General features: G+C 47.1%; 1 pseudogene across 1 annotated transcript; it reads right to left on the bottom strand.

The window, feature by feature from the left end:
• Nucleotides 1–48,804: 48,804 nt before the first annotated feature.
• LOC309857489 (protein Wnt-7a pseudogene) lies at nt 48,805–72,088 on the bottom strand (annotated as a pseudogene). The gene is made up of 3 exons (XR_014316532.1): nt 72,069–72,088; nt 66,981–67,207; nt 48,805–49,310 (listed from the first exon to the last, which is right to left on the bottom strand). The product of XR_014316532.1 is annotated as a protein Wnt-7a pseudogene (transcript).
• Between the last annotated feature and the right edge of the window lies 1 nt (nt 72,089).

The following is a 72,089-nucleotide window of genomic DNA, read 5'->3' as shown; positions in this document are numbered from 1 at the left end:
ACTGGAGCCTGCCTGGCTTTTTTGAGAAACAGCAAGGTGACCAGTGTGACTGCTGCAATAGAGTGAATGACGGAGAAAGTAGTAGGAGAAGAGTGGAGGCAAATAAAGGAAGGTGACGGAACTAGACCTGATCGGGAGGGCCTCGCGGGGCGCTCATTTTACTCGAAATATAATGCAGGGCCATCACAGGGGTTTTTTGTTGTAGGTGTTTTTCTAAAGGAAAAAATGTTTTGTTACTTTTTCAAATTTAAATTCAAGTTAGGTAACCTATGCTGTAGTACTGGTTTAGGAGTAGTTTTAGTGATTCATCACTTCCATATAATACCAAGTGCTCATCACAACAAGTGCCCTCCTTAATGCCCATCCCCCGTTTAGCACATCGCCCCACCTACCTCCCCTCCATTGATCCTCAGGTTGTTCTCTATAGTTAAGAGTCTCTTATGGTTTGTCTCCCTCTCTGTTTTTATTTTTTCTCTCCTTTCCCCTATGTTCATATATTTGGTTTCTTAAATTCCACATATGCGTGAAATCATAGGATATTTGCCTTTCTGTGAGTAACTTCTTTTGCTTAGCATGACATGTTCCAATTCCACCCACAATTTGTAAATGGCAAGAGGTCATTCTATCTGATGACTAATATTCCATTATACATACATGATGGTCCACTATATACGTATCTACATATGTATATTTGTGTGTAGATATATACATGTATGTACATATTTATGTATATGTACGAGTATATGTATGCATATATGTGTATACGTATGCATGTGTGTGTACATAGGTATGAATATACGCATATATGTACCACATCATTTTAAAAAAAAAAAACAAATTTAAATTCTTTTTTTTTTTAAGATTTTATTTATTTATTTGACAGAGAGAGATCACAAGCAGGCTCCCTGCTGAGCCCAGAGCCCGATGTGGGCCTCGATCCCAGGACCCTGAGATCAGGACCTGAGCCTTAGGCAGCGGCTTAAGCCACTGAGCCACCCAGGAGCCCTTTTTTTTTTTTTTTAAGATTTTCCTTTATTTACTCGACAGACAGAGATCACAAGTACGCAGAGGGGCAGGCAGAGAGAGAGATGGGGAAACAGACTCTCCTCTGTGCAGAGAGCCCGATGAGGGCCTCGATCCCAGGACCCCGAGACCATGATCCGAGCCGAAGGCAGAGACTTAACCCAGTGAGCCAATCTGGTGCCCCTATACCACATCATTTTCATCCTTCCATCAGTGGATGGACATTTGAGCTCTTTGCATAATTTGGCTATTGTTGATAGAGTTGCTATAAAAATTGGGGTGTATGTACCCCTCTGAATTAGCATTTTTGTATCTTTTGAATAAATATCTAATAATGCACTTCTGGTTTTTAGTTGCATCGGCTTTTGATGGTTTTTTTGTAGTTTTAGAGGAAAACAAAGTGCACCCTGACCTCCTTCTCAGAGAGAAGCCTCAGTCTGGCTGCAGAGCCCAGATAAGTTCCCCCTTGGCCGCTGGCAGAGCAGGTTCCAAATCGCGGTCCCTGGGCACGCAAAATATTTTGCTTGTACCCAAAGCCAGGGCAGAGGCAGCTGTCTGGGAAGCTCCAGACCACCAGAGAGGATCCAAGCAGCAATCCCACACTGAGATCTTCCCTCTGATCCAGGCTGGGAGTGCCTGGTTTTTCTGGGTCCAAGAGCGCCAGGCTTGCGCGCACCTCTTTCAGGGGAGGCTGTGGGTCGCACGCGGGTCTCAGGTTCTGAGAACGGGGTCCAGGTCCAAAAGCACCAGGCTGGGCCTTCGCGCACTTCTCTGGAGGGTGGGGGGGGGAGTTTGGTGCATGCATCTTAGGCTCCAAAACAATGGCACACATCAAAGAGCGCAGGCCAGCCGGGCCTTTGTACCTCTCTCAGGGGAGGATGAGGGGCATGTGCATCTCAGGCTCTATAGCAGGGCTGGCGCGTGCTGCTGTCTGGTGTGGCTCCCATCCCCTCACAGGAGCCTGACCCCACAAGTTCTCTAGCGCAGGGCTAGGGTCCAAGACCTGGTTTCTCCACTGCACTCTCTCTGGCTCAGCACCAGGGGAGGCTGTCCTGGGACCAAGGACTTAAGCCCCTGTCCCTAGCTGCCCCGATTCCCACAGTTTCCCCCCGCCCCCGCGATCCTTTTCTCTTTTGGAGTGCTTTCAACCAGTCTCCAAGTTAATGCTGGTCCCCAGATGTAGGGCACTCTCACTCCTACGGGGGGTATTACTTTCCAACAGGTCGCCTCTGACGGCTCCCTCCCTCTTCTGATATCAGTCCGCCTTTCCCACACTGCTTTACCTGCCCACTGGCGTCTTCTGCCCCTGTAGAGATCCAGACGTGTATAATTCTGATCTCAGGCTGATTTCATGGGTGATCAGAGTTCTTTGGTAGGTAATCAGCTCACTTTAGGGTACAGTTGAAAAGGCGCCTCCTCCTACTTCCCCACCATCTTGTCCCCCTGAACCTGATGCTGTCTTTTAATTACTGCTTTGAGAAGGCTGGTATTTATTTTTACTTTTATTTCTTTTCATATTTTCTTATTTTTATTTTATTGTTTTCTTCTTTTCAAAATTTTATTTAAATTTTAGCCAGGTAGCATACCGTGCAATACTGGTTTCAGGAGTAGAATTGAGTGATTCATCACTTGGATACAACAATCACCCTGAACTCATCATATCAAGTGCCCTCCCTCCTTAATACCCATCACCCATGAAGCCCAAACCCACCCACCTCCCTCCATCAACCCTCAGTTTGAGCTCCATTTTTTAAGATTTTAATAAACATAAAATGAGGGGGAGAGAGAGAGAGAAAATCCCATGCAGGGGTGCGGGCAGGGGCGGAAGGACAAGTTAAAGCAGTCTTACTGCGGAGCAGGGAGCCACATGTGGGTATTGTTCCCAGGACCCGGAGATCAAGACCTGACCTGAAGGCTGACATTTAACCACCTGAGCCACCCAGGCGCCCCTTGTTCTCTATTTGTTAAGGGTATCTTTAAGGAAGGGTTTGCTTCCTTCTTTTTCCTTTTTCCCCCTTCCCATATAGTGTGTACAGTAAGGATGTCCAGCCGGCTCCAAGTCTGAGAGGAGTTTGAGCAGCTGCAGTTCCAGCAGGCAGGTATAAGTCTCCTGGTGTATCCATCCGCTGGGACCCTCAATACCCTGGACTGCATCCTTAAGTTCCAAACACACTCTCATATGCAGGGCTCAGTTCTCCTAGCTACCAAAGTGTGCTACTCTCTTATGTTGTGTTAGCCGAGCCACAGGAAATTTGAAACAGGTCTGTTTTTCGTGCCACCCCTCATCCAAATCAGTGCTTTTGAATCCTTGATGGACAGAGCAGAAGAATATCAGAATCATATGGAAGAAGAGAAATGAGGATTTCTAATAAGTTCTGAAAGGATATGGGGGGGTGGGGAAGGAAACAGGGAGAGGGGAGGAGTCAAGCTTGGCAGAAGGAGTCCCACCACATCCAGGCTTTGAGGGAAATATGAGTACTTCCATCAAGTGCCCTGTGAACACTAAGGCCACACGGATTGAACAACAGGCTTAAACATCCACCTTTATGCAACGGTGCAGGACAGGGGCTGTGGTTGGAGTGCTGTATCTGTAGGCACTCAGCTGGCTCCAGCAGCACCGAGTCAGGCCTACCTATCCATACATTTCTCTATTTCTAAATGAGGCTCCCACGTGGTCCAGCCTGGGAGGAAGATGGACATTGGGTCATTCTCAAGGAAGCTATTTCCTGAGGCCAAGCACTTGCCACTTGGGCCCCAAGGAAGACAATCCAGACTTGGAGGCAAACATCAGGGTCCTTGATCCAGCAGTTTAGGGTCTAACGAGCCCTGAGTAGGAAATGGATGCAGCATCTTCTGGCAAGCATGCTCCTGCTGTGTTCACCGGAGTTAGGTCTGCTGGGAACGAGGCCTGGGGAAAGACCCCCATATATGCAGCTGGGCAGGCAGCAATGCTAGGGTTCTTCCATCTGAAGTCAGGGAGGTCTGAGAGGGTGGGCCCCTGGGAATGTGATATTAGGGGCAGTAGTGGCTCTAAACACAGACGTGTCTATGAGGTTGACCTCCGGTTCAGAGGCTGGCTGAGGAGCCAGAACTTAATGTGTGCTGATAAGAGGCAGGAAGTGTCAGCAGTAGTGATGCACTGGCTGGTGTGAGGATGGGCACTCCTAGGACTGGAGTGGCAGGGGAGCTCTGCCAGTTGAAAACAGGAGAATCTGTGGGGGACTCCCATTTCAGAAGTGCTGGGAACAGTAGGAAAGGCACAACTGGCATGGGCTCCAGCTGTCCCTGAGGCCTTGGGTTGCAGAAGACCTCCTCCCTCTCTCCACGAGACTGGAATCCGGGAGGAGCTTCACTGTAAATGGCGACAAAGGACTGCAGATGCTTCTGGAGCTGGCCAGTCAGGCGATGGGCTTCTCATGCAGACGCCCTGCCTGGTGAGATGGAGGGGACAGGGGCAGTGGTTTGGGGACACAGCAGGTGAGCCCTGCTTGATACTTGGGAGTCAGCAGGGTTCAGTGAGCCAGCTGGTCAGAGCTGGGGACAGTGACTGTGAAGAGGTGACCAGAAGGGGCTCTGACACAGCTGTGTGCCCTCTGAGATAGGGGACGCAGAGAGCTGCGCCTCAGTTGGAATCCAGGGTGGCCACTGGGCCCTGGTAGTCGTGCGTCTTCCTGCATCTCTCCTACTGTGTATTCCTGCTGGTGGCTAGAGGACAGCTGCAGGGGGAATGGACCTTGCTGCAGGCAGGGGGGAAAGAACTGGAGGGCTGTCCAGTGCTGTCATTGTAGAAGGCCTGTGTGTCCCGCAGAAGTGCACTGGGCATGACACGGAGTGCTGCTTCCTCCTGAGAGGCGATGTCTGAGCAGTGATTCTAAACCCACCTCAGGGGTGGTGGCAGTCTCAGAGGGTCCCTTTGTTTTGTCTTCAGGGATCTCCGGTCTTATCTCCAGGTTGGACCCACATTGTCAGTGGGAACCGGAACCAGGGTGTTTCTCCAAAGAGTCAGGCCCCCCCCACCATCTGTATTACCTAAATTTTATGGACAATGTGGAGTTTCTTCATACCTCCACCTGCAAAAAGAGAAAAGAATCACTATGAATGTCACACCCTTGTATACACAGTTATCCAATGATTTCAGGAAACTGGAACGTATACAGGGTGGAAGGCTCCCACAAATTAAAGAGGACACCTATGGAAAAGGCTTCATCATTCCATGATAGTAGTCCATTGTGGTCAGCAAATACAACATTCTTTTTCAGGAAAGAAAAGTTTCTGTGAATGAAAAGGCTCCCTAGTATGCATGGAACTTGTGCTGTCAGTTCTATTACCATTTCTTTTTTCCCCAGCTCTCAGTTGTTAGACAAATTCACTCAACAAGGTCCTAAACAAATAAAACGTGAATAAGATTGGTACTGTACAATGTGATTCTCCTACCTGAATACAAATGAGAAACGAGAGAGAGAGAGACAAAGGGAGAGAGAAAAACAGAGAGAGAGAGAGAGAGAGAGAGAGAGAGATAGGGAGAGAAAGAGAATATGAGAGACTTCTTACACAGAAAAGCAAGATGACCTTACCCTGGGGAGAGAGGGCATGGCTTCCTCCACAGGGTCCTCTGCAAGGTGCACGAGTGGGCCCTCTTGAGGTTCTGGAAGAGACAGAGGAACAGTCAGGACATCGCTTGTGTTGCTCAGAAATTATTCAGGGTGCTTTGCTTGATGTGAACACAGAGCTACAGTGCATGCGTGTGATTGGTGAAAAACTGAGGACTGAGCTGCGGCTGGGCCCACCGACTTGGTGGATGAAAAAAATGCAAAGCAGAGTAGTGGGAAAGTAGTGAGAAACACAGTCTTTCCTTTTTCAGCTAAGGGGCTCTAATCAGTGTGAAATAGTCAACATGAAGGAAGGCAAACACTAACGGCATGCCTTGTTTCCATGACATCGAGTCCTGTGATGCATCCTACCAGTGTCAATTCCCCATTCTCCACATATCGAAGGACTATTTCAACATCCATGTGCACACTCACACAGCTTCTCTCTTCATCACCTAGTCCTTTGGGTGTTTCCTGATTAATGCAGATGTCATATACGTACTATTTATGCTTCAAATCATTTCTAAGCCTATGCTCAGGAGTAGTAATTTCTTTCAGAGCTCTTTGTATCCATTCGTACAATTTACCCAGAAGTCACAGCTTTCACCAGGCTAAAAATACTTCTGGAACCACGAAGAAATAACTCCAGTTTCCCTCCTGCCTTTAGCTCTTGGTAACTCTCCTTTCTTTCCCGAGGAACTTGCCTATTCTGTATAAGGTCTGTCAGTGGAATATGACAATATAGTTCTTTCTCCGCCTACAAATTCCAGCTGTGATTCATGGTGCTAGAAACATAGGTATAAAGATTGTATATGTGCCACATAGGAATCCCTGACATAAGCATTTGTCAAAACTCATAGAATCTCAAATCACAATAAATGCACTGTAGAGTAAGTATGCACTTAGAATAAACTAAAGCATAGGGATATGGTTGCACTGGTTGTAAAAAAAAAAAAATTCCAAACACAAGGAAGGAGTTATTCATAGGGAAATCTTGAGGCGAAGCTTACGGAAATTTTCTATATCCTCTGTTCAGCACTTTTGTTCATCTAAACCTGTTTTGAATCCTGTCGTCAGATATCGAGTTTGGAAACAGTGATTCAGGGAGAGGTCGATATCTCCCAATATTCCAGATTCAGATAAACACTATGATTTTCGTAGAGATGATGTTCCTTTTTTTTTTTTTAATTTTCAGTGTTCCAAGATTCATTGTTCATGCACCACAACCAGGGCTCCATGCACTACTTGTCCTTCTTAATACCCATGAGCAGGCTAACCCACCCCTCCATCCTCTCCCTTCCAAAATCCTCAGGTTGTTTGTAAGAGTCCAAAGTCTCTCATGCTTTGTCTGCCCCTCCGATTTACCACAATTCACTTTTCCTTATTGTTTCCTGGAAGATGGGACCCAAATTTGAGTTCAAACTACGACCAGTTGACTTGGGTAATTTCAATTTGTACACAGGAAATTACAGAAAAATGTACCATCCTTTTTGATTTTCTTTTTGTTTTTGTTTTTTTGCAATCTCACTAGCTTATGGTACTTAAGTGAGAGAGAGAGTACTCTGGTTGAACGACAGGAGGCAATTTTCACGATACCTTCTTCCTCTTCGATTTTATCCAGGACAGTGTGGGGCCACAGGTGACTTTCCCTCCTAGATCTCCTCCCCAGGGATGGTCTTATAGCCAGGGCCAGGACAATGTCTGTCCTGGCTGTGCTCTCCTGAAAAAGGGATAACAGAGAAGAAGGCTGTTGACAACTTGGACACAGAAGGTCAGAGGCAAATTAGTCATACTTTATCCAAGGGTCAGTCCTCTGACCCCTTCTTGCTCAGCTGCCCAGCAGATACTCTTGGATCAAAGTGGGAGTTAGGAAGATGCTACAGTGTGTGTGTGTGCCCTTAAAACCCCCAGTAGACAGGTTTGATGGACCGATATATTTCTTTAGCTGACACACTAGAGAAACACCACACAGCACAGTGAGCTGCCATTTCTACTACCATTTGTTTCAGCTCTCAGCTGGTTATAGACCTTTACTCAGTATGGCCCCAAGCAAGGAAATTGCGTATTGTTACTATACATTGTGATTCCCCTACCTGAATAGGATTGAGCAACAAAAGACAGACAGAGAGAGAGAGAGAGAGAGAGAGAGAGAGAGAGAGAGAGAATATGAGAGATTTCTTACTCATAAAAAGAAAGATGACCTTACCCTGGGGAGAGAGGGCATGGCTTCCTCCACACTGTCCTCTGCAAGGTGCACCAGTGGGCCCTCTTGAGGTTCTGGAAGAGACAGTGGAACGGTCAGGACATCGCTTGTGTTGCTCAGGAATTATTCATGGTGCTTTGCTTGATGTGAACTCAGAGCTACAGTGCATGCGTGTGATTGGTGAACAACTGAGGACTGAGCTGCGGCTGGGCCCACCGACTTGGTGGATGAAAAAATGCAAAGCAGAGTAGTGGGAAAGTAGTGAGAAACACAGTCTTTCCTTTTTCAGCTAAGGGGCTCTAATCAGTGTGAAATAGTCAACGTGAAGGAAGGCAAACACTAACGGCATGCCTTGTTTCCATGACATCGAGTCCTGTGATGCATCCTACCAGTGTCAATTCCCCATTCTCCACATATCGAAGGACTATTTCAACATCCATGTGCACACTCACACAGCTTCTCTCTTCATCACCTAGTCCTTTGGGTTTTTCCTGATTAATAGGGATGTCGTACACCTACTATTTATGCTTCAAATCATTTGTAAGCCTATGCTCAGGAGTGGTAATTTCATTCAGAGCTCTTTGTATCCATTCCTACAATTTACCCAGAAGTCACAGCTTTCACCAGGCTGAAAATACTTATGAACCCAAGAAGAAATAACTCCAGCTTCCCTCCTGCGTTTAGCTCTTGGTAACTCTCCTTTCTTTCCCGAGGAACTTGCCTATTCTGTATAAAGTCTGTCAGTAGAATCCGACAATATAGTTCTTTCTCCACCTACAAATTCCAGCTGTGATTCATGGTGCTTGAAACATAGGTGTACAGATTGTGTATGTGCCACATAGGAATCCCTGATATATGCATTTGTCAATACTCATAGAATCTCAAATCACAATAAATGCACTGTAGAGTAAGTATGCAATTAGAATAAACTAAACATAGGGATACGGTTGCACGGATTGTGTAAAAAAAAAAAAAAATCCACACACACAGAAGGAGTTATTCCTAGGGAAATCTTGAAGCGAAGCTTACGGAAATTTTCTATATCCTCTGTTTAGCACTTTTGTTCATCTAAACCTGTTTTGAATCCTGTCCAGTCAGATATCGAGTTTGGAAACAGTGATTCAGGGAGAGGTCGATATCTCCAAATATACCAGATTCAGATATACTCTATGATTTTACTAGAGATGTTCTTTCTTTTTTTTCATTTTTGTTTTCTTAATTTTCAGTGTTCCAAGATCTTTGTTTATGCACCACAACCAGGGCTCCATGCACGACTTGTTCTTCATAATACCTATAAGCAGGCTAACCCACCCCTCCATCCTCTCCCTTCCAAAATCCTCAGGTTGTTTGTAAGAGTCCAAAGTCTCTCATGCTTTGTCTGCCCCTCCGATTTACCACAATTCACTTTTCCTTACTGTTTCCTGGAAGATTGGACCCAACTTTGAGTTGAAACTATGACCAGTTGACTTGGTAAATTTCAATTTGTACACAGAAAATTACAGAAAAATGTGCCATCCTTTTTGATTTTCTTTTTGTTTTTTGTTTGTTTGCAATCTCATTAGCTTATGGTACTTAAGTGAGAGAGAGAGTACTCTGGTTGAACGACAGGAGGCAATTTTCACGATACCTTCTTTTTCTTCGATTTTCTCCAGGACAGTGTGGGGCCACAGGTGACTTTCCCTCCTAGATCTCCTCCCCAGGGATGGTCTTATAGCCAGGGCCAGGACATTGTCTGTCCTGGCTGTGCTCTCCTGAAAAAGGGATAACAGAGAAGAAGGCTGTTGACAACTTGGACACAGAAGGTCAGAGGCAAATTAGTCATACTTTATCCAAGGGTCAGTCCTCTGACCCCTTCTTGCTCAGCTGCCCAGCAGATACTCTTGGATCAAAGTGGGAGTTAGGAAGATGCTACAGTGTGTGTGTGTGCCCTTAAAACCCCCAGTAGACAGGTTTGATGGACCGATATATTTCTTTAGCTGACACACTAGAGAAACACCACACAGCACAGTGAGCTGCCATTTCTACTATCATTTGTTTCAGCTCTCAGCTGGTTATAGACCTTTACTCAGTATGGCCCCAAGCAAGGAAATTGCGTATTGTTACTATACATTGTGATTCCCCTACCTGAATAGGATTGAGCAACAAAAGACAGACAGACAGACAGACAGAGAGAGAGAGAGAATATGAGAGATTTCTTACTCAGAAAAAGAAAGATGACCTTACCCTGGGGAGAGAGGGCGTGGCTTCCTCCACACTGTCCTCTGCAAGGTGCACTGGTGGGCCCTCTGGAGTTTCTGGAAGAGACGGAGGAACAGTCAGGAAATACAGGGTGCTTTGCTTGATGTGAACTCAGAGCTACAGTGCATGCGTGTGATGGGTGAACAAGTGAGGACTGAGCTCCTGCTGGGCCCACCTACTTGGTGGATGAAAAAATGCAAAGCAGAGTAGTGGGAAAGTAGTGAGAAACACAGTCTTTCCTTGTTCAGCTAAGGGGCTCTAATCAGTGTGAAATAGTCAACGTGAAGGAAGGCAAACACTAACGGCATGCCTTGTTTCCATGACAGAGTCCCGTGATGCATCCTACCCAGTGTCAATTCCCCCTGCTCCACATATCGAAGGACTCTTTCAACTTCCATGTGCACACTCACACAGCTTCTCTCTTCATCACCTAGTCCTTTGGGTTTTTCCTGATTAATGGGGATGTCGTACACCTACTATTTATGCTTCAAGTCATTTGTAAGCCTATGCTCAGGAGTGGTAATTTCATTCAGAGCTCTTTGTATCCATTCCTACAATTTACCCAGAATTCACAGCTTTCACCAGGCTGAAAATACCTCTGGACCCACGAAGAAATAACTCCAGTTTCCCTCCTGCCTTTAGCTCTTGGTAACTCTCCTTTCTTTCCCGAGGAACTTGCCTATTCTGTATAAGGTCTGTCAGTGGAATCCGACAATATAGTTCTTTCTCCACCTGCAAATTCCAGCTGTGATTATTGGTGCCAGGAACTTGGGTATAAATATTGTGTATGTGCCACATGCGGGAATCCCTGACGTATGCATTTGCCAAAACTCATAGAATCTCAAATCAAAAGAAATGCATTTTAGGGTAAATTATGGACTGAGAATGAACTAAAACATTTGGATACGGTTGCACTGATTGCAAAAAAAATGTTCCACACCCAAGGAAGGAGTTATTCCTAGGGAAAACTGGAGGCGTAGCTTATGAAATTTTCTGTATTCTCTGTTCAGCGTTTTTGTTGATCTAAACTTGTTGTGAGTCCTCTGCACTAAAGTATAAAGTTTCAAAACAGTGATTCAGGACGAGATCGATATCTCCCAATATTCCAGAATCAAATAAGCTCTATGATTTACCTAGAGATGTTGTTCCTTTTTATTATTATTAAAAAAATTCAGTGTTCCAACATTCATTGTTTATGCACCGCACCCAGGGCTCCACGCACTCCTTGCCCTACTTAATACCCACGAGCAGGCTAACCCACGCCTCCATTCCCTCCCTTCCCAAATCCTCAGGTTTGTCTGTAAGAGTGCATAGTCTCTCGTGCTTTGTCTGCCCCTCCGATTTACCAAAATTCACGTTTCCTTATTGTTTCCTATAAGATTGAACTCAAATTTGAGCTCAATACCAGCACCAGTTGACTTGGATAATTTCAATTTGTATACAGGGAATTACAGAAAAATGTGTCCATCCTTTTGTTTTTGTTTTTGTGTTTTTGGTGATCTCATTAGCATATGGTACTTAAGTGAGAGAGAGTGTACTCTGGATCAACTTCGGAGGCAATTTCCATGATACCTTTGCCTGGCTCTTCCGCTGGCTCTATTTTATGTCGACACAATCGGGGACAGAATCTGGGTCCATTGCCCTCCACTGAGCAACAAGCTGCAAAAGAGATAACAAGGGAGAGGGCTCTTGTTAACTTGCAGCAGAAGGCCAGAGGGAAATTAGTCATACTTTATCCACGGGGCAGTCCTCTGACCCCTTCTTCCTCCACTGCCCAGCAGATACTCTTGGATCAAAGTGGGAGTTAGGAAGATGCTACAGTGTGTGTGCACTTAAAACCCCCAGCAGACATGTTTTATGGACAAATATATTTCTTTAACTGAGACGTTAGAGAAATGCCACACAGCACAGTGAGCATATGTGGTTGCCTAGGTTCACGTCCCACTTCAGAGGACCATGTCCCCCAGAGAGTATGGGGACACCAGTGTACCTTAGCTTAGTTCCCTCATCTAGGATGTGGAAATGAGGCAACAACTTATTTGCTCTACGTAAAGCCATAAGGAAAGGAAAGGACTGGTGCTTGGCCATTGTTCTCTAAGTATTCAACGATTGAATCGCTAGGGAATGAGATGGACAGTTGGTAGTGGGTAAAACCCGAGACATGGAGGGGGGGTGGCTCCACAGCAAGGGAGGATGGAAGCTTTGTCCTTAGTGTTTACATAGGACAGATATGTCACAGCTCATAGGGATTATGCATTATCCTCTGCTGTGATCCCACACCAGCACTGTTGACGTGGAGGCAAGCAGGGATCCTCGCCCGTGTTTACAGTGAAGCTGCTGGAAAACCCCTCAGAATTATTGAAAACTAGGGAACTTAAAATGTAAGGAGCAGAAGAAATTTGCCCAGAGTAGCCACAGTGATGAATGATGGGTCTAGAGCAAGAATGTGTTTAGAGCAAGGGCATGGGTATCCCTGACCTTCTGAGACCCGCCTGGGGCCCTTGTGAAAATGCCCTAGACCCCTACACCATGACTCTCCTCAGTTTCTCCAAGCACCTTGCCCCACACTTTCTATGGTGTAGGGTGTAGGGTGTAGGGTGGGTTCCTCGGATGAAGCGTCTGACCAGAGAAAAATCCAAATCTTAACTCAGCCTTATGACTCTATGAATCAGCCCCTGACTCCAGAATGGTGTGACAAATTAAATCTGTGATTCTCAGCAACTTCCTTTAGATCTGGGAAAGGTCTGAGGGCCTTGGACTAAGGCCTGGGCAAGAGTGGGCCTGGCTCCCCTGGCTCAGTGTGCACCGACCTGCTCCTTCTGTCCCCCTACACATCCTGTCACAAGTCTTAGTATTGCTCATCCTCTCCAGATCACACAGTGGCAAGGAACAAGCTCCTGCCTCCTCTTAGAAGATTCCCTCTATGGACAGAGCCTGGAGATCCCACCCCTGGACTCTCTTTGAGACCTTCGGGCAAACACTCCATCAGTCAGTTGCAAAATACTCATTCCACCAGGGCAATGACACTGTCCCTTCGCACCCACAGTCCCCAGCATCCCTCAAACAGCCAATGAATGTGTCCACAGTAACCTACAAACTCCCCTAAGAATTTCCAGATTCATTCCTCATAAAATCCTCTGTGTTTAGACTGCTAATAATTGCCCTCAGATTCGGACATGTACATTGAGGAAGACTTGACTGGTAATTCTCCACTAATTCTCCGAAAGCAATGACTATTGCTGCAGGGGCAACATTCTCCTGGTCCGTTGAAGGCAGTGTGGTGTGTTTCTGTGCGTTTTCTCTGTACGAGTGTGTACAACCCTGGCATTTGGAAATAGAAGATTTTCCTAAATATCAGAAGATAGGAAAAGCAGTCAGCTTGATAGAAGAATGACAAGCGTACAGTAGTACAAAAATTACAGGATACGTTTAGATAACCCCATAGACCACTGGGAGGGTGCAGAGTTAAAAAAAGTAAAGTTAAATATAACTTACTGAGAGTTACCTAGTCCCTTTGACAGAACAACCCTTAGAACATGAATATGTACATACCCGTACAACAAGAATTCAAACTTCCCATCCTGGGAGCCCCTAAAAGTCTTCCCTCTTCGCTGGCTCTCAGCACAGAGAGTGACAGTTGAAATGTAGGGGGCAGGATACTTCATCACGTCCCCACGGTGACGGGTCATTGTGAACCTTCAGAGTGATTGTGCCCCTACACAGTAGGCCCCAGGTACGGCGCTGGAGACCAGTGTCTGTCTCCATCGGCATGTGTGGCCTTAGGAGGACAGATTTGTTTCACAAACTGATCCCAGGCACACACATCGTTGCTCTGCTTAACACATTCTGTGAGAGGGAATATCGCGCAAGCCAAATAGAATTGACAGAGAAAATTGAAGTGTGATTCAGGGAATAAAGTTAACATGGGGAGAAAAAAAAATGAGAAGATTCGTTCTTGGTCTAAAACGCCATCTCCACGCATTACCCCTATTTCTGAGCTACCAGACATTTCTAGAACAAATAATGAAAATTACTCCTGGAGGAAGAAATAAGCAATAGCAGAACATTGAGTTTTAAATGTCATATTTTCTTGGTCTCAGTATACGGTTTTTGGGAGAAGATCTTTGCAAATGACAGTACAGACAAAAGGTTGATATCCAGGATCTATAAAGAACTCCTCAAACTCCACACACACAAAACAGACAAGCATATAAAAAATGGGCAGAAGAAATATGAACAGACACTTCTCCAATGAAGACATACAAATGGCTATCAGACACATGAAAAAAATGTTCATCATCACTAGCCATCAGGGAGATTCAAATTAAAAGCACATTGAGATACCCCCTTACACCAGTTAGAATGGCCAAAATTAGCAAGACAGGAAACAACATGTGTTGGAGAGGATGTGGAGAAAGGGGAGAACCCTCTTACACTGTTGGTGGGAATGCAAGTTGGTGCAGCCACTTGGGAAAACAGTGTGGACATTCCTCAAGAAGTTAAAAATAGAGCTTCCCTATGGCCCTGCCATTGCACTACTGGGTATTTACCCCAAAGGTACAGATGTAGTGAAAAGAAGGGCCATCTATATACCCCAATGTTTATAGCAGCACTGGCCACGGTCGCCAAACTGTGGAAAGAACCAAGATGCCCTTCAACAGACGAGTGGATGAGGAAGATGTGGTCCATATACACTATGGAGTATTATGCCTCCATCAGAAAGGATGATTACCCAACTTTTGTAGCAACATGGACGGGACTGGAAGAGATGATGCTGAGTGAAATCAGTCAAGCGGTTTTTGAATTATATATATTTTCTTACTCTCTGGGTGATGTATATTTTCCCCCCTGTACACAGCCAGTCTATGCTCTAGGTTAGCTCATTTGTGTGAATTCCCTGAACATCTTCCCTTGTCTCTCCACAAGTGGGAGAATGGTTATTCTCTGAGTAAGGAAGACAATAGAATATGTGCTCACCAGCAGGCTGGGTGAAAACGCATAATCAGGGCATTCCTAAACATAGTTCAGATAAGCAACACTCTGGGATTCTATGCATGCTCTGGCTCCTAATCCCAAACTTAATCACACGCATTCTGATTCTGTGGCTGTGAGAACTTGCCATGGAAGTCATGTGCCCAGCCCCCAACCAAATTACAAGTGAACATGATCCTATAAGGAGGAGAGTTTTGCCAATTTAAAGCACATTTCTCAGTGGAAAGAAAGCTAGCTTGTGGAGAGAGGGGCACCCTCTTACGCTGTTGGTGCAAACGGGAGGTGGCAGAACCACTCTGGAAAACATCATGCAGGCTCCTCATAAAGTTACAACCAGAGCTGCCCTATGACCTAGCAATCACACTACTGGGTATTTACAACAAAGATACAGATGTAGTGAAAAGAAGGGCCACATGCACTGCAATGCTCAGAGCAGCGATGTCTATGAGAGCCAAACAGTGGAAGGAGCTGAGATGCCCTTCAGGAAAAGAATGCATACAGAAGATGTGGTCCATACATACAACGAAATACTACTCAGCCATCAGAAAAGATGAATACCCGACACTTGCATGAATATAGATGGAGCTGGAGAAGATTATGTTAAATGAAGTAAGTCAAGCAGAGAAAGACAATCATCACGTGGTTTCACTTATTTGTGGAACATAAGGAATAGGATAGAGGAGGACCTTAGGAGAAGGAAGAGAAAAATGACAAGGGAGAAATTGGGGGGGTGGGGGACAAACCATGAGAGACTATGGACTGTGGGAAATAATCTGTGCAATTTAGAGGGGAGGAAGTGGGTGTCTGGGTGAGCCTGGTGATGGTTATGAGGAAGAGCACATATTTCATGGAACGCTGGGTGTTTACACAAACAATGAGTCATGGAACACTATATCAAAAACTAATGATGTGTTGTAGGGTGAATAAGGAAAAATATAATGACTTAGGTTTTCTTAAACTGAAAAAAATTCGTGGTAGGGTGAAAGGGTTGAAAGAACCACTGACTTTGATGTTACATTGGAGTAAATGTAATCGACACCCCTAAACGCTCCCCCCCCCCCCAGTGGAAGCAATAGGAAAGACAGGGCAACAAGGTTTTAAAATTTCCACATGCATATTGCAGTTCAAAACATTGCCACTTGCAGATTTACCACTCCCAAATCTGTGATACATGACATATCTCTCTGGAAAGAGCCAAGGCAAGTCAACGTAGGTTGGCCTCTACCTCCATCACTATGTGGTGCCTGAAGAGCACACAGGTTTAGCAGGCCTTAAAGAATGATGACAAGGTCTTGAAACTCAGCATCTACCTTAGATGTTGCTCCATCAAGGGATCTCCTCCTCCACTCATACATTAAGGTACACGACTGGGAAACCCCTAGAGACTTCTGCACTTTTTCCATAAAACACTGCAGGTGCTTGTCTCTACTAATGAATTTGTGAACAGGGTGTCTGGAGGTCATTTTCCCCTTTAGCCTTGGAGCTTAGTGGTGGACGAGGTCAAACTTATTTGGTTCCTTCCAGCTCTTTGCACACCTGAAGGGTGACGGGTCATACTGAAGAAGCATAACACCATCTCCAGGCACAAGTATCTTCCTTGTCTCGAATCTAAATTCATAAATTTATAAATTCATAAATTTCTCACAGAGAAAGGCTTTCTTCTTAAAGTGGGCATCATAGTGGAACTAGCAACAAACATGATTCAATGGAAGAGAACACATGTAGACTCTTCCTACATTCTAATTGACTTGGGTTTCTATGTATTTGGCCACAGGAATCTCAGAATTTTGGATTCCTGGATGCAGCTGCAGGTCTGGCTGGGGATGCTGAGTAGTTTATGTCACAAGGACCCATCTCCATTCTCATTTGGGAGAGCGGGGAAGGGAGCACACTGGGGTAACTTTCCCTCTCAGTCTCTGACATTTGCATTTATCCGACAGGGTACAGCGACACCCTGAAGGGTCTGAGCATGATAATAATGTGGACTGAGCAGCTACCGCCACATCACTGCTGAACAAAGGAAGGCAAAGGAAAGCAGCAGGTAAGTAATAGAAACATAATCTTGCAATTTTTACTTGAGGAAATCTAATCAATGAGAAATAGTCCATCTAAAAAGGGGCAAATTCCAGAATGCCTGCTGGTTTTTTTTTTTTTAACTTTTTATTTTTTATAAACATATATTTTTATCCCCAGGGGTACAGGTCTGTGAATCACCAGGTTTACACACTTCACAGCACTCACCAAAGCACATACCCTCCCCAATGTCCATAATCCCACCCCCTTCTCCCAAACCCCCTCCCCCCAGCAACCCTCAGTTTGTTTTGTGAGATTAAGAGTCACTTATGTTTAGTCTCCCTCCCAATCCCATCTTGTTTCATTTTTTCTTCTTCTACCCACTTAAGCCTCCATGTTGCATAACCACTTCCTCATATCAGGGAGATCATATGATAGTTGTCTTTCTCTCCTTGACTTATTTCGCTAAGCATGATACGCTCTAGTTCCATCCATGTTGTTGCAAATGGCAAGATTTCATTTCTTTTGATGGCTGCATAGTATTCCATTGTGTATATATACCACATCTTCTTGATCCATTTACCTGCTGGTTTTAATGGCAGAGTCACATGGCCGCCTGCCTGCTCGAGGTCCCACTAAATAGCAACTATGTGTTTCACTTTTCTAAGCCTTTTCCAAAGACCATGAAGCACACAAACAGAAGTAAAAAATAGTCAGCCATGAAGGAAATCCACAGCCCAGTCTGGGTTACCTGTCCTTTCATACCCGCAGGACATCCCTCATCAAAAACACAGATAAGGTTGGCGAGGATGTGAAGTAATTGGAGCCCTCATGCACTGCTGACAGGGATGGAAAAGGGTACAGTAATTTGGGAAAGAGTCTTGCAGGAATTCAAATAGTACAACCCAGGTACCACATGACCCAACAGCTCCCCTCCTAGGGATATACCTGTAAAAACAGAAAGCATATGGTCGCCCAAAATCTTATGCATGAATGTTCCTAGCGGCATTATTCACAAACATCCCAAAGTGAAATCAACCCAAATGTTCTTCTACTGAGGAACAAACTGTACAGTACTTATACAGTGGAACGCTGAATAGCCCCAAACAAAAGTCACGACGAACCCATTCATGCTACAACATTGATGGACCTTGAAAACATTTGCTAAGTAAAGAAGGCAGGCACAAAGGGTCCCACAATGCATTATTCCTTTTATACCAAAGGGCCACAAAGAAGGAAATTCCTGGAAAAGCAAAGTACATTCCTGTTTCCCTGGGCCTTAGAGGTTAGGAGAAATGAGGATTCTCTGCAAAGCAGTAAGGGATTTCTTGTGCAGGGATAATGTACAACCTGTGGAGCGCATTGTCATGCTGTTGCACAATTCTGTGAACATGCTAATAAAAACCTTACAAACAACAAACATGAAACTGCACACTTTAAACAGTGACCTACATTGTCTGTCAACTTTCAGGAAAGCTGTGACAGTGATTAAGTGTGCCTCATCGTAACAGAAAGCAAACCCCAGTATGCAGTATCGGATGTTGTACCCTCACATTGAGGCCTCTGATCTATGGCAAATGAACAACCAGATCAATGCTATTAGTGAGCATTCTAAATACAAGACCCATTGAGATAATCAGGAAGAATTCCATGTTTCAATTTCAAAGAAAAAAAAAAGAGCCTCTAAATTGAAAAACTTATTCATCTTTTCAGAAGAGAATCATCATAACTCAGGCAGAGGGAATCTCAGGTAACCAAATAGACAAAGAAAACCAAACCAAACCAAACCAAACCAAACCACCACCACCACCAACAACAACAACAACAGCAATAGTAACAACAACAACTACAACAACAACATATCATTGGGTATGAGAGGTTTTGAGTGGAGAGATTGATGCTTTGAACATGAAATTAGACCAACATTTCTTATGGTCCTACCCACAAAGATGACGTGAAATGTAAGACAACCCAGGTAATGGTGTGTTGAAAACATGTTCAGAACAAATGGTGTTCCAAAGCATCAGTTTTTGAGACAATAATAAGACATAGATCCTGGGCAATCATGAAGTATTGGATCTTCCAGAACGCCAGAAACAAAACTCAGAATGCAGATTCTATTGCATAGGCACAGCACTGAGTCCTCCTTGTGGTGGGAATGGATTCCAGAAGGGAACCTATGACACATAGTGAAAAGTTCAAAGACTGCAGTGTTTCACAAGGCTAATTGTCATAGAGAACAAACTGGTGTTTACTGAAGGGGAGCTGGTGGAGGGGTGGGCAAAGTGTGTGGAGGAAAGTAAGGATATACTGGTCCTGAGGAGCAAGGAGTAATGCATTGAATTACACTAGAATTAAGAGAGTAGGATGAAATTATACTGGAACTAAGGGAATGTACTGTAATTAAGAGAAGACAATGAAATGAAATGAAGTGTAATCAAACCAGAGAACATTAAAAAGAAAATCTGAAGGTTGATTTGTGGACCTGGATCCATCTAAAGTATCCGGGAGGTAGCAGACATTGATGCAGATCAGGGCAACCAGCAGCCAAAGTCACAAAGAATTGTGAAAACTTCAAAGCTGTGTGCAGCGGTAGTTGACGAGCGTGTGTCTAGGAACATTCCCCAGGCAAAAATGGACCTTCCACAAGTAATGGAAAACACACAGAGACACAGTGGGCCTTTGTCAGAAAAGTGTGTGGCTCCCTGTCAACAGAATGACAAGGAGGAGGAACTCCGAACAAACAAAAGACCCAGACACACTGGCCTCTCGAGCAGATCTAATGGCTATGGATCTAAGCAAAGTGTCAAAAACAGACTTCAGGGTAGCAGGTCTGAAGACAACAGTCGGGCAGGAGAAAAACATTAATGGCAACATAGATTCATTAAGGGCAGAAGTGAGAGCAGATTTGAAGAAGGTTAAAACGCTAGCAATGAGATCCAGTCAAACAGGTACTCTAACGGTTTGGGTAGATGAGGCAGAAGAATGAATCAGGGATCTTGAAGACAAACTGATAAGGAAGAAGGAGCTGGAGGAGGTCTGGAACAAACAGCTTAGAATCCATGAGAACAGAACTAGAGAAATGAAAAGAGGCCATGAAATCTTCCAGTCTTAGAATGATTGGGATCCTGGGGTGGGGGTCTGGGCAGTGGAGAGTGCACGTCCTTGATCTGGGGAACAAAACAAGCAATGTCCTAGAGGCAGACAGGACATCCCCCAAGATCAGCGAGGACAGAACATCGCCCAGGCATGTAATAATAAGACTTGCACATCTTAGAAAACGAAGGAAACTACTTTAAGGGCAGTTAGGGGGAAGAGATTCCTTATGTACAGGGGGAGGAACATCACATTAACAAAGACCTGGCCACAGCCAGAAATGGCTGGCCAGACGTATTCAGGGTACTAAATGAGAAGAATGGGCAGTCAAGAATTCTTTATCCAGCAAGGCTGTCATCCAGAACAGATGGAGAAATAAGAAGCTTCCAGGATGGCAGAGACTGAAAGGGTCTGTGACGACTAAGCCGGCTCTGCAAGAAATAGGAATGGGGGAGTTCTATAAGAGGAGAAAGACCCCAAGAGTGATACAGAACAGGGATATATAGAGATAATCCATAGAACCAAGGACTTCCCAAGCAACACGACGACAATAAAATCTCATCAGTCAATAGCCACTCTAAGGTGAACAGGCTAAATGGTCCCCTAAACCAGCACAGCGTTGCAGATTGCATAAAAAGACAGGGTCCACCCATGTGCTGTCTACAAAAGACTCCTTTTGAACCTACAGCTACATCCAGACTGAAAGCGAAGAGATGGAGAGCCATCTCTCATGACAACAGACCTCAAAAGAAAGCTGAGGTAGCAATTCTCAGAGCAGAAAAACTAGATTTTAAGCTAAAGACCATAGTTAGAAATACAGAAGGACACTATGTCTTTCTGAAAGGTTCTATCCAACAATATTCACCCAGATTCACTGCTCTGCATGTCCTGCCTCCCAGAAAGTGGTTGCTTTCCTGTTTGTAGAATTGCTGCTCTTCTTTTCTTCGATCTCCTGGTCGGAGAGTTTGTAGGTATTCAGTATGGTTAGATGACTCTCTAGCTCAATTCCTGGGACCAGACGCAATTTAGGTCTGCTACTCCTCTGCCATCTTGCTCCCCCTTGCTCAATATGTCTCTTTCTTTGGGTGAACAGTGGGCATGTGTTGTTGCGTGCTCCCTCGTGTGTTTGTGGGGTGGGCGGTGGTGTAGATATTTACAATCGTTAGATCTTCTTGTTGGATAGACCCGTTAAGAAGGATGTAGCGTCGTATTGCATAGTGCACTGGGTGCGGTGCATAAGCAATGAATTATGGAACACTGAAGGGAAATTTAAAAAATAAATAGCAAGTAAGAAAAAAAGAAAGATGTAGTGTCCGTCTGTACCTCTATCTACAGTGGTTAGCTTAAAGTCTAATTTGTCTGATATGAGAATTGCTAACCCAGCTTTCTTTTGGGGTCCGTCGGCATGAACGATGGTACCCCATGCCCTCACTTTCAATCTGGATGTATCCTTGGGTTCAAAATGTGTCTCTTGTAGATAGCATATGGATGGGTCCTGTCTTTTTATCCAATCTGCAACTCTGTGCCATTTTACGGGTGGAGCATTTAGGCTGTTCACACAGAGAGTGATTATTGACAGATGTGATTTTATTGTCATCATGTTGCCTGTGAAGTCCTTGTTTCTACAGATTGTCAATTTCCTTTCTGTATCACTCTTGGGATCTTTCTCCTTTTATGGAGCCCCTCCTTAATATCTCTTGCAGGGCCAGCTCTGTGGTCACATAGTCTTTCAGTTTCTGCCAGTCTTGGAAGCTCCTTGCCTCTCCATCCATTCTGGATGACAGCCTTGCTGGATAACATATCCTTGGCTGTATGTTCTTCTCATCTGGTCCCCTGAATATGTCTTGTCAGCGCTTCCTGCCTTGAGAGATGTCTGTGGACAGGTCTGACGTTGTTCCAAGTTCTGCTCTCTGCACAGAAGAAATGCCTTCTCCCTCAGTGCTCTTAAGATTGTTTCCTTGGATCTAGGGTTTGCAAATTGTACCATTAAATGTCATGGCATCAAGTCTGTTCTCACTGACCTTGGGAGGGGTCCTCTCTGCCTCTTGGACATGAAGGTTTGTTTCCTTGCCCAGATTAGGGAAGATCTCAGCTGGGATTTGCTCAAATATACCTTCGAGTCTCCTTTCTCTCTCCACCCCATGAGGGAACCCAATAATTCTGATATTGGAACACTTCATTTGGGCACTAATCTGTCTCAGTTTGCTTCCTTGTTTTACAAATTATGCCTCAATTTCCTTCTTCCCTATCATTTTATCATATGCCTCGCTAATTCATTCTTCTGCCCCGTTTACCCTGACACTCAGTGTATCTAGTTCAGACTGCATTTCAATCATAGCATGTTTAAGTTCGGCCTGATTAGATCTCATTTCTGCCCTTGGGGATTCTATAGTGTCATTAATATTTTTCTCAAGCCTGGATATCACCTTTTTTAAATTTTTTAAAAGATTTTATTTAAACCCCGGTTAACATAAAGTATAATATTAGGTTTCAGGTGTTCAATGTAGTGATTCAACACTCCCATACACCACGTGGTGCTCATCATAGCAAGTGTAGTTCTTAATCCCCATCATCTATTTAACCAACCCTTCCATACACCTCTTTCTGGTAACCATCATTTTGTTCTCTATAATTAAGAGTCTGTTTCTTGGTTTGCTCCACTTGACAATTGTTACTCTGCAGTCAATTTCTGGGCCTTTTATCCATATCCATTAGTTTTATCTATATCCATTAGTTCTGTGGCAGTGGCCACAACCTCTGAATCTTTCCTTTGTTGGGGTTCCTCCTCTTAGTCAATCTGCTGTGGGGTGTTCGAGGGAATGTAGAGAGTCCAAGTTATTGACCACAACCCAAGCAAGATTTATACCTGTTTTATAGGGACCTTAGCGCGGACAGCCTCTTGTTCTTCCAGCTTGTCTTCTAGGGGTGGGGCCTGTTGTGCTGTTACTCAGGCAACCCTGTTTGAGCAGAGCTGCCCAGCCACCTGTGGAGGGGCGGATGGGTCCAGTGAAAACCATTTTCGGGGATAATTGCTCTCTGGGTGCTTTCTCTGGGGGCATTCCATGTATATCTTCTGACAGTCGGAGCAGAATTCACTGCGTCTAAACCTCGGCTTCAGAACAGAGATCGCAGTCTGCTCTTCACTGAACTCTCCAGGCCACACTGCCTTCGTTTCTGTCTGTCTTGCTTAGAACCACAGCTTCCTGGGCTGTGCTCCCCCACAGAAGTACTCCCAGCCCTCGCTTCCAGGCCCAGGCACATCTCTGGCCTTTGTGCTTCCAAAACCTCAAACCACCCACAGTTCATCCGTGTGCCCCTGCAGCCCCAGGTTTCAGTCGGGGGGCTGCCACAAAGTCGCTTCCCTGACACGATTGCTCTGCGAGTCTGTGCCCAGTCCATAGTGCTGGAGGCTTCTGTGCATCCAGTGGTGCAGGTTCTCAGAGGCCCCTCCCCCTTCCGTACATCTTCTGATATCTGCCCGCAGAATCATGGCTCCCACTTCATACCTTGAGACCAACCGCCAGACATATATTCTGTTTGTATGTATCAGATGTATCTTCTTACATCTCAGGCTGATTTTGTGGGCATTCAGAATGGTCTGGTAGATATCCAGCTCAATTCAGGGGACCGGTTGAATTAGGGTCCCCTTTTCCTCTGCCACCTTTTCTCCTGCCTCCCATTATCTTATCTTTCTGTTTTAGCTTTTTATTTTCATATTCTGGGGTGCCTGAGAACACAGTTGGGAAGAGTCCTGCTGTCTCAAAAGTCATGAATCTCCCCCCACCCCACCCCCACACATGCACAGAATGTGGTTATTCTGGTGAATGGCTCTGTGCGAGCTTCAAAAAACTGCGTGTTTTTTGCTGTTACTAGATGTGATATTTCATAACTGCCATTCAGATCAGTGGATCGGAGGTACTGTTGAGTTTGCCTGGATTGATTTTATGCATCGTGAATGTATCAATTACTGAAAGAGCAGGGTTTCATGCCATAATGGTGGATTTGAATATATGAATGTCTATCCATGAGGAGAGGGGATTTGTCCATTTTTCTTACCCATCTTCAACTGTTTTTGTGTCACAGATTTTGATGTTGTGATGTCACAGGCATGTATGGGAAGGATTGCTGAATTATTACTTAGATGAAGGTTTGCTCATTTGAGACTGAGGGGGGCCATGGAGATAGAGAGAGAGAAGGGATAGAGGGTGAGGGAGAGAGCGAACACCAAAATGACCCCCTGCTGAGCACAGAACTCCATTGGAGGTTGGATCACACAATCCCTGAAGGCCATGGGCCAACCCAAAACCAAGAGTCTCACACTTGACCGACTAAGCCACTCAGGCAACCCGGCTTTAGTTATGTTTTATTAGAGAATGGATCTCCTCTGCTTTGGGTAATGCCGCTATTTACCACTGATCATTTTCCTCGTCCTGAAGTTGGCTTTGTCTGAAATGAATGTAGCTACTGGAGGTTACACTTTATTTGTTTAGACTGGTGAATACTCATTTTCCATACCTATGCTTTTTAACGCCTGTCGATTTTCAAGACTAAAGTGATTTTCGTACAGAAAATATACAGCTTGGCCTTTTTTTTTTTTTTTTAATTCCAATTTGGTACCCTCTGTCTTTAGTTGCTGTGCTTAAAACTTTCCTATACAAAGTCATTAAACACGTAGCTGGATGCATGTCTGTTAGATTTGAGACTCTTTTCTATCCATTAATCAGATCTTTTCTTTTTCTAGATCACTCTTTTAAAAAAATCAGTATATGAACATAGAGCGTGTTAGTTTCATGATTCATCAATTGCATAGGACACCCAGTGGTGATTGCATGAATGCCCTCCTTAATACCCATCACCGAGATGCTCTGCCCGCCACCAACTTCCTCTCCAGAATCCTCCATTTGTTTCCTATAGTTAAGGGTCTCCTGCAGTTTGACTCCCTTTTTGAGTTCATCTTATTTTAAGTTTCTCTCCCTTCCTCTAGGCTCATCTGTCTTGTTTTTTAAATTCCACATATGAGTGAAATCGTATGATATTTGTCTTTGTGTGACTGAGTTATTCCCTTTGTATAGTACCCTTGAGTTCCAAACACATCATTGCAAATGGCAAGATATCACTACTCTTGATTGCTGGGTGTCGCTCCCTTGTATATGTACATGCTTCTTACTCTTTTTTAAAAATTTAAATTCCATTAACCAAAATATAGTGCCCCATTAGATTTGGTTTGACATTCAATTCATTAGTTGTGTATTACAGTCCGGGATCATCCCGTCACATGCCCTTCTTATGCCCATCACCTGGTTACCCTATCCCACCACACAACTTCCTCTCCACAACCCTTAGTTTGTTTCCTGGACCCAAGAGACTCTCAGGGTTTGTCTCCCTCTCCAGTTTCTTCCCATTCAGCTTTCCATCACTTCACCTATGAATCCTCTGCACTGTTTCTTATATTCTACATATGAGTGAAACCACATGATAATTGTCTTTCTCTCCTCCTTTCTTACTCCGTCTTTCACTTGGCCCAATACCCTCCAGTTCCCGCCATGTCCATGTGAATGGTAGGTATTCATCCTTCCTGATGGCTGAATACTGTTCCATTGTATATGCGAACCACATCTTCTTTATCCATTCATCCGTTGAAGGACATCACATTTCCTTCCACAGTTTGGTTTTTGGGGACATTGCTGCATGAACACTGGGGTACCTGTGCCCCTTCTTTTCCCTACATCTTTGGGGGTAAATGCCCAGTAGTGCAATTGCCTGATTGTATGGGATGTCCATGCTTAACTTCCTGAGGAAGCTCCATCCTTTTTTTAAAAAATTATTTATTTCTTTTCAGCGTAACAGTATTCATTGTTTTTGCACCACACCCAGTGCTCCATGCAATACATGCCCTCCCTAATACCCACCACCTGATTCCCCCAACCTCCCACCCCCCCTGCCCCTTCAAAACCATATGTTTTCACTCAAACAAACAATGGAAAAAAGAGATAAACCAAGTAACAGACTCTTAATTATAGAGAACTGGTGGTTGCCAGAGGAGAGGTTGATGGAGTGATGGCTGAAATGGTGAAGGGGATTAATAGCATACTTATCATGAGGAGCACTGAGTAATGTATAGAATCACTGAATTACTCTATTATACATCTGAGACTAATATAGCACTTTATGTTTACTTAATACACTGGAATTTAAGAAAAAGAGATGGTCTTATTTGTTGTAGGTTTAAAAACTATATAGATATAGATATAGATATAGATATAGATATAGATATAGATATAGATATAGATATCTACACACACACACACTAACACACATACATATGTACATGGATAGGCAGACTTCTCATCTAAACAGTGAATACTTTAGGCTTCACAGGTATGCTGTATCTTTCTCAACTATTCAACTCTGTGCATGTGAAGGAATAGATATGTGTGTGCAATTCAACTTTATTGACAAAATCCATCAGCTGGCAAGTATTTGGCCCCAGGCCACCATTTGCTGACTTCTGAAAAACAACAACAACAACAACAATAACACATTGAGTATTACAACTCAGAAATATCAATCCTAACACACAAAAGACAAATGAAATATAGAGAATTACTGGCACTGAATAATTAGAGCTCCTAGCTTCAGAATAAACTCTGTGATTTAAAATCACCCTATAAAAAAACCTGCAGAGGCCTCAGCCCCAAATGATGAAATAGGAGAGGCAGAAAAATTGTTTCTAATATTTATAATAACTATTAAAAATACATTATAAATGTAAGTTCGATGCCATATCTACAATGTCTAAAATAGACATTTTGGTCTAAAATAGCCTAAAAATATGATAGTAAACAGGAAATCTCATATTTTTAAAAGAACAAAGACAATTATTTGTTGATTTTCATGTATGCTTTTTAAAAAATAGACTAAGTAATCATAGATTCCTGGGACCTCACTCTTGTTTATAGGTTAGGGACTCCAAATACTAAATGAGAAAGAGTAAGAGAATGGAATTAGCCAGACAGAGTCATAAGGTCAGCTTTACAGTCTTTAGAAATGAGTTGAAAAGACGAAAGTATTATTTTAGATAAAGGCCTGATGTCAGTCTGGAAAGGAGTTGTGAGGGGCTGCCTACAATAGTTTCATTATTTCATCATTCGTTAATTAATATGTGATACTGCTAAAAACATGAGAAGAGACTGAATGCAAACATAAACAGGTATTGAGTGCCCAGGGCGCTCAGTCAGTCTTGATTTTGGCTCAGGTAACGATCTCACAGTTGTGGGAATGAGTTCCACATTTGTCTCCATGATGGGTTTGAAGCCTGCTAAAGATTCTCACTCTCTCGCTCCTCCTGCCCCTCCCACCTCATTCCCTCACTAAAAATAAATAAACAAATAAATAAACAAAATGTTAAGAAAACCACAATCAGGTGTTTAGGAAGATATTAATTTTACTGTGTTGGCAATATGAAATCAACTTCAAATTGGGAAATGGATTATGCAGAAGAGAAACAATTATATTTGTGACAGAAGAGGTCAGCAACAAAATGTTTTTACTATTATTGCACTGTTGGAACTCTTACATATTCATTTTTGAGTTTCTGAAAGTGGTTGTGGATGACAGACCTTAAAATTCATTTCAGTATTTAGTGAATTCCTACTCCAACCCACACACATATAGCCTACTTCTACTCATGTGGCTCTCTTCCATTTTGAACGGCTGGATCTCCTAGTAACTTTACCTTTTTCAAAAAATGGTTCTACTGAGTGAAATAAGTCAAGCAGAGAGAGTCAATTATCATATGGCTTCACTGACTTGTGGAGCATAAGGAATAACACCGAGGACATTGTGGGAAGGAGAGTAGTAGTGAGTTGGGGGAAACCAGAGGGGGAGACAAACCATGAAAGACTGTGGACTTGAGAAGGAAACTGAGGGTTTTGGAGGGGAAGGGGGTAGGGGATGGGTAAGCCTGGTTGTGGGTATTATGGAGGGCATGTATTGCATGGAGTATTGGGTGTGGTGCATAAACAATGAATTTTTAGACACTAAAAGAAATAATAAAAATAAAAAATAAAGACCAAAGTGAGAAAAGTAGGGGGAAAACATAGATGGGGCTACTTGTCAGAGCCAGAAAGTATTACGGAAACATCTCTGACACACATAAGTAGTGGATTTCTTGCTCTCTTCATTCATGACTCCCACTTACAGGCCCAATGTGTCTTTCTAAAATCCGTATGGTGGATTCCCAACTCCCAGTACCTCAGATTGTGACTGTACTTGGAGACATGGCCTTTACAGAGGTAATTAAAATTAAATGAGATCATTAGAATGGGCCCTAATCCAATATGAGTGGTGCCCTTATAAGAAGAATAAATTCAGAGACAAACATGAGCATACACAGAGGACCACCCAAAGACACAGGGAGAAGAAAAGCAATCTACAAGCCAAGGAGACAGACCTCAGAGAAAAATAAAACAAAAACACAACCCTGACAACACCTTGATCTCCTACTTCTTTTTCCTAGAACTATGAGAAAGTAAAGTTCTGTTTTCAAGGCAACCAGTCTGCGGTACTTTGTTATGGCAGCCTTGGTAACCTATTACACTTCCTCTCTCCCCTATGGTACCAATGGAGGCATGGCAGCAGTGCAACAGACTGCTAAGCTAAAAGTCACCTTACCCCTCCTCCAGCTCCAGTGACTAGTAGCAATTACAGAAGTATGTCACATGCTTGGACTGAAGGAAGAATCACTGGCTACAGGTGGAGGAGGAAGGAGGAAGGCTTACTGTAAACAGCAGTTCCCCATTTTAAGAAAAGCTACAAATTGATGTAGAAAATGTTGCTGAAATCCATGTGGTCAGAAAGTATACATTGTCCCTCTTTTTGTACATTCCTAGTTATTGGCTGCATTCCAAAGGCCAGATGCTGGGATTCCAGTTAACCATGAAGCTGTCAAAAATAAGGGTTATTTCCGGAGACCTTGACACTCTGCTGCTCATTTCAGAGAAAACTGAGGCTCTTAAACATTAATTTGCTCAAAGTCACAAAGGTAATGATTTGTAGATGTTGTGTTTATTACAAAAGCACATTGGTCCTTTTCTGAAGTTTATATACTATGGAAACCTTAGCTCAGTGGGCAGTTTATTTGTTGTTTCCACAAATGTGTATTGATTGCCTGCTATGTTCCAGAGATATTTCTTATTATTTAGGATACAGCGGTGAGCAACACAGACGAAACCAGCCTCTTTGAGTTTATATTCTAACACCGGGTGATGGACAGTAAACAGTAATCATAATAGGAAATTTCGTTACATAATATGTGACAAGATTAAAAGAATTAGACAGAAAAGAGGAAGCATAGCAGGGAAAAATGATTGGGGATAGCAGGCTGAAAGTTGACATGGACCAGGCCAGGAGGCAGTTTGCAATTTTAAATTGGGTATTCAAGGTAGGCTCATTGACATTTGGGCAAATAATCGAAAGAGATAAGGGAGCTAAATTTCTGTAAAGATGGATCCAAAGACAGAATTCCACTATGGGCCGTAAGCTTTAGGACTGGAGCCTGCCTGGCTTTTTTGAGAAACAGCAAGGTGACCAGTGTGACTGCTGCAATAGAGTGAATGACGGAGAAAGTAGTAGGAGAAGAGTGGAGGCAAATAAAGGAAGGTGACGGAACTAGACCTGATTGGGAGGGCCTCGCGGGGCGCTCATTTTACTCGAAATATAATGCAGGGACATCACAGGGGTTTTTTGTTGTAGGTGTTTTTCTAAAGGAAAAAATGTTTTGTTACTTTTTCAAATTTAAATTCAAGTTAGGTAACCTATGCTGTAGTACTGGTTTAGGAGTAGTTTTAGTGATTCATCACTTCCATATAATAATACCAAGTGCTCATCACAACAAGTGCCCTCCTTAATGCCCATCCCCCGTTTAGCACATCGCCCCACCTACCTCCCTTCCATTGATCCTCAGGTTGTTCTCTATAGTTAAGAGTCTCTTATGGTTTGTCTCCCTCTCTGTTTTTATTTTTTCTCTCCTTTCCCCTATGTTCATATATTTGGTTTCTTAAATTCCACATATGCGTGAAATCATAGGATATTTGCCTTTCTGTGAGTAACTTCTTTTGCTTAGCATGACATGTTCCAATTCCACCCACAATTTGTAAATGGCAAGAGGTCATTCTATCTGATGACTAATATTCCATTATACATACATGATGGTCCACTATATACGTATCTACATATGTATATTTGTGTGTAGATATATACATGTATGTACATATTTATGTATATGTACGAGTATATGTATGCATATATGTGTATACGTATGCATGTGTGTGTACATAGGTATGTATATACGCATATATGTACCACATCATTTTTTTGAAGAAAAAACAAATTTAAATTCTTTTTTTTAAAGATTTTATTTATTTATTTGAGAGAGAGATATCACAAGCAGGCTCCCTGCTGAGCCCAGAGCCTGATGCGGGCCTCGATCCCAGGACCCCGAGACCATGACCCGAGCCGAAGGCAGAGACTTAACCCAGTGAGCCACTCAGGTGCCCCTATACCACATCATTTTCATCCTTCCATCAGTGGATGGACATTTGAGCTCTTTGCATAATTTGGCTATTGTTGATAGAGTTGCTATAAAAATTGGGGTGAATTAGCATTTTTGTATCTTTTGAATAAATATCTAATAATGCACTTCTGGTTTTTAGTTGCATCGGCTTTTGATGTTTTTTTTGTAGTTTTAGAGGAAAACAAAGTGCACCCTGACCTCCTTCTCAGAGAGAAGCCTCAGTCTGGCTGCAGAGCCCAGATAAGTTCCCCCTTGGCCGCTGGCAGAGCAGGTTCCAAATCGCGGTCCCTGGGCACGCAGGATATTTTGCTTGTACCCAAAGCCAGGGCAGTGGCAGCTGTCTGGGCAGCTCCAGACCACCAGAGAGGATCCAAGCAGCAATCCCACACTGAGATCTTCCCTCTGATCCAGGCTGGGAGTGCCTGGTTTTTCTGGGTCCAAGAGCGCCAGGCTTGCGCGCACCTCTTTCAGGGGAGGTTGTGGGTCGCACGCGGGTCTCAGGTTCTGAGAACGGGGTCCAGGTCTAAAAGCACCAGGCTGGGCCTTCGCGCACTTCTCTGGAGGGTGGGGGGGGGGAGTTTGGTGCATGCATCTTAGGCTCCAAAACAATGGCACGCATCAAAGGGCGCAGGCCAGCCCGGCCTTTGTACCTCTCTCAGGGGAGGATGAGGGGCATGTGCATCTCAGGCTCTATAGCAGGGCTGGCGCATGCTGCTGTCCGGTGTGGCTCCCATCCCCTCACAGGAGCCAGACCCCACACGTTCTCTAGCGCAGGGCTTAGGGACCAAGACCTGGTTTCTCCACTGCACTCTCTCTGGCTCAGCACCAGGGGAGGCTGTCCTGGGACCAAGGACTTAATCCCCTGTCCCTAGCTGCCCCGATTCCCACAGTTTCCCCCCCCCCCCCCCCCCCCGCGATCCTTTTCTCTTTTGGAGTGCTTTCAACCAGTTTCCAAGTTAATGCTGGTCCCCAGATGTAGGGCACTCTCACTCCTACGGGGGGTATTACTTTCCAACAGGTCGCCTCTGACGGCTCCCTCCCTCTTCTGATATCAGTCCGCCTTTCCCACACTGCTTTACCTGCCCACTGGCGTCTTCTGCCCCTGTAGAGATCCAGACGTGTATAATTCTGATCTCAGGCTGATTTCATGGGTGATCAGAGTTCTTTGGTAGGTAATCAGCTCACTTTAGGGTACAGTTGAAAAGGCGCCTCCTCCTACTTCCCCACCATCTTGTCCCCCTGAACCTGATGCTGTCTTTTAATTACTGCTTTGAGAAGGCTGGTATTTATTTTTACTTTTATTTCTTTTCATATTTTCTTATTTTTATTTTATTGTTTTCTTCTTTTCAAAATTTTATTTAAATTTTAGCCAGGTAGCATACCGTGCAATACTGGTTTCAGGAGTAGAATTGAGTGATTCATCACTTGGATACAACAATCACCCTGAACTCATCATATCAAGTGCCCTCCCTCCTTAATACCCATCACCCATGAAGCCCAAACCCACCCACCTCCCTCCATCAACCCTCAGTTTGAGCTCCATTTTTTAAGATTTTAATAAACATAAAATGAGGGGGAGAGAGAGAGAGAAAATCCCATGCAGGGGTGCGGGCAGGGGCGGAAGGACAAGTTAAAGCAGTCTTACTGCGGAGCAGGGAGCCACATGTGGGTATTGTTCCCAGGACCCGGAGATCAAGACCTGACCTGAAGGCTGACATTTAACCACCTGAGCCACCCAGGCGCCCCTTGTTCTCTATTTGTTAAGGGTATCTTTAAGGAAGGGTTTGCTTCCTTCTTTTTCCTTTTTCCCCCTTCCCATATAGTGTGTACAGTAAGGATGTCCAGCCGGCTCCAAGTCTGAGAGGAGTTTGAGCAGCTGCAGTTCCAGCAGGCAGGTATAAGTCTCCTGGTGTATCCATCCGCTGGGACCCTCAATACCCTGGACTGCATCCTTAAGTTCCAAACACACTCTCATATGCAGGGCTCAGTTCTTCTAGCTACCAAAGTGTGCTACTCTCTTATGTTGTGTTAGCCGAGCCACAGGAAATTTGAAACAGGTCTGTTTTTCGTGCCACCCCTCATCCAAATCAGTGCTTTTGAATCCTTGATGGACAGAGCAGAAGAATATCAGAATCATATGGAAGAAGAGAAATGAGGATTTCTAATAAGTTCTGGAAGGATATGGGGGGGGTGGGGAAGGAAACAGGGAGAGGGGAGGAGTCAAGCTTGGCAGAAGGAGTCCCACCACATCCAGGCTTTGAGGGAAATAGGAGTACTTCCATCAAGTGCCCTGTGAACACTAAGGCCACACGGATTGAACAACAGGCTTAAACATCCACCTTTATGCAACGGTGCAGGACAGGGGCTGTGGTTGGAGTGCTGTATCTGTAGGCACTCAGCTGGCTCCAGCAGCACCGAGTCAGGCCTACCTATCCATACATTTCTCTATTTCAAAATGAGGCTCCCACGTGGTCCAGCCTGGGAGGAAGATGGACATTGGGTCATTCTCAAGGAAGCTATTTCCTGAGGCCAAGCACTTGCCACTTGGGCCCCAAGGAAGACAATCCAGACTTGGAGGCAAACATCAGGGTCCTTGATCCAGCAGTTTAGGGTCTAACGAGCCCTGAGTAGGAAATGGATGCAGCATCTTCAAGGCAAGCATGCTCCTGCTGTGTTCACCGGAGTTAGGTCTGCTGGGAACGAGGCCTGGGGAAAGACCCCCATATATGCAGCTGGGCAGGCAGCAATGCTAGGGTTCTTCCATCTGAAGTCAGGGAGGTCTGAGAGGGTGGGCCCCTGGGAATGTGATATTAGGGGCAGTAGTGGCTCTAAACACAGACGTGTCTATGAGGTTGACCTCCGGTTCAGAGGCTGGCTGGGGAGCCAGAACTTAATGTGTGCTGATAAGAGGCAGGAAGTGTCAGCAGTAGTGATGCACTGGCTGGTGTGAGGATGGGCACTCCTAGGACTGGAGTGGCAGGGGAGCTCTGCCAGTTGAAAACAGGAGAATCTGTGGGGGACTCCCATTTCAGAAGTGCTGGGAACAGTAGGGAAGGCACAACTGGCATGGGCTCCAGCTGTCCCTGAGGCCTTGGGTTGCAGAAGACCTCCTCCCTCTCTCCACGAGACTGGAATCCGGGAGGAGCTTCACTGTAAATGGCGACAAAGGACTGCAGATGCTTCTGGAGCTGGCCAGTCAGGCGATGGGCTTCTCATGCAGACGCCCTGCCTGGTGAGATGGAGGGGACAGGGGCAGTGGTTTGGGGACACAGCAGGTGAGCCCTGCTTGATACTTGGGAGTCAGCAGGGTTCAGTGAGCCAGCTGGTCAGAGCTGGGGACAGTGACTGTGAAGAGGTGACCAGAAGGGGCTCTGACACAGCTGTGTGCCCTCTGAGATAGGGGACGCAGAGAGCTGCCCCTCAGTTGGAATCCAGGGTGGCCACTGGGCCCTGGTAGTCGTGCGTCTTCCTGCATCTCTCCTACTGTGTATTCCTGCTGGTGGCTAGAGGACAGCTGCAGGGGGAATGGACCTTGCTGCAGGCAGGGGGGAAAGAACTGGAGGGCTGTCCAGTGCTGTCATTGTAGAAGGCCTGTGTGTCCCGCAGAAGTGCACTGGGCATGACACGGAGTGCTGCTTCCTCCTGAGAGGCGATGTCTGAGCAGTGATTCTAAACCCACCTCAGGGGTGGTGGCAGTCTCAGAGGGTCCCTTTGTTTTGTCTTCAGGGATCTCCGGTCTTATCTCCAGGTTGGACCCACATTGTCAGTGGGAACCGGAACCAGGGTGTTTCTCCAAAGAGTCAGGCCCCCCCCCACCATCTGTATTACCTAAATTTTATGGACAATGTGGAGTTTCTTCATACCTCTACCTGCAAAAAGAGAAAAGAATCACTATGAATGTCACACCCTTGTATACACAGTTATCCAATGATTTCAGGAAACTGGAACGTATACAGGGTGGAAGGCTCCCACAAATTAAAGAGGACACCTATGGAAAAGGCTTCATCATTCCATGATAGTAGTCCATTGTGGTCAGCAAATACAACATTCTTTTTCAGGAAAGAAAAGTTTCTGTGAATGAAAAGGCTCCCTAGTATGCATGGAACTTGTGCTGTCAGTTCTATTACCATTTCTTTTTTCCCCAGCTCTCAGTTGTTAGACAAATTCACTCAACAAGGTCCTAAACAAATAAAACGTGAATAAGATTGGTACTGTACAATGTGATTCTCCTACCTGAATACAAATGAGAAACGAGAGAGAGAGAGACAAAGGGAGAGAGAAAAACAGAGAGAGAGAGAGAGAGAGAGATAGGGAGAGAAAGAGAATATGAGAGACTTCTTACACAGAAAAGCAAGATGACTTTACCCTGGGGAGAGAGGGCATGGCTTCCTCCACAGGGTCCTCTGCAAGGTGCACGAGTGGGCCCTCTGGAGGTTCTGGAAGAGACAGAGGAACAGTCAGGACATCGCTTGTGTTGCTCAGAAATTATTCAGGGTGCTTTGCTTGATGTGAACACAGAGCTACAGTGCATGCGTGTGATTGGTGAAAAACTGAGGACTGAGCTGCGGCTGGGCCCACCGACTTGGTGGATGAAAAAATGCAAAGCAGAGTAGTGGGAAAGTAGTGAGAAACACAGTCTTTCCTTTTTCAGCTAAGGGGCTCTAATCAGTGTGAAATAGTCAACATGAAGGAAGGCAAACACTAACGGCATGCCTTGTTTCCATGACATCGAGTCCTGTGATGCATCCTACCAGTGTCAATTCCCCATTCTCCACATATCGAAGGACTATTTCAACATCCATGTGCACACTCACACAGCTTCTCTCTTCATCACCTAGTCCTTTGGGTGTTTCCTGATTAATGCAGATGTCATATACGTACTATTTATGCTTCAAATCATTTCTAAGCCTATGCTCAGGAGTGGTAATTTCTTTCAGAGCTCTTTGTATCCATTCGTACAATTTACCCAGAAGTCACAGCTTTCACCAGGCTAAAAATACTTCTGGAACCACGAAGAAATAACTCCAGTTTCCCTCCTGCCTTTAGCTCTTGGTAACTCTCCTTTCTTTCCCGAGGAACTTGCCTATTCTGTATAAGGTCTGTCAGTGGAATATGACAATATAGTTCTTTCTCCGCCTACAAATTCCAGCTGTGATTCATGGTGCTAGAAACATAGGTATAAAGATTGTATATGTGCCACATAGGAATCCCTGACATAAGCATTTGTCAAAACTCATAGAATCTCAAATCACAATAAATGCACTGTAGAGTAAGTATGCACTTAGAATAAACTGAAGCATAGGGATATGGTTGCACTGGTTGTAAAAAAAAAAAAAATTCCAATCACAAGGAAGGAGTTATTCCTAGGGAAATCTTGAGGCGAAGCTTACGGAAATTTTCTATATCCTCTGTTCAGCACTTTTGTTCATCTAAACCTGTTTTGAATCCTGTCGTCAGATATCGAGTTTGGAAACAGTGATTCAGGGAGAGGTCGATATCTCCCAATATTCCAGATTCAGATAAACACTATGATTTTCGTAGAGATGATGTTCCTTTTTTTTTTTTTTTTTAATTTTCAGTGTTCCAAGATTCATTGTTCATGCACCACAACCAGGGCTCCATGCACTACTTGTCCTTCTTAATACCCATGAGCAGGCTAACCCACCCCTCCATCCTCTCCCTTCCAAAATCCTCAGGTTGTTTGTAAGAGTCCAAAGTCTCTCATGCTTTGTCTGCCCCTCCGATTTACCACAATTCACTTTTCCTTATTGTTTCCTGGAAGATTGGACCCAAATTTGAGTTCAAACTACGACCAGTTGACTTGGGTAATTTCAATTTGTACACAGGAAATTACAGAAAAATGTACCATCCTTTTTGATTTTCTTTTTGTTTTTGTTTTTTTGCAATCTCACTAGCTTATGGTACTTAAGTGAGAGAGAGAGTACTCTGGTTGAACGACAGGAGGCAATTTTCACGATACCTTCTTCCTCTTCGATTTTATCCAGGACAGTGTGGGGCCATAGGTGACTTTCCCTCCTAGATCTCCTCCCCAGGGATGGTCTTATAGCTAGGGCCAGGACAATGTCTGTCCTGGCTGTGCTCTCCTGAAAAAGGGATAACAGAGAAGAAGGCTGTTGACAACTTGGACACAGAAGGTCAGAGGCAAATTAGTCATACTTTATCCAAGGGTCAGTCCTCTGACCCCTTCTTGCTCAGCTGCCCAGCAGATACTCTTGGATCAAAGTGGGAGTTAGGAAGATGCTACAGTGTGTGTGTGTGCCCTTAAAACCCCCAGTAGACAGGTTTGATGGACCGATATATTTCTTTAGCTGACACACTAGAGAAACACCACACAGCACAGTGAGCTGCCATTTCTACTACCATTTGTTTCAGCTCTCAGCTGGTTATAGACCTTTACTCAGTATGGCCCCAAGCAAGGAAATTGCGTATTGTTACTATACATTGTGATTCCCCTACCTGAATAGGATTGAGCAACAAAAGACAGACAGACAGAGAGAGAGAGAGAGAGAGAGAGAGAGAGAGAGAATATGAGAGATTTCTTACTCAGTAAAAGAAAGATGACCTTACCCTGGGGAGAGAGGGCATGGCTTCCTCCACACTGTCCTCTGCAAGGTGCACCAGTGGGCCCTCTTGAGGTTCTGGAAGAGACAGTGGTACGGTCAGGACATCGCTTGTGTTGCTCAGGAATTATTCATGGTGCTTTGCTTGATGTGAACTCAGAGCTACAGTGCATGCGTGTGATTGGTGAACAACTGAGGACTGAGCTGCGGCTGGGCCCACCGACTTGGTGGATGAAAAAATGCAAAGCAGAGTAGTGGGAAAGTAGTGAGAAACACAGTCTTTCCTTGTTCAGCTAAGGGGCTCTAATCAGTGTGAAATAGTCAACGTGAAGTAAGGCAAACACTTACGGCATGCCTTGTTTCCATGACAGAGTCCCGTGATGCATCCTACCCAGTGTCAATTCCCCCTGCTCCACATATCGAAGGACTCTTTCAACTTCCATGTGCACACTCACACAGCTTCTCTCTTCATCACCTAGTCCTTTGGGTTTTTCCTGATTAATGGGGATGTCGTACACCTACTATTTATGCTTCAAGTCATTTGTAAGCCTATGCTCAGGAGTGGTAATTTCATTCAGAGCTCTTTGTATCCATTCCTACAATTTACCCAGAATTCACAGCTTTCACCAGGCTGAAAATACCTCTGGACCCACGAAGAAATAACTCCAGTTTCCCTCCTGCCTTTAGCTCTTGGTAACTCTCCTTTCTTTCCCGAGGAACTTGCCTATTCTGTATAAGGTCTGTCAGTGGAGTCCGACAATATAGTTCTTTCTCCACCTGCAAATTCCAGCTGTGATTATTGGTGCCAGGAACTTGGGTATAAATATTGTGTATGTGCCACATGCGGGAATCCCTGATGTATGCATTTGCCAAAACTCATAGAATCTCAAATCAAAAGAAATGCATTTTAGGGTAAATTATGGACTGAGAATGAACTAAAACATTTGGGTACGGTTGCACTGATTGCAAAAAAAATGTTCCACACCCAAGGAAGGAGTTATTCCTAGGGAAAACTGGAGGCGTAGCTTATGAAATTTTCTGTATTCTCTGTTCAGCGTTTTTGTTGATCTAAACTTGTTGTGAGTCCTCTGCACTAAAGTATAAAGTTTCAAAACAGTGATTCAGGACGAGATCGATATCTCCCAATATTCCAGAATCAAATAAGCTCTATGATTTACCTAGAGATGTTGTTCCTTTTTATTATTATTAAAAAAATTCAGTGTTCCAACATTCATTGTTTATGCACCGCACCCAGGGCTCCACGCACTCCTTGCCCTACTTAATACCCACGAGCAGGCTAACCCACGCCTCCATTCCCTCCCTTCCCAAATCCTCAGGTTTGTCTGTAAGAGTGCATAGTCTCTCGTGCTTTGTCTGCCCCTCCGATTTACCAAAATTCACGTTTCCTTATTGTTTCCTATAAGATTGAACTCAAATTTGAGCTCAATACTAGCACCAGTTGACTTGGGTAATTTCAATTTGTATACAGGGAATTACAGAAAAATGTGTCCATCCTTTTGTTTTTGTTTTTGTGTTTTTGGTGATCTCATTAGCATATGGTACTTAAGTGAGAGAGAGTGTACTCTGGATCAACTTCGGAGGCAATTTCCATGATACCTTTGCCTGGCTCTTCCGCTGGCTCTATTTTATGTCGCCACAATCGGGGACAGAATCTGGGTCCTTTGCCCTCCACTGAGCAACAAGCTGCAAAAGAGATAACAAGGGAGAGGGCTCTTGTTAACTTGCAGCAGAAGGCCAGAGGGAAATTAGTCATACTTTATCCACGGGGCAGTCCTCTGACCCCTTCTTCCTCCACTGCCCAGCAGATACTCTTGGATCAAAGTGGGAGTTAGGAAGATGCTACAGTGTGTGTGCACTTAAAACCCCCAGCAGACATGTTTTATGGACAAATATATTTCTTTAACTGAGACGTTAGAGAAATGCCACACAGCACAGTGAGCATATGTGGTTGCCTAGGTTCACGTCCCACTTCAGAGGACCATGTCCCCCAGAGAGTATGGGGACACCAGTGTACCTTAGCTTAGTTCCCTCATCTAGGATGTGGAAATGAGGCAACCACTTATTTGCTCTACGTAAAGCCATAAGGAAAGGAAAGGACTGGTGCTTGGCCATTGTTCTCTAAGTATTCAACGATTGAATCGCTAGGGAATGAGATGGACAGTTGGTAGTGGGTAAAACCCGAGACATGGAGGGGGGGGGGTGGCTCCACAGCAAGGGAGGATGGAAGCTTTGTCCTTAGTGTTTACATAGGACAGATATGTCACAGCTCATAGGGATTATGCATTATCCTCTGCTGTGATCCCACACCAGCACTGTTGACGTGGAGGCAAGCAGGGATCCTCGCCCGTGTTTTACAGTGAAGCTGCTGGAAAACCCCTCAGAATTATTGAAAACTAGGGAACTTAAAATGTAAGGAGCAGAAGAAATTTGCCCAGAGTAGCCACAGTGATGAATGATGGGTCTAGAGCAAGAATGTGTTTAGAGCAAGGGCATGGTATCCCTGGCCTTCTGAGACCCGCCTGGGGCCCTTGTGAAAATGCCCTAGACCCCTACACCATGACTCTCCTCAGTTTCTCCAAGCACCTTGCCCCACACTTTCTATGGTGTAGGGTGTAGGGTGTAGGGTGGGTTCCTCGGATGAAGCGTCTGACCAGAGAAAAATCCAAATCTTATCTCAGCCTTATGACTCTATGAATCAGCCCCCGACTCCAGAATGGTGTGACAAATTAAATCTGTGATTCTCAGCAACTTCCTTTAGATCTGGGAAAGGCCTGAGGGCCTTGGACTAAGGCCTGGGCAAGAGAAGGCCTGGCTCCCCTGGCTCAGTGTGCACCGACCTGCTCCTTCTGTCCCCCTACACATCCTGTCACAAGTCTTAGTATTGCTCATCCTCTCCAGATCACACAGTGGCAAGGAACAAGCTCCTGCCTCCTCTTAGAAGATTCCCTCTATGGGCAGAACCTGGGGATCCCACCCCTGGACTCTCTTTGAGACTTTCGGGCAAACACTCCATCAGTCAGTTGCAAAATACTCATTCCACCAGGGCAATGACACTGTCCCTTCGCATCCACAGTCCCCAGCATCCCTCAAACAGCCAATGAATGTGTCCACAGTAACCTACAAACTCCCCTAAGAATTTCCAGATTCATTCCTTATAAAATCCTCTGTGTTTAGACTGCTAATAATTGCCCTCAGATTCGGACATGTACATTGAGGAAGACTTGACTGGTAATTCTCCACTAATTCTCCGAAAGCAATGACTATTGCTGCAGGGGCAACATTCTCCTGGTCCGTTGAAGGCAGTGTGGTGTGTTTCTGTGTGTTTTCTCTGTACGAGTGTGTACAACCCTGGCATTTGGAAATAGAAGATTTTCCTAAATATCAGAAGATAGGACAAGCAGTCAGCTTGATAGAAGAATGACAAGCGTACAGTAGTACAAAAATTACAGGATACGTTTAGATAACCCCATAGACCACTGGGAGGGTGCAGAGTTAAAAAAAGTAAAGTTAAATATAACTTACTGAGAGTTACCTAGTCCCTTTGACAGAACAACCCTTAGAACATGAATATGTACATACCCGTACAACAAGAATTCAAACTTCCCATCCTGGGAGCCCCTAAAAGTCTTCCCTCTTCGCTGGCTCTCAGCACAGAGAGTGACAGTTGAAATGTAGGGGGCAGGATACTTCATCACGTCCCCACGGTGACGGGTCATTGTGAACCTTCAGAGTGATTGTGCCTCTACACAGTAGGCCCCAGGTACGGCGCTGGAGACCAGTGTCTGTCTACATCGGCATGTGTGGCCTTAGGAGGACAGATTTGTTTCACAAACTGATCCCAGGCACACACATCGTTGCTCTGCTTAACACATTCTGTGAGAGGGAATATCGCGCAAGCCAAATAGAATTGACAGAGAAAATTGAAGTGTGATTCAGGGAATAAAGTTAACATGGGGAGAAAAAAAAATGAGAAGATTCGTTCTTGGTCTAAAACGCCATCTCCACGCGTTACCCCTATTTCTGAGCTACCAGACATTTCTAGAACAAATAATGAAAATTACTCCTGGAGGAAGAAATAAGCAATAGCAGAACATTGAGTTTTAAATGTCATATTTTCTTGGTCTCAGTATATGGTTTTTGGGAGAAGATCTTTGCAAATGACAGTACAGACAAAAGGTTGATATCCAGGATCTATAAAGAACTCCTCAAACTCCACACACACAAAACAGACAAGCATATAAAAAATGGGCAGAAGAAATATGAACAGACACTTCTCCAATGAAGACATACAAATGGCTATCAGACACATGAAAAAAATGTTCATCATCACTAGCCATCAGGGAGATTCAAATTAAAACCACATTGAGATGCCCCCTTACACCAGTTAGAATGGCCAAAATTAGCAAGACAGGAAACAACATGTGTTGGAGAGGATGTGGAGAAAGGGGAGAACCCTCTTACACTGTTGGTGGGAATGCAAGTTGGTGCAGCCACTTGGGAAAACAGTGTGGACATTCCTCAAGAAGTTAAAAATAGAGCTTCCCTATGGCCCTGCCATTGCACTACTGGGTATTTACCCCAAAGGTACAGATGTAGTGAAAAGAAGGGCCATCTATATACCCCAATGTTTATAGCAGCACTGGCCACGGTCGCCAAACTGTGGAAAGAACCAAGATGCCCTTCAACAGACGAGTGGATGAGGAAGATGTGGTCCATATACACTATGGAGTATTATGCCTCCATCAGAAAGGATGATTACCCAACTTTTGTAGCAACATGGACGGGACTGGAAGAGATGATGCTGAGTGAAATCAGTCAAGCGGTTTTTGAATTATATATATTTTCTTACTCTCTGGGTGATGTATATTTTCCCCCCTGTACACAGCCAGTCTATGCTCTAGGTTAGCTCATTGTGTGAATTCCCTGAACATCTTCCCTTGTCTCTCCACAAGTGGGAGAATGGTTATTCTCTGAGTAAGGAAGACAATAGAATATGTGCTCACCAGCAGGCTGGGTGAAAACGCATAATCAGGGCATTCCTAAACATAGTTCAGATAAGCAACACTCTGGGATTCTATGCGTGCTCTGGCTCCTAATCCCAAACTTAATCACACGCATTCTGATTCTGTGGCTGTGAGAACTTGCCATGGAAGTCATGTGCCCAGCCCCCAACCAAATTACAAGTGAACATGATCCTATAAGGAGGAGAGTTTTGCCAATTTAAAGCACATTTCTCAGTGGAAAGAAAGCTAGCTTGTGGAGAGAGGGGCACCCTCTTACGCTGTTGGTGCAAACGGGAGGTGGCAGAACCACTCTGGAAAACATCATGCAGGTTCCTCATAAAGTTACAACCAGAGCTCCCCTATGACCCAGCAATCACACTACTGGGTATTTACAACAAAGATACAGATGTAGTGAAAAGAAGGGCCACATGCACTGCAATGCTCAGAGCAGCGATGTCTATGAGAGCCAAACAGTGGAAGGAGCTGAGATGCCCTTCAGGAAAAGAATGCATACAGAAGATGTGGTCCATACATACAACGAAATACTACTCAGCCATCAGAAAAGATGAATACCCAACACTTGCATGAATATGGATGGAGCTGGAGAAGATTATGTTAAATGAAGTAAGTCAAGCAGAGAAAGACAATCATCACGTGGTTTCACTTATTTGTGGAACATAAGGAATAGGATAGAGGAGGACCTTAGGAGAAGGAAGAGAAAAATGACAAGGGAGAAATTGGGGGCGTGGGGGACAAACCATGAGAGACTATGGACTGTGGGAAATAATCTGTTGAATTTAGAGGGGAGGAAGTGGGTGTCTGGGTGAGCCTGGTGATGGTTATGAGGAAGAGCACATATTTCATGGAACGCTGGGTGTTTACACAAACAATGAGTCATGGAACACTATATCAAAAACTAATGATGTGTTGTAGGGTGAATAAGGAAAAATATAATGACTTAGGTTTTCTTAAACTGAAAAAAATTCGTGGTAGGGTGAAAGGGTTGAAAGAACCACTGACTTTGATGTTACATTGGAGTAAATGTAATCGACACCCCTAAACGCTCCCCCCCCCCCAGTGGAAGCAATAGGAAAGACAGGGCAACAAGGTTTTAAAATTTCCACATGCATATTGCAGTTCAAAACATTGCCACTTGCAGATTTACCACTCCCAAATCTGTGATACATGACATATCTCTCTGGAAAGAGCCAAGGCAAGTCAACGTAGGTTGGCCTCTACCTCCATCACTATGTGGTGCCTGAAGAGCACACAGGTTTAGCAGGCCTTAGAGAATGATGACAAGGTCTTGAAACTCAGCATCTACCTTAGATGTTGCTCCATCAAGGGATCTCCTCCTCCACTCATACATTAAGGTACACGACTGGGAAACCCACTGGGAAACCCCTAGAGACTTCTGCACTTTTTCCATAAAACACTGCAGGTGCTTGTCTCTACTAATGAATTTGTGAACAGGGTGTCTGGAGGTCATTTTCCCCTTTAGCCTTGGAGCTTAGTGGTGGACGAGGTCAAACTTATTTGGTTCCTTCCAGCTCTTTGCACACCTGAAGGGTGACGGGTCATACTGAAGAAGCATAACACCATCTCCAGGCACAAGTATCTTCCTTCTCTCGAATCTAAATTCATAAATTTATAAATTCATAAATTTCTCACAGAGAAATGCTTTCTTCTTAAAGTGGGCATCATAGTGGAACTAGCAACAAACATGATTCAATGGAAGAGAACACATGTAGACTCTTCCTACATTCTAATTGACTTGGGTTTCTATGTATTTGGCCACAGGAATCTCAGAATTTTGGATTCGTGGATGCAGCTGCAGGTCTGGCTGGGGATGCTGAGTAGTTTATGTCACAAGGACCCATCTCCATTCTCATTTGGGAGAGCGGGGAAGGGAGCACACTGGGGTAACTTTCCCTCTCAGTCTCTGACATTTGCATTTATCCGACAGGGTACAGCGACACCCTGAAGGGTCTGATCATGATAATAATGTGGACTGAGCAGCTACCGCCACATCCCTGCTGAACAAAGGAAGGCAAAGGAAAGCAGCAGGTAAGTAATAGAAACATAATCTTGCAATTTTTACTTGAGGAAATCTAATCAATGAGAAATAGTCCATCTAAAAAGGGGCAAATTCCAGAATTCCTGCTGGTTTTAATGGCAGAGTCACATGGCCTCCTGCCTGCTCGAGGTCCCACTAAATAGCAACTATGTGTTTCACTTTTCTAAGCCTTTTCCAAAGACCATGAAGCACACAAACAGAAGTAAAAAATAGTCAGCCATGAAGGAAATCCACAGCCCAGTCTGGGTTACCTGTCCTTTCATACCCGCAGGACATCCCTCATCAAAAACACAGATAAGGGTTGGCGAGGATGTGAAGGAATTGGAGCCCTCATGCACTGCTGACAGGGATGGAAAAGGGTACAGTAATTTGGGAAAGAGTCTTGCAGGAATTCAAATAGTACAACCCAGGTACCACATGACCCAACAGCTCCCCTCCTAGGGATATACCTGTAAAAACAGAAAGCATATGGCCGCCCAAAATCTTATGCATGAATGTTCCTAGCGGCATTATTCACAAACATCCCAAAGTGAAATCAACCCAAATGTTCTTCTACTGAGGAACAAACTGTACAGTACTTATACAGTGGAACGCTAAATAGCCCCAAACAAAAGTCACGACGAACCCATTCATGCTACAACATTGATGGACCTTGAAAACATTTGCTAAGTAAAGAAGGCAGGCACAAAGGGTCCCACAATGCATTATTCCTTTTATACCAAAGGGCCACAAAGAAGGAAATTCCTGGAAAAGCAAAGTACATTCCTGTTTCCCTGGGCCTTAGAGGTTAGGGGAAATGAGGATTCTCTGCAAAGCAGTAAGGGATTTCTTGTGCAGGGATAATGTACAACCTGTGGAGCGCATTGTCATGCTGTTGCACAATTCTGTGAACATGCTAATAAAAACCTTACAAACAACAAACATGAAACTGCACACTTTAAACAGTGACCTACATTGTCTGTCAACTTTCAGGAAAGCTGTGACAGTGATTAAGTGTGCCTCATCGTAACAGAAAGCAAACCCCAGTATGCAGTATCGGATGTTGTACCCTCACATTGAGGCCTCTGATCTATGGCAAATGAACAACCAGATCAATGCTATTAGTGAGCATTCTAAATACAAGACCCATTGAGATAATCAGGAAGAATTCCATGTTTCAATTTCAAAGAAAAAAAAAAGAGCCTCTAAATTGAAAAACTTATTCATCTTTTCAGAAGAGAATCATCATAACTCAGGCAGAGGGAATCTCAGGTAACCAAATAGACAAAGAAAACCAAACCAAACCAAACCAAACCAAACCACCACCACCACCACCAACAACAACAACAGCAATAGTAACAACAACACAAATGGGCCGGTCTGGTAGTAGTTCAGGCCTTTCCCTATGTATGCTGGGAAGTTCCAAATTCCACCTCCATGCTGTGGAAAATACTTAGTGCCTGGGTGAACAGCTGTTCCAGGAAGGCAGCTCAAGGGTTCTCCCAAACCAGAGTTAGTAGGTATGGTGAGGATTCCTTCAGCTCTGTTTCCCTGAGCTGGGACAGTTACACCTGCTCAAGAACATCAAATTGGACCCAGCTCACTCTCTTCCCAGACCCTATTCCTCATCCTGTCCAAGGCCTCACTTTGCCTCCCCTGGGAATCAGTGCCTAGGACTTCTGCTTCTCCTCTGCTCCAGAACCTTCCGTGGCTCACCAGTGGCCATCAGGTACCCAACTATTCACTCCGTATATATGTGGAATGCCTCTTATGCCTGGCTCTGGTGTGTGGCCGTGCACGAGACACATAGGGTCTCTGTCCACATCAGGCTTATGGTCTAGGGAGAGGAGAAATCCCCAGAACAAGGCAACATCTGAAAAAAGGCTTGGAAGGAATTGAAAGGGAAGTTTCTCTGGGGAGAGGACATCTGAGCTGAAACTTGAACAGCAAGAAGAAAGCAGCCACAGGAAAAATCTGAGGGCAGAATGCAAGGCCCTCACTCCTTAGCTTGCAAGTGACCTTGAAGCTCCTCGGCTGCTGTGACCCCTTCAGGGATCCACAGACTAGCCTCCCTGGGCCCCTGAACTGGCCCTAAGTCCCCACCTCTGGGCTTTTGGCCCCTAGATCCCCACACCAGACTTGGGTTATCTTCACCTCTCTTTTCTGCCTCGTCCAACCTCACTCATTTTGGGGGACTCCTCCTCTAGGAAGCCCACTGAGGTTGGTTTCATGAACTCTGACAGCTCCCAGCATCGGCATCACCCCAGAGCTGCCTGGAACAGCAATCATGGCCATCATGCCTGTTGCAGTGGTGTGGCTTCTAGACCCCTCTCACTTGTGACGTCACAGAGCCTTTCTTATCCCAGGCTAAGAACTCTCCCTCCTTTAGTTCTCCCAGGGGCCCAACCAGGTAGGCACAGGGAGAGGAAAGCCACTTGCCTTCCTTCCATCTGCCTTCAGGGAGTAAGAGCTGCTAGGGCAGGAGGGAGCCTGGGAGCTGTGACCTCAGCCCTAAGGAGCGATGTGACCACAGAAACAGAAAAGAATGAATAACTGAGAACCTGGAGGGGTGTGCTGGCCCCAGAAAGGCGCTTCCGGCATGGGACTGAATAGGCAGGACCTCACACTTTACTCCAGGACACCATCCTGGGGTGGGCCAGGTGAGCAGCTCTGCATGAGTGACTCACTGCCGCAGCCTGGGCGGCTCTGACACACAGGATGTGGCAGGAGGCCAGAGAGGTGGAGGAGGGTGGGGTACCTGAAGACAGCAGGAAGGGCCAGCAAGCCGGTCTCCTTCCTCTGCCAGGGGGGCTGCTTCCCTGCCGGTGTGCGGGCTACCCCCAACATCACTTGCCAGACACACTCCCTCGAACGTGACACACATTTGCACAATCTGTCATCCCACCCAACCTGGGCAGAGGACTAAATATGTGCCAGGCTCTGGGGTAAGAGCTCTCCACCTCAGCCCCAAGGACACTCTGGCCAGCTCTGCTTACTTGCCGTGAAGGAAGGAGTGACAGAGCCAGAGTGGGAACCCAGGGGGCTGCGGCAGCACGTGGCGAGCCAAGAAGGCCAGTTGGAGAGCCAGACGTGCTGGGTTCGGATTCTGACTTGGCTCCTTAGCTGTGGGAACCTCTGCATGTTACTTCACGGCTCTGTGCCTCCATGTCTTCACCTGTGAAACAGGGACAAGGACAAGGCCATTCACAGGGACACCTTAAGGACTAAGTGAGCTGATAAACATCGGGAGCCAGAAGGCAGCCCGTTCCACGGACTTGCTCTTGCAGAACAAGACTTGGGCCATGTCATCACCTGTCCCCCCAAATGAGCAGCTTGAGGCCCACACTCGGCTGCGAGATGGAGGTGTCTGAGCCTCTGGCGATTTTTCTTTTCATCTTTTCTGTAGCTTTTAAGAGTCTGCTGGTGACTACCCATTCTCAATGCCAACACTTAAAAAGGAAGCAATTACACGTCAAGTCTGAGTCCGGCCACGGAGGGCTGGCATTCCTGCAGGGCCCCAGCAGGTGGGAACCAAGGTGGAGTCTGGTAAAAGGGGCCTGGGTTCCCTGGTTCACCATCTCTTATGCATGGTCTCCTTCACTCTCATTACTCCTGCTCCTGCCTGGCCCCTGTGGACTATGGTGGTGCTCACACATGTCCTGTCTCCACAGTGATCTGTCCCCCACCCAGGTGGCATGGAGCCCCACTCCCTGTCTGCCCTGGTTTTCAGGCACTTCCCTATGGAGCTCCAACCAGTCCCCAGAGACTTTCCTCTCCCAGCACCTCCGGGGCCTGGGAGCTCCAGGGGGGGTTCTGAGTACCTTGGCCTTCACAGGCACTCCCAGAACCTGGTCCCAACCTCAGGCCTCTGTCCTGGAAGACTGCCTACACCAGGCAGTGGGTGCCCCGAGTCACCTGGTCAAGATACCTGTGCTCGAATACTTCTTGGGACGGGGAGCTCACTTTCTTGATATCTCAATCTGTTTCTCCATGGCCCTGGCTTGTCCTAACACTGGCAGGACCTGCCTCTCTGTGACCTCAGTCCCCATGGGCCCTCAATCCATATTCTGGGCCTGCAGACCCTTGTACTCCCTTGCCTTGGGACAACCAGCTCCTCATGGGACAGGGTGTCCAGCCCCCTTTCTATTCCAGCCACCTCTGCTAGAAATACCCTGAAACATCCCTGACTCTCTTCTATAAAGAGCCCAGAATCCAGGAGGATCTGAGGAGACAATAAAGATGGAACAGTTGCCTCCCTTATTTTGAGCTCCAGATCTTGGTTAAGGTGACCAAGGACATTTTAGCGGCCCTGGCAGAACTCACTTCAACCCGTCCCCATTGTCAGAGTTTTGTATAGCTGATTTTTGTGGACCCAAGGACTTCGCATCCGTCCCTTCCTCTTTCCATCCTGCCGAGTTACATCCAATTGATTTTAACAGAGATTCGCTTATTCAGTCCCACCAGTAACCGCCACGCTTTATGCAGTACACAGGTCCTGACCAGCAGCAAATGGACAACAGCATCAAGCAGAACGCGGCTGAGAGCAGAGACCTGTGGTTCGCTACCAGAGACCCAACACCAGCCATTAGGGATTAGCTGTTTTCCCGAACGTCTGCAAGAGCTGCCCGGCTCCCCTCCCTGGCTGCCTACCTTTCGGCCTGCCTCGTTATTGTGTAAGTTCATGAGAGTCCGGGCATTCTGCTTGATCTCCCGGGCATCCACAAAGACCTTGGCGAAGCCGATGCCGTAGCGGATGTCGGCAGAGCAGCCACCCCACTTCCAGCCCTCGTCCCGGTGGTACTGGCCTTGCTTCTCCTTGTCGCAGCCACAGTCACTCAGGTTGCCTTGGGTACAGGCAGCTGTGATGGCGTGGGCCACGCCAGCGGCGATGATGGCGTACGTGAAGGCAGCCTCCCGGCTCCCTGTGAGGGGAAGAGTAGGAAGACAGGGGTCAAGTCCAAGGCACCCCGGAAGAAGGCCAGACTTGGGTAAGAAGGGGAGCTGGGCTCACTGAGCACCATTTCTGACCTTCCAGAAATCTCCATCATGGGCTGATGGCCCTGTCTGATGACACCCCACTCCCCCATGCACACACCCACCCAGTCCCATCACTAATGCTCCTGGGCGTCAACTGAGCAATGCACAAGAAAGGCACGCTGGCCAGTTGTCCAGCCTTTGGAAGATCGGATTTGGGGACCCCTCTGTTGATGACCACCTACTGCCCACCACCCTTGACATAGCTGTGTAAACTGTGCACCCATGCACGCTCATAGTATCTGGCGACACACCATAGCAGCATTTCTTAAACACCTACGGTATGCACAGAGGCCAGGGCTTAAATCCCAGTAACGGGAATCCCTGGCTCTGTGTCTTTCAGCCAGCCATGACCCCTCCCTGTGCCTCAGTCTCCTCAGCTGTAAAATGGAGACAAAGCGAGTGTACTTTCTCAGAGCAATGATGGAGAGCATTAAGAATTGGGAGGTTGGGGTACCAGGGCACGGATTGCATGGAGCACTGGGTGTGGTGAAAAATAATGAATACTATTTCTCTGAAAATGAATAAATTAATTAAAAAAAAAAAAGAATTTGTCCATGTCAAGCTGTCAGCTCCATGCCTGGCTCACAGCACCTGCCCGACACAGCAGGTCTTAGGCTCATGGTCCCTATTATTATTGCTGTAGGTCACCTGACATTTATAGGTCCACCCCTCCTCTTCACCACAGTCTACTCACTAGACTGTGAGCCTCTCCAGGGAAGGCTGGCCCCTGTTCATGTCTGTGTCTTTGAGCATCAGTCTGATATAGAAGGCAAGGGCTGGGGAAGGGGAGAGGGACTGCCCACAGTTAGGGTGGAAAAAGGCAGGAAGGAACCTGGACAGGAAGGTTCAATGTGGGGAGGGGGTCTGGGGAGCACTGAGGCTGTGCTTTCCCACAGGTCTTCCTGGCTGTCTGGAGATGGCCCTGCCAGGAGGCTGGAAGTAGTCAGTAGGGATTTACAAAAGCTCTGCAAGAGGGTGCAAAGGTTTTAAGTGGTAATGGAAGGGTCTGAGTAGCTGGGCACAGCAGTGCTGTCCCCCTATCTCTTAACCTCTCTGAGCCTCAGTCTCTCCATCTGCAAAATGAGTTCAAGAGCAGTGTCAGGACAGAGATGAACCCAGGCATGGGAAGCCCCAGGTGAGCACTCAGCAAGTTAGCTCTTGCAGTGGGGTAGAGTGGAGGTTAGGGAGGGCTCCCTGGAGGAAGAGGTTCCACACAGATGAAGCAGGGTCCACCATTCAGGAAGGGGCAGGAAGAAGGGTTCCAGGGTGTTGTGATGTAGATGACCTCAGTGGGGGTGGGGTGGGGGGAATGGGTGACGAGTGGGTAGGCAACCTCCAACCTGCTTCTGGCCTCAGATCATGCTGACCCATGCTCAGGTAGATGATATCCCCATTCAACCCTCATCCACCTCCAGGCCTCCCTCACCCAGGCTGCTAAGACACAAACAACCTGCCTCTGCACTCCATCCCCAGCCACCACCCTCACGCTCTACAGACACAGATGCCTGTGTTCACCTGTGGGATGGGTTTACTACACCAGAGCCCCTGGCTCTGATGTTCCACGCCAGCCCATCCCTGGTACCCTTGTTCACACAGGGCTTCCAATCCCAGGTCCACCACTTCCCGCCTATGCCTTAGGCAAGTTCGTCCTCCTCTCTGAGCCTCAGTCTCCCTGCTTGGGAAATGCAAGCGATGCCAGTGTCTACCTGAGAGGAGTTGTGAAGTTCCGGTAGTATGTGTGACAATCTTAGCCCGGTGCCTGGGTCAACAGACACCCCTACCCTGGGCCCTCTCTTTTTAACTGCATCTCAACCTCTGGGGCATGGAGAAGGACATGATTTGAGCACCTCCCAGATTCCTGGCTCTAAACACATCACCGATCATATCAGTATTAGAAACCATAAGTGTGTCACAAGGGCCCTGCAGAGGGCTGGGCACAAAGTGGCATCGACAGTGGACACATGCACAGACTCAACCTCTGGGCAGGCTGGATACCTGACAACGGTTATGTGAAATTAAGAAATGCTGTGTAAGATCTTCCAGTGCATGGTAGGGCTTCCTGGGAAGGAAAGGGAACCCATGGGGGCCATGTGTAGGAGAGAGGGCTGACCACCAGTAGGGCAAGCAGGAACAGAAGGTGGCCATCTCATGTTGCTGGGCTCTGCAGAAAAGGGAGCTGATGAATTAAGGCCTCAAGGACCAGTGATCAGGCCCTGAGTCCCACCAGGGCAGGACATTGGAAAGGAGCTAGTACTTGATGGACAGACTCCCAGAAAGAGGGTAGATTGGAAAAATCACCCCCTTCGCCAACACCTACATGCACCCAGCAAAGCTAGACAACAAGCAAGCAGGTCTGACATAGCCAGAACAGGAGGTATGAGGGTAAGGGATGAGGAAACCAGAACCTCCTGGGACCTGGGAGTCTTGCCCTTGCCTTTGAGATTTGGCTCCGAATTGTCCCTCTGCATGCTCAGAGGCTGCCAGTTAAGGGCGAAGACTGGCTCCAGGCTGGTGATTCCCTAAGATCCCTGGAGAAGCAAAGCAAAGCCCCCAGGCACCAGCTCCCAGCACAGACTATCAGACACACAAGAAAATAATATACTGGAGACAGCCAACAGTGCGATTAGACCCTCAGTGACATCAAAGAAAAGAGATGGAGCATATACAGAGAACAGGATGAGGGGCCTGGGGTCTTCCCCATTCCACCACTTGCCAGCTGTGTGACCTCAGGTGAGTCACCTCCAGCTCCTCCTCCATAAAATAGGGATGGCAACCACCCACTTTCTTAGGGTAGCTGAGAGGATGAGTAAAACTAACAAAGGTAAAGCATTAACACAGCCTGGTATGAAGGAGACCCCAATATTAGATGTATTAAAATTTCTATTGATGATGGTAGTAACTGTTCTCTGTGAGAGGCTGGGGAGGTAAAGAGTCCAGGCTACCTTGATCTTCATTTATGGTTGGAGGAACAGGGGCCAAGAGAAAAGTCCAGCTTGTCCAGGCCACCCACCCAGTAGGCAGCAGAGGTGAGCTGCAGACACGGCCTTTAGACACCTCATAGAGATCAAGAACGATCCGCAGGATTTAAATGACTTGAGGTGCAGTGGGCACAGCTGGCAGGCTCTGGAAGCTGAAAGGAGATTGGGTCCACTTTATCAGACCAAGAATGGAGTATGCAAATTGAGGAGGGGGCGGGAAGTCAGGCTTGTCATCCGAGCATTACCCTTCTTCCAGACTCCTCCCTGGGGGTGGGGCCAAGGGTATGGTGAGGAGGGGCAGGACCAGCACCCTTCCTGGTAATTTTGCGCAGGGCTGCTCTAACCCCTGTGCTTGATGGTCCCCTGGTCTCTCTGAGCCCCTGAACACACAGCGATGCAGACAGTGACGGACTGACAGCTACCTAAACATGGCTTCAGTTCCCAGGCACCTCCCTTAAGATTGGGGAAAGGGAGATGTACCTTGACACTTTTAACTCCCCTGAGTTCAAGGTGGAACCCCCACACCAGAGTGAAGTCCCATCATGGGCCAAGGTCTTCCTCTCCCTGCCAAGCCAGCCCTCACCTCAGCATCCACTGCCCCCAGAGAAGCCAACTCTGTGGCTTCGGAGTTCTCAGGAACCCAGGTATTGGCTCCTCAAGTCCAATGCCTCTGGATGCTATAGGGTCACTGTGAACCCCTGCCGTTGACCTTGACATTGGGTTTGCCCGCCAATATCAGACTGGCACTGCCCAGTCCCACCTCCCTTTCTTCCTACCACCCACCTGAACACTGAGGATACTGGCCTGGGCATCAGGCAGGCTGAATGACTCCCATCAGGTCTGTTAACTTTCTGAAGCCTCTGTTGCTTCCTCTGTGAAATGGGCATAATGACAGCATCTGTGCATCATGGGCTGTGTAAGTAGACTGAATCATAGAACAAGGGGAAGGTGCTGAGCACAGAGCCTGGCATGTAGCAAGTGTTCAGGAAATGCCAGACATCATGGTTGTTTTTGTTATTATTACTTCCGAGCTCCATTTTGCTCTGTGATGCCATGGAGGTCAGGACAGCCTCACATAGAGGCAAGTGCATGGGGCTGATCCGGCCTAGTCTGTCTCTCTGCTCAGCCACGCTCTGGGTTACCAAGGGGACAAGGACAGTGTCTGGCTCACTACCCCTCCACCTTTTTTTTTTTTAGCTCCCACCACAAGATGTGAGGGATGAATGAATGAGCAGGCCTGCATTCCAGCTGTAACCCTGCCAGAAGCTGGATGACCTTGGGTAAGTCACTTAACCTCTCTGCCCCTCCAAGTCCATGTCTGTAAGTATTACCTATTTCTGTAGGAGGAAATATATACCACCTGGCACATAGCTGGTATTTAAATGTTAGTGAGTGTTACAGTGATGATAACTGATGAACTTACAGGCACACCGTTGGGATGGAGGTACAGAAACTCTCTCCACCCCTAATCTAGTTTTCTCCATGGCCCTTCCTGCCATCTTAGATTTATGTGTTGATCATTTGTTCCTCATACACCATTCCCACTCCCACTGTCCCACTGGAGTATAATTTCCTTGAAGGCAAGAACTCTGTCATATTCCCCATTGGGTCCCAAGAATGACACATAGTAGGTAGTGGTACATTCTGTTGCATGAATGGGTGCATGAGTGGGTGGATGGATGGACAGATGGATGGATGAAGACTCCAAACAGTGGCCAACAACCACGTGACTGTTTTTTAGGGCTTATTTGCCAGGCGCCCTCCTAGGCACTTCAGAAAATTATGTTCACCTAGTCCTTAGGAAAACCACCCCAGGTGAAGTTCAGAGAGGGTCTGACAGCCTACTCCCCCAGAATGTCTGCACCAGAATTAGCCACAGGCTGGGGTGGGGGGATTGTGGAGTTTTGTGGTGGGGGGAGAAGGGCACTGAGCACCTACTATGGGCCAGACCCACACTTGGCTCTCTGTGTGGTATCTCCCAAAAGCCCCACTGGTAGACACCATTCCCCACAGTGTTATGGAGGAGGAGACCGAGACTGAGAGGTAGATGTGATTCACTGAGGCCCCACACCTACAAACTGGCCAGAACTGGGACTCCAGGCCCCTGTGTCCTTTCTCAGTCCCACCCGCCTCCCTTCCTGGCTTTTTGAAGCATCTGAAAGTCCATGGGTAACAGAAATTTCTTTGGCTTAAGGCATGGATGCTTATCAAAATGCCATTTGTTATCAGTTAAAACGTATCAACAAATAATTTAGAAGACCATTGAAATCCGATGGCTTGCTAAGCTAAGAACAGGTTTTGATGGCAGGAAGAATGTAGAAAAGGACCCTTAAATTATTTTTCAAGATTAAAAAAAAATTTATTTGAGAGAGAGAGCACTAGAGAGAGAGAGAATGAGTTGGGGGGGCAGAGGGAGAGGGAGAAGCAGACTCCCCACTGATCAGGGAGCCCGATGTGGGGCTCGATTCCAGGACTCTGGGATCATGACCTGATCCAAAGGCAGACAATAACTGACTGTCACCCAGGTGCCCCAAGGATCCCAAAATCTTAAAACCTCACTCCCAGGGTGAGAGGCTATATAACAGCCTATCCATTCGTGCCTCCTGCACCCATCCCAGATGAATAACAACACCTTATTTTATTAAGGGGAAACTGAGACTCCGAAAAGGGATTTACTCAGGCAGAGCCAGGATGCAAACTTGGAGGTCACCTGCTGTCTCCAGCCATTCCAGGGGACTGCTCTAGACCCTGACCATGCTTGGGACTCACAGCACAGCCTCTGTCTCATCTGCCTGAGGAAGCCCCTTCAGCTGGGTAATTTCCTGAATGCCACCTTGTTTGTGTCTTAGGAGACATCTGCAAGAGTGTGTCTAGGATATCTGTTTTATTGCTGCAGAAACTATGCCCAATGGCACAGTTCACAATAACCATAGCAAAATTAAAAAAAAAATGCTTACTAATTTCAAGGCTCTTCCCTAAGCACTCATTATAGATCAACTCGATCCTGGCAACTATCCAATGAGGTGTGGACCATTATGGTCATCATTTTACAAATGGGGAATCTAAGGCCCAGAGAGGTGATGCAGCCTGCAAGGATTTAAACCCAGTTGGCTGGGCTGCAGAGTCCAACCCACTCTCCTGTCCCAAGGCCATGATACCCACTCTCCTGTCCCAAGGCCATGATACCCACTCAGTCCTACTGACCCCAGCCCCGGCTCTTTCCCAGGTCTTCTGCACAAAGCCAGTGAGCAGCACACACTGGGCTTGGCCATTGCTGACCACGTGCCCTCCAAGAACAGACCTACCACTCTCTGCTTAGACCATACATCTGTCCCTTCTACCCATGAGCCGAGGAAGAACCTCCATCAAATCTCCTTGACCAAGCCATGTGCCATGTTCCTTCGCTCCACAGATATTTCTTGAGCATCTACTAGCACTGGGGCTTAGGGACACTGAGAGGAGAGATTCAGACACAGCCTTATCTCCGTAGGGAGAGAGACAACAAAATCACATCACTCAGTGGCAGCTGAGAACTCTGACGAACATACAACAGAGCAGTGCTGGGAGCAGGGGGCAACTGGGGTGGCTCTGAGGGGCCAGTCATGCAGCGCTCTCTGTGGATCAGAGGGCTCCAGGCCCCTGTGATGACCCTGGCGTGATCTAGCCAATGGCAGAAGCAGGTAAACCAGGAACACAGGGGAGCTGAAGCTAGGTCCACCATCCTGCCCTGCACAGAGGCTCCCCATGTTCCCAGAATCAGAAAATAAGACTCCTAGAGCCACAGAGAGAAAGCCCATGGGTTCCTCCTGGAATGATAGGTTCATGGAGACCAGGAGTCTCAACCAAGGTCAGCAGTGACTCAGTGAGACCAGGTGGACTAGACTCAGGCTCTCTTGGCTCCTGCATGGGGTCTCCACCTTCACCCCATTCCTCCGTAACTCTCCCCCCACCTCCACCCCATCCTCCTTAACTCTCGATGCAGGTCAATTTTCCATCCGGAAGCCCCAGTGGCTGGCTTCAGCTCAAAGCTTGGATAAGATGGGTCTTGTCCATCCCTCCTCTCTACTTTTTATTCAGCTGGGTGACCCTGAGCAAGGACTCTGCCTCCTTGAGTCTCAGCTTGCCCATATGTGAAATAGGAACCACCAGGAGGACACTGGCAAGTTGCCGTGAAGGGTCAATGCAGCCTCTGGGTAAAGAGAAGGTGCTCAGTAAAGCACTGTGTTAACACTGAGGGAAAATGGGGAGTCTGGCTAATGCCCTCCACACAGCTCAGCTCCATAATGATCCCAGCGGGTACAGAGGAAATAAACTGATGAGCCAGTCTGCCCAAAAGATTCCATTCCACCGCCCTGTGCAATCGCTGTAAATGGCTTGCACCGGAATATTATCTGGGTGTATTTACGGTATCTTACTGGAAACCACAAAGTGCATTGTATTTTTTTTTTCATTTGCTATTTAAAGCCAGTGGGTCAGAGAGTGAGCAATCTGCCGTGACACGAGATGAAATATATGATGATTTGGAAAATATACAGATGGAAAAATGCTGCTTTTGCCAGTCCCATAGCATGGTGGCTCTCAGCCCTTCTGGGCTTGGAATGCCACACAGCTGGCTGTCTCCAGCCAGAGGACGCACAGAGCCTCTTGGTGAACAATTGAAGAATCGGGGGTGTAGGGAGTACCTGTCTGGGCTGAGGCTGGTTAAGATAATAGGTCAGTAGAGCTGGAAACTGGGAGAGGGGCATGTGCAGCTTGATCCAACTGCCTCAGATCCAACCAAGGGTCCTCTCCTCCCCCTGAGGCACACACCTCTGACAATCCGCGAAGTGTCAACGTCTGGCCCTTCTGCTTCCGTGCCTTTGTGTGTGCTGTTCCCTCAGCCTGGACATGCCCGTCTTCCCATCTGCCTGGTGATGGGCAAATGTAGCCAGGGCTTAGAAGCAGGTCTCTGGACGCCAATACATCTGGGTTCGAGTGGCAGGACCTTGAGTGAGTTAATTGGCCTCTCAAAGGCCTTCGTTTCCTCCTTTGTAAATTGGGAATACGGGGACCTTTTAAGGTTGTTTGGATGGTGAAAAAAGCGAAAGCTCATGACAGACTCGAAAGCTCATGACAGACTCGGTCCACACCAGGTAAGAGATCAATAAACAGTAGCTTTCACAAGATGCATGCTTGGTTAACCCAATTCTTCAGGACGCAGCAGCAGTGTCCCCTCCCTGAGGGAACTTCCTGATCCTCCCTCCCTCTGACTGTGGCCCAGGGCCTTCGCTTTCCTCACTTTGTGCTGAATTGAATTCTGTCCCTTCCCAGTAGGCTGTGGAGAGCAGGATTGTTTCTCTGAGAAGCGTCCACAGTCGCTGAATGAATGACAGTGCATGTAAAAGCGTGTAAGCATGTGAGTGTGTGTGTGTGTCTGCCTGTCCACCATATGAGAGTTGGAAAGAGAACATTAGAACAAAAGACTCATCTCAAAGAATAGCGTCAGGAGGGCTAAAACCCAGGATGAACTGAGGCTTGCAAAAAAAATGCAAACGAGACAAAAAGTCCTTTGTTCACTGCTTCTAAGCAAGAATAGGGAAAGAATAGGTCTTTCGCTGGGGCAAGATGGCGTATTGTTAAGAAATGGCGCCGAGAAAGTGGAGCTGGCCCGCCCCTTGCTTCTGTCTCTTTCCTTCACTGGAAAGGCCTTCGAATCTGTCCCTCCACGCAGCCATTAGCTCACCAGACATGTGCTCTAGTCTCTTTCACTGCCCAAAATGGGCAAAAAAAGATGGAGCCATTTGTGTGAGAGGCAGATTCCCAGAGGAGGGATCTGAGGCCCAGCAGGTCACTCCAGGGAGAGAGGGAGAGCTGCTCAAGTGACTGGTCTCGAGAAGTGGTGACAAATGCCACCGGAGCAGAAGTCCAGAAATGCTTCCAAGTCACCTGGTTTGCAGACACAGGAAGATGGTATTCCCCTCCTGGGGCCTGAATCCTAGGTCACTGGTGCCCATCCCTGGAAAAATTCTGGCAAGGGAGTACCAAACAGGAGATTGTGAGTATCTGGAAAAGAATGCAGCCGTCCCCAGGAGCACACATCGGGAAATCACCATTTCTTTGTTGACAGTGATGCTGGGGACATTGCAAATTTCTCTATGTGCTAAGAATGTGATTATCTTCCCACATCCTGTCTCTCCCCTGACACAGGGGAAAGAAATTCTTCCAACAGCTCCCCTCCCAGGCAAAGCCCTGCAGGACTGATTCATGTCCTACTCTTTCTGCCCTCCGTACTGTATACCCTAGAGTCCAGGGAACCTGGGTCCCTCTGGATACACTGGCTCCGTGCTGGGTCACACCTGCAAGCCTGTCTTGACTGCTTCTCCTCTGCGACAGCCTTCCCTCCCTCAGTTGTAGACCAGCCCACCTACAGTCCACCTGGTCTTCTGCCCAGTGCCCTCTCCTCTCTTATCAGATTCTAGAGCCCATTTCCAGCCCTGGCCTCGCTGTCTGTCCCCACCAAACAATGAGCACCCTGAGGGAGGAGCCTGTGGCCAATTTATCAGTCTACCATGCAGAAGATTCTAGAGAATATCTGCAGGACAGGTAAGTGAATGAATAGGTAGACAAACTGTGGGGCAGGAAGCGTTTGTGGTGTGTGAGCCCAGGAGAATTTAAATTATATGAATCCAACCAAAAGCACCTAGGGGAAAAGAAATGAAAATACCAAATGCATGGGAATGTAAATTTGCGTAGCCACTATGGAGGAGAGTATGGAGTTTCCTTAAAAAGTTAAAAACAGAATGACCACGTGACCCAGCAATCCTACTTCCAAATATATACCCCCCAAAAATGAAATAGCTCTCTTGGAAAGATACTTGCACACTTGTGTTCACTGTACCATTATTTAAAAATACCCAAGAAGTGGAAACAGTTTAAGTGAACATCAATCGATATGTTGTATCTTAAGTGTATTAATGGATAAAAAAAAAAGTGAGATGGATAGATAGATAGATAGATAGATAGATAGATAATGGGATATTATCCAACCATAAAAAAAGAAGGAACTCTTGCCATTTGTGATGACACAGACGGACTTTGAGGACATTATGCTCAGTGAACTAAGCCAGACAGAGAAAGACAAATATTATATGATCTCACTTATATGTGGAATCAAGAAACAAAAGAACTCTAATGTATATACTTATATTTTAGATGCATACTCTTCTATAGTGGGCATTACTACCTATATATTATACATTCATATGAATGTTTTATGGTAGAAAATCAGGTATTCTGAAATTTTGTGGCTGATTCAAGGGACTTTCAGGGGTAATGCTTACTCGGATAGGTTTCACTGCACATGCCAATGTCAGAAGCTAGCCATTGGGGAAAGACAGAGGACTTGGTGAGTGAATACACCTAGGTCAATTCCTGGTTAGGTCCAAACCCATATTAGGAGCCTGGTCAGTCTGTGAGACTGGTCAGTCTGTGAGAATCCCCAGAGTGGGTGTGTTGGGGCCTCTGAAGAGCAGCTCCACCAGATGGTCTATTAGTCCAAGGTTAGAAATGAATGGACCCTCCAGGGGAAGCCTGTTCAAGCTGCTCTCCTGTCTGTAAGACTTTTCAGAGCCTTTAATATGTGGGTAGCCATTGTAGCTGAGCTCAAGCAAGGAGCACAGCATTCTGAGCTCCCCAATTTATCATCCAACCAACCTCCTATGTTTCTCCAGAGAAGCTGGTGGAGGGAGGGAGAAAGGAGGGGAAGGAAGGGATAGACCCTACCATTCTGCCCAACAGACCAAGAATGCATGTTCAGTTTTGGATTGGGATCAGAATGAAAAGCATTTACTCACAATGGAGGGAACAGAGTGATTCCCATGAGGGAGCTACAACCCAGACCTGGGAGGCAGAAGAGAAAGAAGAACCCAGGCTTTGTCCTCAGGGGCTCAGAGCTACTGCTGGCACACAGGGTAGAGAGCAGCTTCAGGGTGGTTCATCTCTTCATGAGTTTCCTGAGCACCTACTGTGTGCCAGGCCCTGGGGGTGCTCCAGGAGAAGAAGGTTGACAGGCCTGGGTTCCATGGACACCCCCATGGTCAGGGAGATGACTGATATTGGACATATCCTTGCAAAAGTAAGCAATGTCACTTCTGAGAGTGGTAAGTGCTATAAAGATATCATGTGAGTCTCTTGGGAGGGGCAAAGGGATGCTTTCTGATGGCCCTAATCTACAGGTGCCAGGGTCTATAATCCTGCACAAGGCTGGCACCTGGCAAGGTGGGTCATGCAACTCCCCCATTCTACAGATGGGCAGACTGAGGTAGGAAAGTGAGGTACTCTCTCAGAGTCCTGGGGTGGGGTTGGGATGGAAACCCAGCCATATGACTTTGATGCCAGTGCTCACTTGGCTGTCACATGGCCCAGCCACAAGACGAGGTTCTCAAAAACTTGTCTGCTTGGAGAATCTGAAGTCAAGCAGGCTCACAAAAATAGAAGAATCTTCCAGAATAAGGGAATTAACTATCCATCTCAGCTCTGCCACAAAACAGCCATGTGACTTTGGTCAGCCTCCAGCTTGCTCAGAGCCCAAGATGGAGGTAGACAGACCTCCTTTCATGGGGACAGATGAGGCTATGCATGAGGCAGGGCTGTCACAGGGCCTGGCCCCATGGATCCTCAACGAAAAGACAAAAGAAAGGAGAGTGAAGCCCCACATGAGCCATCACTCCTGGGGTGCTGCCCAAACCAGCCTTCCTCCCCTATGCTATGACTCAATATTACAATCATGATGGCCAAGCCCGAGGAAAGAACACACAAGTGGATGAGAAAATGGGCAAAAAGCATGAACAGGCAACTCACAGAAGAGTAAAATGTGTATAGCTAATAAATACAGGAAGAGGGTTCACCCGAATTACTTCTCAGGGCAATGCAAATCAAGACAGCAGTGTTTCCCACTGTTCCCTGGGCAAAAATGAAGTCTTGGATAATGCCAAGTGTTGGAGAAGCTGTGGATCAACACCACAGGCTGGCAGGAGTGGCACTTGGCACAGTCACTGTGGAAATCAGGTTTGCTGTTCATACCTTGTGACCATCCACTCCATTCCTCTGTATACACCCAAGGGAAACGTGCATACACTAGCACCAGGAAACATGCACAAAGGGGCCCATGGTGGCAATGTGACAAGTCAATGCTTAGAGGTGGTCCAGATGACCCACCACCAAAAGCATGGAAGCATAGATCAGAGTCTACTACTGCAGCCAAAAGGGATCCACAACAGCTGAAGGAACACGGTGGATGGGTTTTATTGCTATTGAGGGATAAAAGTAAATCCAAAAGATCAGATATAGAGTGATGATGTCTTTTCATTATAAGATTAAATACAACTAAAACCAAATAATTTCTTTCTGGGAACTATATCAATATGATAAAACAGACAAAAACAAGCAAGGAATGGGAAACCCAAGATTCAGAATGGAGAAAGCATGGCTCAGGAGGGAGTGGCAGGGGTACACAGGGGATGGTCAGAGGAGGGCGTGTAAATTACTCATTCTTGTTCTAGTTGTTGTGCTGTGTGGCAGATTCAAGGAGGGAGGTTCATTGTGTTATTTAAGAAAATGAAAAGGGGCACCTAGGTGCTTCAGTGGGTTAAAGCCTTTGCCTTGGCTCAGGTCATGGTCCCAGGGTCCTGGGATCGAGCCCTGCATCGGGCTCTCTGCTCAGCGGGGAGCCTGCTTCCCCCTCTCTCTGCCTGCCTCTCTGCCTACTTGTGATCTCTGTCTTTCAAATAAATAAATTTAAAAAAAAAAAAAAAGAAAAGGAAAAGGCTGAAGGGAGTGAATACTTTCTCAAGCTGTCAAGGGCCACACTAGGTAGTAGGCGATAAAGCTGATGTGGGGCCGCATACAGCATTTTAATAATCTTTGGCATTTAAGACCCATGAAGAGCTGGCCCACAATCTCATCTGAGACTACTAACCCCCCTACCTCCAGAGGCTGCAGACCCGTGTTCAAGATCCTTTTAGCAATCCAACTTCCATGTCGTTGCCACATGTCAGCCAGGGACCCTATTTACTGGTGAAACTCTTCTTACTCTTTAAGGCCCAGATCAAAGGCCATCTCCACTTTCTAGTTCACTTGTCACAGAGGAGATTAGGACACAGAGACATCAAGGGCATGCACAGGGGAAAGACCATGTGACACAGGGAGAAGATGGCCATCTGCAGGCCAAGGAAAGAGACTTCGGAAGAAATCGAACCTGCTGACACCTTGTTTTTGGACTTCTGGCCTCCAGAACTGTGAGAAAAGGAGCATCTTTGTCTAAGCTGCCCAGTCTGTGGTTCTTTGTTACAGAAGCCCGAGCTGGCTAATGGACTCATGAGCAGGCCCTCTCCCCTGAGAAGTGGTCTAGGTGGGGCTCCCAGGTCTGGCCAACAAAAGCACTGCTTCCCTTGGGCATGTGATGAGACACATGACCCAAAGTCCAGTCCTGTTAGCTGATCCAGGTGGGATAGACCTTAGGACTTCTGTAGGTGCCCCCAAAGAAAAGCTAATGCTTTAAAAACACACACACACACACACACACACACACACACACACACACACACACACACATTTAGAACCTGGAAGTTGTGGTTCTGGCATATTCAGAGCCATCTGGCTTCCCCAAGAGGCCATTCTGGGGTTGGTAGAAACCATTTCAAGGATCAGCACCATCCCTGACTTTGCAATGACTTAAGCAAACATAAATTCCTCTCTTGGCCTGATGAGAGGGCTTGAACTGGGTTTCCGTTTCTAGCATGCAAGAAGGCTTTGCTGGGTACATGCTCATGGCCTTCTCCTGAGATACAGACAGTAAAATTTAGAACATTCATGAGGGGAGACAGAGCCATGAAACACAGAGCCAAAGACCAGAGTGGAGGCTGAGGAAGTGGTAGAAGGTGAGGCTTCGCGTCTCAGCATGAGACGGATAACTATGCCAAGGGGCAGCGCCCCCCCCCCATGTCAATTTTCCCCTTCTTCCTCCTCAGTCACAGACCCTGAGCTGGTCTCAGAGCTACTCTGAATAAAAGACTACACTTCCCAGCTTCCCTTGCAGCTAGACGTGGTTATGTGACTGAATTCTGGCCAATGAGGTGTAAGTAGAACTGTGGGGTTGCAGGGGGAGGCCATGTTTCGGGCCATCCAGAGTGAGGCCTTGATGGCCAGACCTCTTCCCAAAGTCAAAGACCTTACTCTTGATGCCTCACCAAAAGGCAGGCTTGTTGGCTGGTCATTGCCAGGAAGAGGCAATCCCATGAGGGCAAGAGCCCCGAAGGCACTGAGGAAGAGCCCAGGAGCCAAAATCTGAGGTGTCCTCAAGCAGGGTATGTTTACATATGAGGAAACCAAGGCTCAGAGGAGAAGTGACTTCTCAGACACCTGGGGGTCTTATGTGGGCCTCCTCGTCCTCTGCTCCACTGCTACCACCTTTCAGGTTCCAGGCCAGGGTAACTCCTTCCTAACTGGCCTTCAGGTCATCAATCCTACCCCCATCCTCAGCATCACTACCAAAGCAGAACTTCACTCACGGCACAGTGTCACCTCTTGCCAGGAAAACTGGACCAGACTCCTAACTCCCACCCTGACCCCTCCATAGTTCATTCTATTCCCAGCTGCTAGAGCAAGGCTACTAGATCCAAAGTCAGATCCTGTCATTCCCTTGCTCTACATTCACTGGAGGAAAACCCAAATCTCTGACTTGGTCTGACAAATGTCACACTGTCCAGCTCCCGGCTGCTTCTCTGACCTCTGAGACTTCTTCTTCCCCCTGATCACTGTACTCCAGTTATACCATCCCTCTCACTGGTCCTCAAACAGCCAAATATGTTCCTGGCTCGGGGCCTTTGCCCATCTATCCTCTTTGCCCAGCATGCCCTTCCCCAGACATGCCCATGGCTCACCTCCCTCATGAATCCAGAGGCCTTCCTTGACCAAACAGGCTGGAACAGCAGCCTCCAGCCATGGTGGGCACTCAGTAAATATTTGGTGAACGTATGAGTTAAACAAATGAATGAATTTTATAGCGACTCTTCAATGAGCCTTCCAGAATGACTGACTATTAAGCTGGATCATGTGATGTTGCCATTTTTGCAGGTCAAAAATCATTGAATAGAGGCTATTTCATACAGAATGACCTTACTTTGGAAGCTACGCCTTTGCTCCAATTCTGCAATGGCTCCCACCACCTAGTTTGAGTTCAAACTGGTCAGACTGATGCCACATGCCTCTTGGACCTGACTCCCAGTCACTTCCAGGCCTGTGGACCTGTCGCCCCTACCACTGCTACGCCCTGGGTTTTCTTAGGCTCCTCTCTTTGCCTTGGTTCCCTGAGGCCACTCAACGTGCAATGGACGTCTTCAATTCTACAACTCTTGTCAGCTGGAAGGGCTGCTGGACAGCAGGGCTCCTGGCACCATAACCCTCCTTTTATCCCCCAAATGCATGGTGATAATGCCAGGCTATGGGCTGGTTCTTCCAAGACTGCGGGTTCTTCCAGGGTGCCATCAACCTAGTCCCGGGACACCCTGTCACTAACTTTCAATGACCTTGGACAAGTCCCTTCTGAGCCTGTTTCCTCGTCTGGAACATCTCATATGTCAGCAACACACAAGTTTAAAATAAGGCCAGAGCCCAGGCCTGGGTCCCAGGGACAGGGGACTGGGGAATGTGAGCAAGAGAAGGCAGAAAAATCATGGGTGCCCACAGAAGGCTCCCCAGACAGGGATTTCAGGGACCTAAACTGGACTCCCAGTGTGGATGCCACCTCCTGGTGTGAGCCAGGGCAACCCCCCCCCCTCTCTGGGCCCCGTTCTCTACCTGAAAAGTCAGCCCTGAGGCTGGAAGAGGGAGAAGGAAGGGCAGGTGGGACAAGGCAAAATTCTAACCACGAAGATGTTGGAAAGGGCACATGGTGTAAAGAGAAGTTCTAAAAGAGGAGGCCACAGTGCTCCCTGCCAACCTCACCGTGAAGCGGGGGTCTGTCCCCCTCAGGAGTGGATAAGCAGGTGCCTACAGAAGACAGTGACCAAACAAGACCCGCTCAGGACTGAGAAAACCAAGAAGGAGGAAGGAAACACCCAGTGATGAGTGCGGCGGGGAGCCCAGCTCTCATGGAGCTGGCATTCCCAAGGGGTAAGGAACGAGTCACAGTGCCGATGAGCTGAAGCTTCGTGGTGTGAGGGACTTTAGACCCCAGTGATCAAGGGAGGCCCGGAGGCCGTGACAGAGAGGTCTGCACAGAGAATGAGGGGCGTTCTGGGGTGCTGGCTGTGAGAAAGGATCTGAGGCAGAAGGAATGTGTGGTGCTGGGGACCCAGGGCTGGACAGTGTGGTGTGCGGGGCGGAGGGGGGCAGGGGGGGAAGATGGGAGCAGAAGGGGGCAGAGGTCAGCAGTGCTTTCAAATGAGAGGAAGACTCCATAGAGTTTTAAGTAGGGAAAATGACATGACTTCATTTTCATTTACAAAGGAGGACCCTGCCTGCAGGAAGGTCTCCAGAATAGCCAGGGGGCAGTGGGATGCCAAGGGATGGGGTGGGGGGGTTGGGGGGGTGGGGAGGGTTGCGGTGCTGGGGAGCCCAGAGGCGCCAGCTGTGTGACCGGAAGGGAGGAAGTAAGGACACAGAGAAATGGCTGGATTTAGGGTGAATCATTTCAATATCCACTGAAATTACTGATGAGGGAGAGAGAGAACTTGGGGGGTGCCTTAGCGCCATCCCGTAGGCCCGGTGAACTATATCTGCAGCCCAAAGAAACCTGAAGCGGACTTATTTCCAGGGAAGTTCACAGCTTGGCAGCAAGCCTGTGGACTTCCCAGCCCCATAGTCCAGACACACACAAGCAGAATACAAAACATGGCCTTTTCCACAAAATATGGAGGCCTCTCAATGACCAACCTCCTTTCCACCAGGTTTTCTTCATAACTGCTTTGAAAACCAAAAGTGTGACCTGACCCATGTCTCGGTGCATGTATCTGTGTGTGTGTACACACATAGACGCACGTCCCATGTATGCATGCCTGAGCAACACACAATTCCCACAGAACAGGGTTTGTAAATTCAAATGTCCACAGTAGCCTGGTGAGTCATGAAAGTGGACTGTGTGATAATAGGGAGTAGTGAGGACTGTGGCAGGGGTTCCATTTAAAGGAATCTTCATTGTCAGCCTGACCCCCTAATAATTGTGTAGGCACATACATAAGTTATCAATAGATCTTCCACGTTTTAAAAAAAAAGCCAGAAATTCATACTTTGAGGTAGAAAAGTTATTTTTTTAAAAATTGGACTTCAATTTAAGAAACATCAGTGCTTTTTCAGCTGACTAGCCTTTAGGCCACTGGTTGCTGGTTTTCAACTTTGCCATAGGTGGTTGGAGTGGTTTGGAGTTGAATTAGAGAGCCGACCCTCCCCAGGAGACCTGATTCAAGTCATGACACCTGCAGATCCCATGCTTAGGAGCATTGCAGCATGGGGCAGGTAAGAGGTTCGTAGAGGGATCCTGAGGCTATTCTGGTCTCCCACAGCCTCTCAGACCTTGCATAAGTTGTCTGGGTGAGCACATACCCACTTTGAGCTCCTTCCCGAAGACGGTGCGCTCCCCTAGTGCTGAGCAGTTCCAGCGGCCATTGCGGAACTGAAACTGACACTCGTCGAGACCCATTTGTGAGCCTTCTCCTATGACGATGATGGCGTCGGGTCGGCTCTGGCAGATTGCCCGCTGTCTGGGAGCTAGGCCCGGGATCTTGTTACAGATGATGCTCGCGCCCAGAGCTACCACCGAGGAGAAGCCACTGGAGCAAGGGGACACAGAGAAAAGGAGTGTTAGGCCAGCAAGGTGGGGGCATGGCCTCCACGCCCTCCCGGGGTATCTGAGGCTGTTGTCCCCACTCCTCCCACACACATACAGATCATACTACCCCCCTACCCCGTTGCTCCCAGCAGGGGTCTCCCAACTTTTTGATACTGCACCCCAAACCCACAATTACTCATTTTGCAACCCATATCGGTACTTGCCTAGAATGTATAGTCAATATGAGTGAGGCCTGATTTCCTTTTACTCTACACACAAAAAAGACATATACTGCAAATATGACATTGTGCACAAAGCAAGTTGCCTTCGGATTTATGGTAGGGTTCAACTGAGATGAAATTTAAAATCATGCAAACTAAAACCCATTATTGTTTAGGAATCATGTCTGTGTGATCAAACTGCAAAGGCAAGCAAGGGGACGATAATCACAAGTTTCCTGCAGCGGGGGCTCTGAAAGGTTGTGGGGACACGTTAAAAAAAAAAAACTGCAACTGCTTTTACATGTTATATTTACTCTCCAGTATGTATGATCTATATCTTCAAAAAGTAATTGTGAATGGGAGGTCTGGTGTTTTCTTTCTGTGTGCCCATGGAGCATGCGTACCCCACTCCAGGCATGATCAGTCCTAAAGGATGCCTATGACTCTTCATACAGTTCTTGTCTTCTTTATTCACCTTCTGTGCAGGTAGATATTGGTTATTTCGCAGGTGCCAAGCACTATGCTGGGAGAGAGGCAGGGGCCTACCCTCCAGGAGTTCTGAAGGGAGACCACACCCATTTCATAAATGAATAAAACAGACCATTTCAGACCATGGCAGGCACTATGAGGAGAGTAAACCAGGAGGCCGTAAATGAGGAGGGTGGGCTTGGGAGGGAAGAGAGAGGGGACAATTTAGCTGGGGTGGTCAAGGATGGCCTTCCTGGGGAGGTGCAGTGCAGCACGGCCTGAATGGCCAAGAACCAGTCATAGGAAGGTCTGGAGCAGAGTAATCTGGGCAGAGGGAAGAGCAAATGTCCATTTCTTGGTAGGGGATGGCAGGGGCAGCAAGCAGAAAGATGCCACAGAATCTGGTGTAGGGCTCAGGGACGGAGAGAGTCTGAAGACACAATCTGGTAGAAAGGGCTAGAATTTTCTCAGGTGTATCAGGTAGCACTGAAAGGCTATATGCAGGAAACTGATGGGGTCCCATCCCTCCAGCCCCACAGGGGAGAGGAATGTGGGGATGTGGGGTGCCAGAGCAGGAGCTTGGAGAAGAGACAGGGAAGAGGGGTGGTGGCTTGGCCTAGGCAGTAGCTGGAGTGGCAGCAGATGGAGCTGACCAAACTTCCTGATGGGCTGACTGAAGGGTGGAGCTGAGCAGAGGAATGGGGAAGGGTTTGAGGGAAAGACAGGCGTCAGTGTGACTCTGGGGTATCTGGCGGGGGTAGGGCCATTTCCTAATATCAAGATAACCCCAGACAAGCTCCAGTGACGACCCTGATGATGCAGGTAGCCCTTCCTTTGCACAAAGATGGTCCACATGTCTGGAGCTTTTAAAGAGAAGACCTCACCTCTGATGCCTTATTCTGGACATAATAATAAGAGCGCTTTCATTTATTGAAGGTCACAGCCAGCCCTGGGCAAAGTGCCTCACACTTTCCATCCTGGGACTCAGCTACAGGAAGTTGTTCTGGAATTGGAATTTCTTAAAGCGAGGATCTGTGTACCCAGAGTGCAGGAGAAGAGGTGACCCCCACTCCTCTCCAAGCACATTACTGACTGGTCCCTACCCTATTTCCCTCAATCCTGCCTTACACTGGCCCTCTTCCTGCCTCCTGCCCTTTGTCCTTACTTGTTGCCTTCCCTGGAATCTCTCTCTTCCCCCTGAGCTTCACAGGCTTGGCTTCAAGGGATACCTTCTTTGACCACCCCAGCTACAGGAATCTGCCTCACCCTCTCACCCCTCATAACTTTGCATCACAGTCTCTGTTTTGTTTATGTCATTCTCTGGATTACTTATGATCTTCTGCCATGGTTGGTTCTGTGTGCCCACTTTGTTTATCACTTGTCCTTCTCATTGGACTATGAGCTCTTTGAGGTAGGGATGATGTTTGTCGGGTTACTAAATGGCTTCTGAATGAATGGATGATGAATGGGTGAACTATGGAGTTTCTAAAATATCACTCAAGGTAAGTACCCATGACACAGCAGGTGTGCCTGCCCAAATATGCCCCGAATGCATCAGTGAACTTTTGCAGCATCCCTACCATGCCAAGGCAGGAGCGTAAGTGTTGCTGCAAACACGGGATACATGTGACCTTTCTAAACAGCCTGGTGGGCAGGATTCACCCTTTCACATATCTGAAAATTGAGGCTCACAGAGATTGAGATCTGGAGGCTAGTGGGTCACCGATCTGAAACAGAAGCCTTGCTAGAGCTCTCATTCATTCATTTCAGCCACTGAAAGAGAGTCTAACACGGCCAGAGCTAGAATGTTTGAAATGTTTGAGGAAGAGGCAGCATGGAAAGATCATCAAGCAGAGATGTTTGGGCCACAAGTCAGGGAGAACCTGTCAAGCCCTAGCTGACGGCCAGGGAACTCCCACCCCAACAGAGTATAATGATGTATTAGAGTAAAAAATTCATAGGAACAGTTGTCTAGCAGCTAAAAGTTCGGGCCTAGAGTGCCATCGAAGCTCCTCCCTTGGCCTTCTAGCTGTGCGGCCTTGGGCAAGTTGCATCCCCTCTCTGTACTTCAGCTTTTCCATCTCTAAAAGGAGGATATTGATTTTTAATCCTCATTTCACAGTGTTGCTGTGAACATTAAATGTGTTAAAACACAGAAAGTGTTCAAAAGGTGCCAGGCACTTAGTATGTACTCAATTAATGTGCTGCTTTGTGGTTTTTGTTATTATGGGATTTGTTTATTACAGGGGGACAGTGCTTGAGTCGCTGGAACGAGCCACATTAAGTAAGAATACCACAGATACCCTGCCATCAGCCCTTGGCAGGGAGGAACTAGGCACATCTGGGGAGCCAGAGGCTTCTTGAGGACCTTGGGACTTTACCCCCCATGCCCATTTTACAGATGGATAACGGGAGGCTTAGGGAGCAGCAGGGCCCAGGGCCAAATTCACCCTGCAATTCCTTTTCCTGACTTGGATCTCTCCCCGCCACAAAGGGCGACTGCCGGCCGGGCTGAAGGCTAGCTAGCGTCCTTCGTAGCTCCCTCCCTCCAGGGCAGCGCCCCCCCCCACCCCCGCCGGGCCAACGAGGTCTCTGCGAGTCGGCGGGAGGTCCCGCGGGCGGGGCAGCCAGGGGAGGTTATTTTCTGTTGTTTTCCCTTTCTCTCTCCCTTCCCTGGTCCCTCCGCCCCGATTCTAATTAAAAAGAAGATAAAGCCTCACGCGGCCAGCGCCAATCAGCCCGACCAGCTTCCTGGATGCTGGACGCGCGCGGGGCGGCGGGGCGCGGGCCAAGATGATTAAAGCAGGGAGAAAAAAGCCACCCAGACGCGGACGAATCAATAACACTTAAAACACACCCGCAGGCAGACAGCGCGCGAGCCCCGCAGCCGCCTCTCCGCCTGCGGTCGCCTCTCGGTCCGCGGTCGCGGCCGGCGGCCGCCTTGTCCGCTCTTCGCGCACCTGCTTGCAGCCAGGGCCGTTCAACTTGCGAAAAGCCCGCTACCGAGACGCGGGGTGGGAAAAGGGGAGGAGTGATACTTGGCAAAACACAAAGGCTCTGCCACACACAGACACACACACACTCTCGCTGCAGCCCCCGCAGCCGGCCGCCTCCCCAAAGCCGGGCAGTGGGGAGATTCCCCCCAACCCCCGGCGGTGGGAAAGCAGGTTTTGTGAAACCAGCCAAGGTGGCCCTTTAGCGCCAGTACCTCTATCAAACCCTAAAGCCCCCAACCCCTACCCCTCCGTGCTTCACATGCATTATCTCCTAAGTACAAAGGGTGACTGGCCCTGTAAATGCGGCTCCAAGACGCGTCCTGAGCCACCGCCTCCCACTTTCCAGCCAGAGCGCCGCCCCGGGCCCCACCTCCGTGGAAATGCTGGAGTGCAGCAGGGAGGGCTGCTCCGCGCGCCAGAGGACTCTGGTGCCCGGTTTTAGGGGGCGGGGTAGCCTGCCTCTCTTTGGCGCTGGCTCTTGGAGGTTGCCTCTCTGGGTGTCTAGGGCCATCTCTCGTCCCACCTTTGTGTGTGTGCGTTGGGGATGGAAGGAGCTGTCCCCTTGGCCTGGGAAAGGGCTCTAGGAGTATTGAGGGTTCTTGGAAATTGGGTGGTGTCAGGGATCTGAGAGCGGTTTATGTTTGCGCCAGCGAAGGTCCCTCCCTCTAGGTACCTGTTCCCCGTTGCAAGGACCGGCCCCGCCTGCTACCCGGGGACTGCCCTGTCTCCAGGAGAGGCTGTGTCCGTGACTCTGTGAACAGAAGTCCTCTCGGGCTCTGGGGTCTGAGCTCCTTGGGAGCGGCTGTCGTCCTGACTCCTGGCTCCGGTGTTCCTGGGGGAACCTGCTGTTTCTATGCCCGGGTCAGAAGTGACCCTAGGAGAGGCTGGCCTTTGCAGCAGCTAATTCGGAGTCCCCCAGGCTGCACCGTCGTACTGGTTGTCTCTGGTTCTGAGGGTTACCCGACTCCGACATCTTCAGGAGGGCCGGACTTCTGCCCAATCTCCAGAGCTGTGAGCGCCCCTAGGGCGCCCGCCTGCGGGCGGGGGGGCGGTGTCTTTGTGCGCCCACCCAGACTCTCTGAGGGGCCTAAGAAGTTGGTGGCCAGCGGCCGACCCCCTCCCCGGGCCAGGCCAACTTTGCCGGGACACGCGTGCAGGGGATGCGAGCGGCCCTTACCCGATCCGGAGGTAGACCATG

This window comes from Mustela nivalis, assembly GCF_964662115.1.
Source record: "Mustela nivalis genome assembly, contig: HAP1_SCAFFOLD_770, whole genome shotgun sequence".
Taxonomy (NCBI): Eukaryota; Metazoa; Chordata; class Mammalia; order Carnivora; family Mustelidae; genus Mustela; species Mustela nivalis.
This window is presented reverse-complemented; position numbering and strand designations above follow the sequence as displayed.